This window comes from Lichenostomus cassidix, chromosome W (genome assembly GCF_008360975.1).
Source record: "Lichenostomus cassidix isolate B80296 chromosome W, HeHo_3.0, whole genome shotgun sequence".
NCBI lineage: Eukaryota > Metazoa > Chordata > Aves > Passeriformes > Meliphagidae > Lichenostomus > Lichenostomus cassidix.
The window spans coordinates 19,268,272-19,340,360 of NC_139510.1; the positions used below are offsets into that span (position 1 = coordinate 19,268,272).

The 72,089-nt window shown below is 47.0% G+C and overlaps 1 long non-coding RNA gene across 2 annotated transcripts; it reads left to right on the forward strand.

Annotated features, from left to right (window-relative positions):
* Positions 1-16,973: 16,973 nt before the first annotated feature.
* Positions 16,974-51,689, forward strand: LOC146425636 (uncharacterized). Of its 2 annotated transcripts, none has more exons than XR_014846537.1 (5): positions 16,974-17,800; positions 18,533-20,259; positions 23,068-23,268; positions 23,811-23,887; positions 51,343-51,689. It is a non-coding gene; the product is annotated as an uncharacterized LOC146425636 (long non-coding RNA). The 2 variants fall into 2 exon arrangements; XR_014846538.1 differs by having other exon boundaries at positions 18,533-18,650.
* The last annotated feature ends 20,400 nt before the right edge of the window (positions 51,690-72,089 follow it).

Here is a 72,089-nt window from a genome sequence, read left to right on the forward strand (position 1 = left end):
TTCCACTTTGCAGAAGCTCCAGAGATTCGTTGTCCTGTCCAAGCCTATAGGATTGGACATCCCTGCCCACCTGTTTCAGCCTGGAGACTGGGTCTACATCAAGTGGTGGGACAGTGACCCTTTGCAACCCAAGTGGAAGGGACCATTCCAAGTCTTGCTGACCACCCTCACTGCTGTCAAGGTTGCTGGGAAAGGACCGTGGATCCATTATTCCAGAGTGAAGAAAGCTTCTGCTCCTGAGACCACCGAGAAAACAGAGACTGATGTAAACCAAGATGATGGTTAAATTGTTCTTTACATGTATGTTGTTTTTCCAAATGGTAGCCATGACTCAGGGCTCAGCCCAGGAGTTGCACAATACTGTGATGCAAAATGTATCCTAAGCTCTTAATATGAGCAATTGCTGGATCTGTACTCAGTTACCACCTCTAAATGGGAAGGGAAAATGGTCATTGATTGGTATTGCAATGGAAGAGGAACATACAGAAAGGTGGCAACGGATTGGGCCCAACACCACCTTGCTGCCTCCTATACCCCTGAGCAGCCTAATAAAACGTGGAAACTATACAGTTCGCTGTGTGCTCATGAATGCTACAGGAAAGGCTGTTCTTCCAGCATATTGTCATAAGACCAACTTCAGAGAAATACTTAACCCAAGACCTGTAACAAAAATGAGGTTGCTGGGATGGAGATTGGCTCTGCCTTTTGGGACGGGAGTGTATTGGATATGTGATGATAAGGCCTGGAAAATTCTACCTGTAGATAAAGATCAGACCTGTGCCCGTGGGGCTGTAATCCCAAATATAACAATATTTGATCAAATTGAAAGACCACGTAGGAGGGAGAAAAGAACTCTTAATCCCCTCGTTGAACATCCCACAGTTTTCCATAGTATAGTGAGAGCCCTCCTTCCCTCTTATGGAATAGTTGAGTTGGAAAGGGCAATTGTGAATATATCGAGTGTTATTGAAAATATTGAAAAACATACTGCTAATGCAATTATAGCTTTGCAAGAGGAAGTCCATGGCCTGTCAAGGGCAATGACGCAGTACAGAATAGCTCTCAAATTCTTGCTCGGCGCTCATGAAGGGGTATGTGTAACGGCAGCTGTTGTTCCTTTGTGGACCAAGATGGGAGAATCAGAGAGGATTTGGAAGAAATTTGGAAGGGAACTCAAATTCTACATGAAGTGGGTTCAAAAAATTACACCTTGAAATTTGACCAGATCTTCCATGCCCTCACTTCATGGTTACCAGACCGGGCCTGGGTGAAAAAAACATTTATAATGATTGTAATTGTAGTTATTATTTTTGCCATAGCTAGTTGTGTAAAACGATGTTGTAGGTAGTGTAGTTTAGAGACTAGACAAGGTAAAAGCTTGTTAGTCTCCCAAAAGTGGGGAAATGATGCCTGATGGGGTTTTTGTCCTTTTTTATTATACTTTTATACTCTTTTTATATCCTTTTTACCCTTTCCCATTGCTGTACTTTTTACTCCCTGTATCTAGCCCCACATGTTTATAACCCTTGTGTCGTTAGAAATCGTGGCGAGAGAGAGTGAACGGCAGTCTCAATGTGAGATATAAGCAAGCTCCATTTATTTTACCATATTGATGCCTTAAATCGCTAGTAAAAAATTTTAGACGCAGACACACAGTATAGGAAAGGGGTTTTACCTTGGTTTAATAGGATCCCAGATGCGTACCGACGAACAAGCAAGCTTCCGACGATATCTCCCGTATGCAATTTAGGGACAGCTTAGATTAGAATACTTATCTAAAAGTCTCTAATAAGAAGTCTAACAAATGAAGTAATTGCCCCCTTATTAAAATTGCCCCCCCCCCCAAAGATTACTACTTAGTTTACAAAAAACATGTCTCAGTGATGGGGGCCCTGTTCAAGGTTGGTGCGTCATGCTTTTGAGATTGTGGGGATGTTTCGTCTTCTCTAAAGGATTCTGAGCAGGGCAAGGGGTACTAGGGTGATAGACATGTAGGGTTAAGATACAGGGAGTAAAAAGTACAGGAATGGGGAAGGGTAAAAGGTTATATATAAAGGATATATATAAAGAGAGTATAAAAGTAAAATAAAAGGACAAAAACCCATCAGGCATCAATATCAGTGGCTTATATACTATTACAGGGTTTCCATTTATATCACATAGCTTACAATCTACATTCTTCTCACACATTCAGAGATTTTCTTTAGTGACTCCTTAATTTCTCATGAAATTCTCTCACAGCAAAGAGGCACAGCTGTGGCTTTCGGTATTTTTCTCATGGCATCTTTCCAGGGCTGTACTGCGGCCTATGTTCAGCTTGTTCAGCTAACACAAGTCTTGCTCATACTTGACACAAGCCCTATTACATTTTGCAACAGTTCCCCTGAAGTTGTAAGGGGTCCGGAGGGGTCCGGCCGCCTGGCCCCAACGAGCTCCGGGGCTTCGGGAGACCTCGGGGGCCTCACCTGGCCCAAGCTCTCAGCCCTCCCGGCTGTTCGGCTCTGTCCAGAGGCGGCTGCGGTCAGCCTCGGTGTTCCCAGGGTCGCTCTTTGGAGCGGCAGGGACCACGCGGCGGAGGCGGGTGCCTGCCGGGCAGGAACGCCGTGGAGTCGCTGGTCGCTTCCCGTGATAAAGAGAGTGCTACGAGTTGAGAGTCAGCAGTGTGCAGGTTATTCAGGAGAAGCGGCGCGGGGGAGGCACACTGGGGGCTCTCGGGTGGGGCGGTCCACGCAGCTGCCGGGCGCAGAACCCGGCGGGGCTGGGGTCGCGGCCACACCACCGAGAGAACAAAGGGAAGGGGTTTTTAGGGGGAAATACGGGGTTTCCCGGGGAGGAACAGCAGGGGCGGAGCCAACGGGGCTCCGGGACAACATGAGGGACACGCGGGGGAGCAAATGAAATATAAGTAGGGAGGGGATTACAAGCAACTCATGGGGAAAGCCCGGCAGTAGAACATTCTAGTGTGGGCAAGCAGCGGGGGCGGTGATAGGGGCGGGGAAGCAAACCTTAAACCAATAAGCTTAGGAAAACTTTCCAGGGGAGGGAGAGAGCGGTTTACGGCCCGGCCTCCTCCGAGTTCCAGGCGATGGCATCCTCGGCAGCGTCCCCGTGGATTACGCCGACCGCCGGCCTCGGGGACTCGGGATCTGCAGCATCGGGCCGCCGCACCCCCACACCTCCCCCTTCTTTACTAAATAAGGAGCGAATATGCTTAACTAAATATTTCTTAATCAATGCAAATGAAGCAGCAATTAAAGCAATAGCAAATAAAACAATAACGCAGTCTTTTAAAAGCGTGGCTCCCCATTCGGGCAGTCCCAGTCCTTTCAGTGCTTTGTGGGCCCATCCTCCGACGGTGGAAAGCGTGGAGTTCACAGCATGACGGACGCCATCCACGGTGCTTTCAAACCAGAGACTGCTCTCGAAGGTGATGTTTCTTATCAAGGCGTCCATATCCTGCAGCCTCTGGTGGATGCTACGGCTCCTGGAGGATAGGTTGAAGCAGCAGAGCCCCTCAAACTGTTGACAGCCATGTCCATGCGCAAGGAGCAAAAAATCAACGGATACACATTTGCTCCTTGTTCATGGCACGGGCTGAAGTCACCCAGACGTTGGAGCTAGGCTGCCTCACAACCCACGGTTGGACTGGGACGATGGTCAAGAGGAGGAGGAAAAGGTGCGCGAGGGTGACGGTGCGCATCTTGGCCACTGAATGTGGAGATAAACAAAACAGCATTAACATAAGAAACACGTGTTGGGGCAGGTGGAGGAGGGAGGACGGGAAGGCCATAGGGAAGAGGGGGAAGGGAAGTGGGAGGCTGGCTCAGGGAACTGCGGGATGGACTCTTGGTGACTCAGACGCTCTGCTTGCGAGTGTGGGGTCGGAGGCGGCGAGGTGAGGAAGGTGGAGTCTCCGCCTTCTTCTTGCGGCGCCAGTGGGCCGATGTCACGTCCTTTGGCTCCGGTCTCGGGGAGAGTGGCCCTGCTTTTAGGAAAGGCTTGACAAATTTAGCTGGGACCCATCGTGGCCCTTCAGAGGTGGAGACGCAGCAATAGCCACGCCCCCAGATGACGAGAGGGAAGGGGCCAACGATCTTTAGGGAGTCCGGTTCCTTGATTAGGACAAGGGGGCGCTCCTTCAGCTTGGCTCGCCTGTGGTTGGCAAAGTGGCGAACCACCGGGGGGTCTGGCTCCTTATCGGAGCAATTGAGAAAATTTAGAGTAAAAAGAGCCCTGGCGAGCCGATTTGCCGGGGTCTCTGTTTCTGGTCCCCCCTTTTGCTGCTGAAGCACCCTCTTGAGGGACCGATGGGCCCTTTCCACCAGGGCCTGACCCGTGGCTGAGTGGGGAATCCCGGTGGTGTGGGAAATGCCCCACTGGAGGAAAAATTTCCTCACTGGTCCAGAGGTGTAACACGGACCATTGTCCGTCTTAACCTCTTTAGGAATACCCAGGACGGCGAAGGCCTGCAGGAAGTGCGAAATCGCATCCTTCGCCTTTTCCCCCGAATGTGCGGTGGCAAAGATCGCGCCTGAAAAGGTGTCTACGCTCACGTGTACATATTTTAGTCGGCCAAATTCAGGCACGTGCGTGACATCTGACTGCCAAAGCTCCCCACTATTAAGCCCTCTGGGGTTGATTCCAGACCCCATGGATGTAATCTGGAGGGGTTGACAATGGGGACAGGCCGCCACAATGGCCTTGGCTTGGTCCACTGTTAACTCAAACATTCGCCTCAAGGCCGGGACATTTTGGTGAAAGAGTGCATGGCTCAGCGATGCCTTCTGGAATCGATCAGGCACGTTGGCAACATGCACGGGCGCAGCGAGCGCGTCTGCCACCCTATTCCCTTCCGTGATTGGACCCGGAAGGTCAGTGTGTGAACGCACATGCATCACGTAGAAGGGTTGGTCACGGTGGGAAATGGCTGTCTTGAGCCTCTTGACCAAGCAATTAATTTTTGGGTTGGAGGAGCCGGACAGCCAACTGTCCTCAGCCCTTGAAACGATCCCCGCTACATAGGCCGAATCAGTAACCAGATTGAAGGGTCCCGGAAAGCGCTCAAATGCTCTGACGGCGGCTGCGAGCTCGGCCACCTGGGCGGACCCAGAAACGATCTCGACATCGCAATCCCACCGCTCTGTCGAGGGGTTCCACCAGGCGATCACCTATTTTCCTGATGTGCCCGAGCCGTCAGTGAAAAGTGTCGGAGCACTGAGGGGTTTCCGACTTTGGACCCGGTCAAGAACAATTTTTAGTTCAGATATTGCGAATATCTTATGTTTTGGAAACCAGGTAACAACCTGGCCGGGAAACGATTCAAGTGCTAGCTGCATCTCCTCACTCTTTATCAAGGCGAATTCGAATGATTTTGTATCGAATGGAACATGGATGTATGCGAACTCACGTCCTGCTAGGGTGGACAGGCGGGACCTCGCTCGTCTAACAAGCTGCACCGCCTTGTCCAGTGGCGAAACTAAAACTTTGGGGGACGAGATAGGCAGGAAGACCCACTCAATAATGAGCAGTCGGTTCTCCATGTCTTTCAGGTCCCATTGAAAGATGAGCCCGTGCAGGTGGGGCATTTTACCTAGGATAGCCAAATTAAAGGGCAATTTGGGGTCGCATCGGTGAACGCGACATGTTTTCAGGGCGTTCTGTACCTTTCTGATGGATTCCCGCGCTTCCGGGGTCAATGTCCTTGGGGAGGTCAGGTCGCGATCTCCACACAGGAGGGAAAACAGCGGGACCAGGTCTTCCGAGGAGATGCCGATCAGGGGCCGAATCCAGTTGATGGCACCACAGAGCTGGTGCATTTCCTGCAGGTTAGATGGATTGTCAATAATTTTGATCGGCAAAGGTGTTATTGTTTGCTCCTCAATTTTTGCTCCCAGGTATCTCCACGGCGCCGTCACCTGGACCTTGGAGGGTTGGATCTCAAACCCTTCGCTCTCTAGGGCCCCCACGACTCTAGAGAGTGCTGTCCGCAAGATGGCTTCGGTTGGCGAACAGACCAATACATCATCCATATAATGGACAATGATTGACTCACCCGTGACCTCTCGCACTGGTGCGAGAATGCTGTCCACATACCACTGGCAAATGGTGGGGGAGTTTTTCATCCCTTGCGGGAGCACTCGCCAGTGATAGCGGCGCATTGGGCATTCCCTGTTGGTGGAGGGAACTGAAAAGGCGAACCTGGGCGCATCGTCTGGGTGCAGGGGGATCTGGAAGAAGCAGTCCTTTATGTCCACCACTGCAATCTTCCAGTCCCGCGGGAGCATTGAAGGCGATGGCAACCCGGGCTGGAGAGGCCCCATGTCCTCAATGACTTCGTTTATTTTTCTGAGGTCATGGAGGAGCCTCCATTTGGTCCCTCCCGCCTTCTTGATAACGAAGACGGGCGAGTTCCATGGACTGGTCGAGGGCACGATGTGCCCCTTCTCCAGTTGCTCCTCAACGAGCTCTTCGAGCGCTCTTAATTTGTGTATAGGCAAAGGCCACTGGTCGACCCAGACAGGTTTATCAGTGAGCCAATTCAATGGCTGGGTCGGGCGCTCACCAGTGACCCCAATCAAAAAATCCCGAGCCGGAGCCAATTCGACTCGGGCACCCCATTGGGACATAGTGTCTCTCCCCCACAGGTTGAATCCCGAGTTGATGATGAATGGCCGCACGGTGGCGATGCGACCCTCGGGGCCTTCAATTAGAACGGGGATGGAACTCCGCTCTGCAGGAGTATATCCTCCCACACCTTTCAACAACTGAGCCACAGGCTCCTTGGCCCATGCCGACGGCCAACTCGCCGAGGAGATGACCGTGACATCCGCACCAGTGTCAATCATGCCAGTAAGGGAGATGTTGCTTCCATTCTGGGAAAGGCCACAAGTAAGCATTGGCCTGTCCTTACCAACCGCCTCGGACCAGGCAACCAGCGGTCGTTCCGTGAGGATAGCGTGGAACGGGATGAACTTGATCCTGGCCACGACCTGATTCCTAGAGAGGATAAGAGGGGGGTCGGCAACTTCAACCTGGAGTGGAAAGAACCCCTCTGCATCCACTCTGATCAAGGAAGGGATGATGGCAATCCCTTTGGGTCCGGCGTCCGCATCTGAAATGGCAAGGACAAGAGCGTCAGGAAAGTCACATTTGAGTTTAACAAGAAAAGAGTCACATCCGGGTATGGTACAGTCATCGTCGACCCACGCTTGCTGGAAATCCGTGGGGTCGAGGCCGGCCGGTGGCTGTTGGCAGCGTGAGGCCGGCATCTCACGCTGCGCTCTCAGTTTCCCTGGCCAGCAGGGAAGGGAGGTGGAAACGAGGAAGGGTCAGTTAGGGACATGGGGGAAGGACGCTGGGCGCGGGCAGGGGCAGGAGCAGGAGAGCGGGAGAACTTGGAAATTTCCTCGACCGGGGTGGGGCAGTCTGCGGCGAAGTGTCCTCTTTTGCCACACCGGTTACAGGTGGCATAGGTGTTTCGGATGGCCAGTGCCTGAGAGGTGTTAGCATTCAGCGCCTTGACAGCAGCCAGGCGCCGACAGGCACTGACCATCTGGGCGATGGTCGGCCGTGGGTCATGTGGCAGGGACAATATGATTTCTTTGCAGATGGTGTTGGATCTGGTGATTGCCCCATCCGCAAGCAGCTGCTCCCTGATGGTGTGGTCGGGGACCTGACGATCGATGGCCTGTTTTAATTTATCAACAAAACTGGGGAAGGCCTCATCAGGCCCTTGGAATATTTCCAAGTAGGGGATGGTAGGGGCATCCACCGGAGGGATACCAAGCAGTACCCTCTCCGCTGCACCAGCGAGAGACACTAGAACGTCTACGGGTATCTCTCGGGCTTGCGTCTGGGGTTTAGAATAATCCCCCTCACCCGACAACAACTCGAAGGTGGGGCCGTTTGGAGTGCCGTGCCCAGGAAGCAGTCGCTCTAGCCCCCTGATCTGCCTTTTCCACTCGTCCTCCCACTCTTGGTATTCAACGGGGGACAGTAGACAAGACATCACTAATTTGATGTCGGAGGGAACTAGAGGGACGCCGGTGAAAGTGGCGTGAAGGACTGCTCTGAAATAGTTCGAGTCCCGGCCAAACTCCTTTTGCGTTTTGGCCAGGTCTTTGAGCGCGGCCCTATCAAAGGGCTCCCACCGTGGGTGATCGCGTTGCCCCGAAACGCGGACTGGTGCGGCGAAGGGGGCCTGGAGGCTCCCCGGTTCCGGATCTAGGTGACAACCTTTCCCAGCCAAGCCGGAGGACCCATCCAAGATGGCCTCCTTCCGGTCAGGGACCGTTGGAGGACCAACAAAGATGGCCTCCTTCCGGTCAGGGACCGTTGGAGGACCAACAAATATGGCCTCCTTCCGGTCATCGTGGGAAAGGGGATCCAAGATGGCGTCCTTCCGGCGGACGCCGGAAGGGTAGCCGTGGGAACCGGGAAGACCCGCCTCCGGGGAGGGTTTAGGAAGGGGCGGAACATCGGGAGGGGCGACTGACGAAGGTCCCGGGGAGGAGTCGAGGAAGAGGTGGGGTTTCGGTGGGAAAGGGGAGGTAGGCGGGGTAGGGATAAAGGGGTTGGGCGCAGGGGCGGAGGGTCCGAGGGAGGGGGTGTGCCCGCACGGTGATGGATAGGCCGCCCAGGGGGAGGGATCAGGGAAGGGGCTCGGCGGGAAAGCCGAAGAAGCAGCGGGAACGGGAGAATTATAGGGAGAAGGGGTGGGGGATGGGAAAGCCACGCGGCAGGCGCCATCCTGCTGCCAGCCGCCGCTCCTTCGTGGCTCTCCGGGGAGACAAAAGGATACACAGCGGGGATTGCGGGGGACTACCAGGGACGAATCAACTCGGGAAGAGGGGTTAGGAGAGACAGAACCGGGGGTGCCCGAGAGGGTCGCGCGTTCTCCCTCCCAGGCAGGGGACGAAGTGACCACGGAGGCGCCAGAGACTAGATGAGAACTCCGTGTCCGCGGACGTTCTGAGCCGCCGCGGTCGCCTCGAGAAGGACAGGGGCTGGGGTTAGTTGAGGAACGGGCAGACGGGGAAGGGTTAGCAGGGACTCCCGCGCTCCGAAGGGAGGGACGGAAAGCGTGGAAAATCTGTGTTAAAATCCCGAAAAACTGGTCCACTCGCTTGTCCCCACGGGACAGAAGCTGGTTCATGCGCGAGCGGACCCCACGCCAAAAATCAATAGAGTTAGCATCTTGGGGAGAAACATCGGGAAATTCGGCAAAAATAAATTTAACAAAGCGTTTTAGGAGCGGGGAGGGAAAAGAAAATTTCGCTACTCGGAGGGAGGTTTTAACGGAAACATAAAATTCTCGTTGCTTTTTGGTTAGGTTAACTCCCATCTTTCCACCCGAGATAAAGGTTAGCCGAACCAAACTCTCACCCGACCGATCCGAACGAAAAATTAAATGAAAAGAGGGCAAGCTAGGGAACCCCTTTCCCTACCAACTCACCCGAACACAAAGCGGCGCGGTCGGTTCACGGGGCTCACGGGGCTGGCGGTGCCGGCGAGGAGCACCTCTCGATGTAGTCCAGGGAGGGTGCTGCACCTCGCCGGGTGGCGGAACAACAGATCTCCACTCTTCCCTTCCAAGGAGCGAAGGCAGGTTCGGAGGGTCACGTTGACGGCGCCACTTGAAGTTGTAAAGGGGGGTCCGGCGGGGTCCGGCCGCCTGGCCCCAACGAGCTCCGGGGCTTCGGGAGACCTCGGGGGCCTCACCTGGCCCAAGCTCTCAGCCCTCCCGGCTGTTCAGCTCTGTCCAGAGGCGGCTGCGGTCAGCCTCGGTGTTCCCAGGGTCGCTCCTTGGAGCAGCAGGGACCACGCGGCGGAGGCAGGTGCCTCCCGGGCAGGAACGCCGTGGAGTCGCTGGTCGCTTCCCGTGATAAAGAGAGTGCTACGAGTTGAGAGTCAGCAGTGTGCAGTTTATTCAGGAGAAGCGGCGCGGGGGAGGCACACTGGGGGCTCTCGGGTGGGGCGGTCCACGCAGCTACCGGGCGCAGAACCCGGCGGGGCTGGGGTCGCGGCCACACCACACCGAGAGAACAAAGGGAAGGGGTTTTTAGGGGGAAATACGGGGTTTCCCGGGGAGGAACAGCAGGGGCGGAGCCAACGGGGCTCCGGGACAACATGAGGGACAAGCGGGGGAGCAAATGAAATATAAGTAGGGAGGGGATTACAAGCAACTCATGGGGAAAGCCCGGCAGTAGAACATTCTAGTGTGGGCAAGCAGCGGGGGCAGTGATAGGGGCGGGGAAGCAAACCTTAAACCAATAAGCTTAGGAAAAACTTTTCAGGGGAGGGAGAGAGCGGTTTACGGCCCGGCCTCCTCCGAGTCCCAGGCGATGGCATCCTCGGCAGCGTCCCCGTGGATTACGCCGACCGCCGGCCTCGGGGACTCGGGATCTGCAGCATCGGGCCGCCGCACCCCCACACCCCCCCTTTTATTTATTTGTGAGAGCAAGACTTGTTAGTTATTAGATTAATTTGCTTTGCTATAAGTAATTCTTATCACTACAATTATTAGTATAAAAACTCTTAACAAGGTGAAAATTATAAACTTACTTAAGAAAATACATTATTAATTGTTTAACTACTTTGTTATGACTCAGGAACTGCAATTTGCTGAAAAATTTCACTTCACAGGTAAGGCTTGGAGAACTTTTCCTGGGCAAGGACTCCAAGTTTACTTGGAAGAAAGTCTAGCTCTTATAAGCTTAATTTAGCAAGTGACTCGATCAAAATTTTTTGTGCAGAAACATCTGAGATTGATGGCATTTTTCCCAACTAGTTAGGACTAGGGCTTGGCCAGAGCCCAGGCCTTAAGCAGGAGGGTTTTCTTAGAACATTTTATAAACAGGTTTTTATTAATATTAACTAGGAAAGTGTTTTAAAATGATATTGTTTTTGTAGATAACTACACAAGGCAACGTGAAATCTTTGAAAGCGGTGGACATCATCATTTAACTTTAACTAAGAAAGATAAAACTGCAAAGGTTGATGTAAATATTAGATTCTCATTAGGAAAGCTTCTGTCTTAAATTTTCATTTTATCTTCACAGCAGAAAAACTATGTTCTTTAAAATAAATGAGCATAATCATAACAAAAGGAACTTGTTAAAACTTAAAGTTAACATTACTGAAAGTGAATAAAGTTTAATCTTAATAGAACTTAATAGAACATAAAATTACTAGAACTTAAAAATTAATAAACAGTAAATTGAGATTTAACTATAATTGAACTTAAACTTAATGGAATTTTAAAATTAACATGGCTTAAACGTAACACAATGTACATTTAATAAAATTTAAACTTATTTAATTTAATAGAATTTAACCTTAACAGAACTTAAACTCAACAGAATTTAAACTTATTATTGCTTAACTTTAACATTACTTAAACTTAACTTAAAGTCATTTAGCTTTACTAGGATTTAAACTTAACAGAATTTAAAAATAATGGAATTTAACTTTAACATTACTTAACAGAACTTAACTTTAGCAGAATTTAAAATTAATGGGATTTAAAACAACAAACATTAAATTGAGTAACAGCTGAACTTAGCTTTAATTGAACTTAAACTTAATAAAATTTAAAATAGACTTAACATAAGGTACTTGTAATAAAACTTAAACTTATCTAATTTTAATAGAATTTAAACTTAATTTTTGTCTTAGGTAAGCTTATTAAGGTATTATTTGAACTTAATTTTAATAGCACTTAACAGGTAGCTTAAACTATTTAGTATAGCTTTACTTATAGGTTTAATTTACACATTAAAACACTTAAGAGATTGAAACAGCACTCTCAGCATGTCTGCAGAAGCACTGCCACACTTACATACACACAGATATTGTTCTAAGTAGCCCTTTAGCAAGGAATTTAGCTTTTGTTCAAGGTTTTAGCAATTAAGATGTTATTACTCATCAGAACAATCATATTGCTACAATGCTTTTTCATCAGTAAAAAGCTGGAAACAAGTTTTGCTCTTGTTACCAGTGACAGTCTCAGGGAGCAGGAAGTGCTGCCTTGTTCTGTGTTGCTGGTGAGTTCTGGTTGGTTGTCGGGGCTGTCAGTCATTTCTTCATCTTTGGGGAGGGGCCGCATCTAGGGTTTTGCCACAGAAGTAGCAGGTGGGGTAGTGAAGGAGGCGTGGACGGCCCGCGGCACCGCCTACCGGGGTACTCTTTGTGACTTCTGCTTTCTTTGCTAGTTGACAGGAAGCTGGGGTTGGGGTAACTTCCGCTCTGGGTCTCGGCTCGCAGGGTCCGAACACCACGTGGTGGGGAAGAGGGGCTGCGGCGCTTTGTTTGTTTCTTGACCAACAGGCTATAGTACTATGACTATTCTTATCGCAGTGGGAGCACCAAACTGGCTTGTTACATTGTCGCCGCATGTGTCTTTTATCGCTACATCGATAGCAGCGAGGTGACCTTTTGCTACTCTTTTGCTGTACTGGCATGGCTTTTGTTATTATAGCTTGAGCTGTTGTTGGTACTTTACTCCTTCACTCTAGCAAATTTTCAATGATGGCATTTCCAGATAAGGTAATTAAGATATTTTTCATTGTAGAGTTGCTATTTTTTATAATACACTGATGCAGCAATGCTCTCTTCATTAAATCGGGCATATTAGCTGTTTCAATTGTAATGAATACTCTATTTATGAAACTAGTAAATGTTTCGTCTTTCTCTTGCTTGGGTGGTGTTATATAGACTTGGAGCGTAGTTTCTCGAGCAGTTTGCATTGACTCTAAAAGCACATTAGGATCAGATTTGAGTTTTTTAACACTCCCCCGTCTCTCACAGGAGAGGAGGGCTGAGGGCTGTGCTCTCCCAGCCTCCAACAGCGGTGTTGGGCGCTGCCTCTCTGCCAGTGGTGGTGGTGAGGAAAAACTACGGCTCCCCCCCCCCAAGCGGGGGGGGCTCTCCCAGCTGCATGGCTGCAAAAGTCCTTTGCATGTCAATGACCGGACGGCAACCCTCAGGTTTTTCTCTACTCTCTGCGGCTGCTACTGTTTCTGTTGTTACTTCTGCAATTTTTTTCTCTGCCCTATATTGCTGTAAGCAGGTTACTACTTTTCTCCACGCTTTGCTAAGCTTTTTTACAGTTTTATTACCATCTATTAGTCCATCAAACAAACTGGCACCAAAATCTAGCCACTCTTTTTCTTCAAATACTGTATTAGGGTTTATGAAAAACCCGTTAGCTTCTCCTACGGCAATCAGTCCGGCTAACTGCTTTAAGATACTTTTACTCAGTCCCCGCTTTTCTAAAAAGCATTTTAATAAATCTTGGATTACCTCTTTTTCCAATTTTTGTCCAGCTGGTTTTAACACGTCTTGGTCATCACTTCGAGTAGCGCACTTCATGTGTCTTGCACAGGCCTGCGTGTCTCCTTCCACAGCGAGCCACGCAGCGCTTGTCAGGGTATAATCCTTTTACAGGCAGCAAGTCCCCTCTTGGACGGACTGAGCTCTTGGATATTAGCTCACCGGTCACTGCGCACCGGTGCTTTCCCGTTCTCGCTGCTTCCTGGAGCAGGGTCTTAAGTTTTGCTATCAGTGTCTCTGTATCACGTCAGGATCACCATTTGTCATTAGAAATCACGGCGAGAGAGAGTGAACGGCAGTCTCAATGTGAGATATAAGCAAGCTCCATTTATTTTACCATATCAGTGGCTTATATACTATTACAGGGTTTCCATTTATATCACATAGCTTGCAATCTACATTCTTCTCACACATTCAGAGATTTTCTTTAGTGACTCCTTAATTTCTCATGAAATTCTCTCACAGCAAAGAGGCACAGCTGTGGCTTTCAGTATTTTTCTCATGGCATCTTTCCAGGGCTGTACTGTGGCCTATGTTCAGCTTGTTCAGCTAACACAAGCCCTATTACGTTTTGCAACACCCTTGTACTCATGCCTTGCTCAGAATTCTTTGGAGAAGATGAAACAATCTCCACAATCTCAAGAGCATGAGGCACCAACCTTGAAAGAGCCCCATCACTGGGACATGTTTTTGTAAACTAAGTTGTAACCTTTTTGGGGGGAGGTAATTTGAATAAAGGGGCAATTACTTCATTTGTTAGGCTTCTTATTGGGGAATTTTAGATAGGTATGCTAATCTATGAAGTCCATAAATTGTATACGCGTGATATCATCGCTCTCTTTTTCGTCGTGGTGCACCTGGGATCCTATTAAACCAAGGTAATACCCTTTTCCTATACTGCGTGTCTGCGTCTCAAATTTTTTACCAGCATTTTAGGCATCAGTACTATTGCGAGTATGCCTTTTTCTGCTATCCCTCTTGCTATTTCATCAGCAAAGCAATTTCCCACTTCAGGGGTTGTCTTCTCCTTTTGATGACTTCTGCAATGAAGGATAGCTACTTCTGTAGGCTTCCAAATGCTCTGCAGGAGTGCAAGGGTTTGTTTTGCATGCTTAATGTCATTACCTTGAGCAGTCAGCAGGACACGTTCCTTCCAAATAGCTCTGTGAGCATGAACAACACTGAAGGCATATTTGGAATCAGTCCATATGTTTACCTTCTTTCCCTCGCTCAGTTCCAGAGCTCTGGTCAGCACAATCAGCTCCCAGTTTGGTTTCTCCAGAGGCACCTCCTTCAGGTCTGGTCTGCTGAAATAGGTCTCCTCTATTGTCTGCAAACAGTCACGCTCAGGCAGGTCATTAAGTAAGGTGGATGACAAAAACATTGCAGCGTTTAAAACAGATGTTTTTAGGGTAACATCGACCTGTTCCAACAACATAGATTGGTATTTAAGCATTCTGCTAGGGTATAACCAGTGTCCCTCCTTTTGCTCCAGCACAGAGATCACGGCGTGGGGTACATACACAACAATGTGCTGCCCAAGGGTGAATTTACGAGCCTGCTATATTAGGATGACAGTTGCTGCTGCAGCTTTCAGACACCCAGGCCACCCTTGGCTATCATTGTCTAGCTGTTTTGAGAAACAGGCCACAGCTCATCGCCGGTCCCCAAGTTGCTGTATCAGTACCCCTAGAGCAACATTCTGCTGCTCGTATATAAAATGTCCAAAGGGCTTAGTTAGGTCTGGCAGCCCCAGAGCTGGAGTGGTCATTAAGGAATGTTTTAGCTGTTTAAATGCAGCCCTTGCTTTCTCTGTCCAGTTGATGGTTCCTTTCTCAGCTGCCTTATGGGCTTCATATAAAGGTTTTTCTTGTTTTCCCCAGTCCTCTAGTTCTTTTGACAGCTGCTGTTCAAATATAGTTGGGCTATCCTTGAACCCTTGGGGTAGCACTGTCCAGGTGAGCTGAGTCTTTCTTCCTGACTCAGGATTTTCCCACTCAGAAGCAAAGAGTTCTTGATGACTTTCACTTATAGAAATCCAGAAGAAGGCATCCTTGAGATCTAAAACTGTGAATCACCCTAGTTCATTTGTCAGTGTGGTCTGAAAAGTATAGGGTTTTGGTACAACTGAATCCATGTCCTCAGTGATTTTGTTACTTGCTCTTAAATCCTGCACTAATCTGTAACTTTTACCATCATCCTTCTTTACGGGCAGGATAGGTTTTCCCAGTTTAAATTTTAATGGTTAAAAGAAAGACCTTATTTCACTTATCCCTGTAGCACTGTGTGGCTTCACAGGCCCTTTCTTGAGAACCTTTTCTTTCCCATGCAAACTGTGAAAACAATAAGATGGGTTTTTTGTAAATAGTATTTGAACACCTGTTGTTTTCCCAGATCTGTTTTGATTCAAGACACAGTGTGTTTGTAATTGGGTGTCGTAGGACTTCAGCCAATCACCCCGGGGGGTGGGTTACCATTGTCCAATAACCTATGGGTTTTTACCATATATAAGGAGAAATTACAACAATAAACGCTCTCTTGCTGCTTTTGGACTGGTGTGTTCGTGTGACTATCGCTCCGTTCCAGGTACAACAGCGACATCTGGTGACCGCCGACATGTACTACATGCACCATCTCGGTGGTACGGAACACCCCCCTCACTTTTCCCCCTCCCCGCCGGCCTTGGAGATTTGGAGAAAGATGGGAAATTCCGACTCGAATGAAAGCGTGGTGCTGTTGGCCTGGAAGAATGCCTTGGCCAGTACAAGGGCCAAGGTGTCGGAGCACTCGCGTGCGATCCTGGACTGGGCTTTGGCACACGGCTTCCCCACAGTCCTAGAGACCGTCCCCGATACTGGGATGTGGTCACAGCTCGGTGACGAGATCTGGCATGAGATGAAATATGGGGACATGAATACGGTGCGTTTATATCGTTCGTGGAGATGATTTTTAGATTGTTTACGGCATCTGGAAGCAAATATTGGACAAGAGGATGACTCTTTGTGTCTAGACTTCTGGATCTAGGCCGGCGACGGCCGATCTGAGGAGCCCCTGCCCCTGGCCATGCCAGCCGTGGCAGCTGGACCCATTCAGCAAAAGTACGCCTTACCACAGGACTACGTCCCCCCGAAATATCCATCTCCAGCAGAACAGATCGCGGAGATGTTGAAACAGGAAGGTAGCCAGCACTGCTCCTCTGTGGACGCCTCTGCAGCGCTTGTGGGGTCTGCGCTGCCGCTGGCACCCCCGTGCCCCCCCTCCCCAAATGGAGTGGCAGGGCCCGGGCTCCTGAAAGCTCCAGCCGCTTCCACCCTGGCCGGCCTGACGGGGCCTGCCAGGTCCATGGCGCCGCGCATACCCAGTCCTGCGCAGTGTCGCTGTTGAGCAGCTAGCAGAGTAATGAAGGCACCAGTTCTCAGCGGCAAGAAGGAATGACCTTTATTGTTTTGATTTCATCACATATATAGAGTTCTCAAAAGTCACCCAGATTGGTCAGTCAGAAGCCTTCCCCCAGGCCTGATTGGCCAGGCCTGCACTGCCCAAGTTCTGGGACACTGTTCCAACAACATCCAAACTTTATCTTTATTTATAAAACACAAGAAAATTTCTCATGGGAAAAACCTGTGCTAGCCACAGCACAGGTGCGACTGCCCACAGAAATGATTTTAATGGATATCTCACAGCAGCTTACCAGAATATCTCAGCTGTTGGCGGCGTTCCAGGACACCTTCTTGCGAGTGGCAACCAGCATGAGTGGCATGGGGTGACTTGAGCCGGAAACACCCGCTCTGGCAACCCAGAAGGTGGAAGCGGCGCATCCCACTACCAAAGTGGAAGCACTGGGGCATCCCGCGACGAAAGCAGAAGCAACAGCAGGGATGCCAGCGAACCCCGGGCAGGCTACTGTAGCTGTTTGACCGATAGCGGAGTGAAGAGTCGTCAGAGAGTGCTAAAATGACTAAATTTATTAAATAATTAACAGATTTATATACACTCAAAAAGGCTATTCAGATTGGCCAACAATCATTCACCCCCCAGGGATTGATTGGCTCAGGTGTTTGAGCGCCTGTTTCCAAAAGCCGCTTTCAATAACATGAAACTTTATTTAGAAAACATAGAAGAAGAGAAAAATTCCTGTGGGAAAGAATCTGTGCTGCCACAGGCTACACCAGTCCCAGCGATGGTTCCGGTGGCAGAGGCAATTCCAGCCGGGCGCGCCCACCTGACAGCTCCTACGCTGGCGCAGCAGACGGTTCTGACTGATGATACTCCAGCACGGCCAGCAAGACCCCCACAGCGCCTCACCTGCATCTCTGCCTCCTCTGCACTCCACTCCGAGTTCTGCCGTTGTGCCGCCTCTTGACTCAACGCTCACACATGGCCAAGGTCCGTCATTTGTGATGGGTTTCGCAGAGAAACCCCGGTCTGATGACTCAGACAGCAATGTAGAAGACACGCTTTCTCCAGGGCGGTGTCACGAGTGGAAACAGAGGGTATATAGATTTTACCAGTTGCCTAGGCCTATGGCAACTAGTGACCAAACTTATTCAGAGTGACCAGCACCCTAAAACCCAGTCTCACTCATAAGTTCTTATAAAGACAGCCGATTTATGTCTAATGTAAAATAGATTATGGTTTATTAGACACAGGTGAGAACGGAACAAAGAACTAGACAAATTTTACTACACAAAACATGAAAAGCTATTCATAGCTAAAACAAACATATATATATATATATGTTGCCCAAAATAGGGAGATTAAAAACAATACAGCGCTAAAAATGAAAAAGGTACCTATTAATATTATTGTAGCTAGCAAAGAAGAATACAATTTAGGAAACTGAATGCTTCTTACCAAATCCAATTTTTGGAGCTGGGGATGCACCAGATCCTCTCTTAATCCCTTGGGAAGTAACCACAGAGCTTGCGTCCAAACTCAGGGGAGAAAGCTTTTACTTCACGCTCCAATGTCCATGTAGAAAGCTTCTACTTTTGCTGAGTTTTTCGTGGTGTTTTATAGGGAAAAGAGTGTGTATTTGCGGTCACTTGAAAATTATTCACATTCTCTCAGTGTCTCGCTCTGAGTTCCAGATGCCAGCATTGATAGTCCGGATTAAGCTGTTGACTTAATCTGAGCCATCGATCTCGGCCAGCAATCAGGGAGACAGAGAAAGGGGGGGGGGGTGTTTGTCCTGCCACAGGCGGGAAGCTGTGGTGGCCGGGCAGAGGAAGAAACGCCTGCTATAGACTCGCCCTTGGACATTCCCAGACTGCACAATGACGATGCGCTCAAGAAACCCCAGGCATTTCTGGGAATCGGTAAAGTTGGGCGCTCTAGAGGCAGGAAATTGGAATCCTTTGGAATGAGTGGGGATGCCAGGCAAGACAGGGGAGTCTACGGAGAATCAGGTGGCTGCTACGTCGCCTCTAGGAGGTGTACCAGTAGATCAAGGCGGATATTAACATGCTGCAAGGGGATGCACAAGCCTTTCATGTGTTCAAGGCTCTCCCAAATTTGGGTCAGGAACACAGGCATGACATTATTGCATGGAAGATGGTGCAGGATTTACAATCCAAAGTAGCACAAGACGGGCTTGAATATTCTGAAATCATGCAAATTATTAGAGAGATGAATACTGACCTGCTTGCTCCATTCAATATTAGGCACTTGGGTCAAGTTGTGTTTCAACCTATACAATTTACAGTTTTTGAGAACAACTGGAGAAAGCTGGCTGTAAAGGCCCCACTACAGAACATGCACTTGCCTTCCGATGACCCTAGACATGCAGTCAGGGTAGATGCTCTAATGGGAACGAATTACTTTTCTAATCCAAATCTCCAAGCTACTTGGGATCCTCGGGTCCTGGAGCAGGCCCAAAAGGTTGGCATGGGAGCCATGATAAAAAGCATAGACATGGCTGCTCCTAAAACATGATATGCAAAAATATCTCAGGGACAGTCTGAGCATTTCCTGTCCTTTGTAGAAAAAATAGCGGCAGCCCTGGAGAAACAGGTGGAAGATGATTCAATAAGACAGCTATTGTGCAAACAGTTAGCAAGAGACAATGCCAACGATGAATGCAGAAAGATCATAGATGCCCTACCAGGGGACCCTACACTTGCAGAGATGGTAGAAGCTTGCTCTAAGGTGGGATCAGGGAATCAAAAAAGGTCTGCTTTGACTGCACTTGTGCAGCCTGGTCAGGTACCCCCTGATCTTGGAAAAAAGCAGCCCAAGGCCGGGAACAAATGGAAATGAGCTAAATCAAAGCAGAAGGAAAATACGGGGACTGGGATTCCCCAGTGCGGGAGGTGTGGTAGGCCAGGTCACTGTCCAGAATACTACAGGCCTAAGTACCATGTTGATGGTCGACCTCTGTTGGGAAACGTGAGGAAGAGTGCAAAAAGGGGGAGTTGCCCTCCGATGCAAGTCTTGCAAAAGAACAGGGCGCCTGCACAGGCCTACCCAGCCAATTTAGAGACGGCACCCAAGGACCAGCCCGGGTTGATGTCTACACCACAAGGACAGTCGTCCTAGAATCTGGTAGTATCCATAGGGTTCCTTTGGATTCAAATGGAACCCTAAGTCAGGGACTCAGTGTGCTGATTGTGGGGAGACCTAATGTCACCCCTCAAGGGATGTTTGTCCACCCAGAAGTTATAGATGCTGATTTTACAGGCCAGATTCATACTATGGTTTCCATGTCAAGTCCCCCAGTCACTATCCCTGAAAAGACTCACATTGCTCAACTAGTGCCTTTTGAGTCTTATGTTCCCAGGGCAGAACAACAAGCTTGCAGAGGTAGCGGCACTGGATCTCTGGAACTTCCACAGATCTGCTGGGCTGCAGACACTTCTAGTCAGAGGCCACAGATGACATGTACTCGAATCCTGCCAAAAGCTCGTCCGCACCGGATTCAACTCGAAGGTTTGATTGATACAGGTGCTGATGTAACGATTCTCTCCTCCTCTTCATGGCCTTCTTCATGGCCTCTAGCCCCTGTGGGATCGGCCATCGCGGGGCTAGGAGGAACCACACAGAGCCAACTGAGGGAATGACCTGTGTTGGTATAAGACCTGGAGAGACACATGGTCACAATTCGGCCCTATGTTACTTCAGCTCCAGTTAACCTCTGGGGACGAGATGTGTTGGCAGCCTGGGGGGTGTGGACTTGGACAAATTATTGATAGGGGTCACTGTGCCCAAGGACGCACTGTATTCTACACTATCTCTGCGATGGCTAACTAACACACCGATATGGGAACCGCAGTGGCCCCTGCCAAAAGAGAAATTAGTTGCCCTTTGTCAGCTGGTTCAGGAGCAATTACAGCAGGGACACATTGAGCCTCCTACTAGTCCCTGGAATACCCCTGTTTTCGTAATTAAGAAAAAATTGGGGAAATGGAGACTGTTACAAGATCTCCGGAAAGTTAATGCAGTGATGGAAAGTATGGGGACCTTGCAGCCTGGTATGCCCTCACCCACAATGATTCCCACAGAGTGGGAAATATTGATCATTGATTTGAAGGATTGCTTTTTCACAATCCCTTTGCACCCCAATGACAGGCCAAAATTTGCCTTTACTGTGCCTGCAATTAACAATGGGGAGCCTGTAAAGAGATTTCAATGGAAAGTATTACCTCAGGGCATGAAAAATAGCCCGACTATCTGTCAATGGTATGTCACTCAGGCCTTGTCCGGAGTCCGCGAGCAGTTTCCTGAGGCATTCCGCTACCATTATATGGATGATATCCTGGTGGCAGCATCCACCCAGGATGAGTTGCAGAGGTTACAGCCTCGATTGCTCGCTGCCCTGCATTACTATGGGTTGCAAGTGGCTCTGGAGAAAGTTCAACAGCAGCCTCCTTGGAAATATTTGGGAGTCAAAATTTTGGATCAAACTATACAACACCAAGAGGTGCAGTTCTCAGACTCTATTAAGACCCTGAATGATGCCCAGAAATTGCTGGGTGTCATCAAGTGGTTACGTCCTTATTTACGACTAAACACCACGTAACTTTTCCCACGCTTTAATTTTTTAAAGGGGGACCCTGATCTGAATTCACCTCGGAAATTGACTCCTTAGGCGCGATGAGCGCTGAACAAGGTGCACCAAGCTGTTTCTGCTCATCAGGTTTATCGAGTGGATCCTTCTATTGATATCACTGTTTTCATTACTGCTCCAGACCTCCATCCTACAGGTATCATTGGTCAGTGGAACAAACAATGGGCTGACCCTTTGCGTATCTTTGAATGGGTCTTTCTGCCTCATCAGCCAAAAAAGACAGCACCCACATTGTTTGAATCGATCGCTTGTCTGATAATTAAATGCCATCATCGGTGTTTACAATTGATGGCAGTGGATCCTGCAACGATTGTTGTTCCGGTATGGCCGGACAGCTTTGAATGGAGCCTTGCTAATAGCGCTCCTTTGCAAAGTGCACTGCAAAACTTTTCAGGGCACATTGCTTACCACCTGCCCAGCCACAAATTACTGCAGCTGGAAAATTTAACCAGTTTCACCTTGCGGCCAAAGAATAGTCGGGTGCCAGTGCACAGATCCACCATCTTCACGGATGGTTCTGGAAAAACAGGAAAGGCCATTTTTACCTGGAAGGAGGGATCTGAGTGGCAAGTGCTGAAAGGCCACGAGTCAGGCTCTGTCCAGCTGGTTGAATTAAAAGCAGTTGCCATGGTTTTTCAGCGGTTCTCTCAGGTACCTTTGAATTTGGTCACTGACTCTGCTTATGTAGCGGATATAACCAAACATTTGGATTGTTCACTTTTAAAGCAAGTCAATAATGCAGCTCTGTTTTCGCTATTGCGAACCTTGTGGAAGACGATTCAAGTTTGAGTGCATCCATATTATATTTTGCTCATTCGAAGCCACACCAACTTACCAGGTTTTATAACGGAAGGCAATGCCAGGGCTGACATGTTAGCCAACCCTGCATGGGTGGCACCTCAGCCTGACAAAATTGCACAAGCCAAGGCATCGCACAATTTCTTTCATCAGAGTACACATACCCTGCAGAAGCAGTTTCAGTTGATGCCAACTGAGGCTCGTGACATTGTCAGTGCTTGTGCTGACTGCCATGGACTCGCTGCACCTCTGCCACCGGGGGTAAACCCCAGAGGCCTAAAGGCCTTGCAGCTTTGGCAGATGGATGTGACACACATCCTTGAATTTGGCCAATTCAAATGTGTGCATGTGTCTGTTGACACTTTCTCCTCAGCTATGTGGGCAACTGCTCATACTGGAGAAAAGAGTTGTGATGCCATTGCCCATTGGAAATTAGCCTTCTCGGTCCTGGGCGTGCCACCTACCATGAAAACCAATAATGGTCCTGCCTATGCCTCACAGAAGACGCGGCAGTTCTTACACCTATGGGGTGTAGACCACACATTCAGTATTCCGCATTCTCCTACTGGCCAAGCCATTGTTGAATGCGCTCACAGTACTCTGAAGCGTGTCTTGGAAAGACAAAAAGGGGGAATGCATGGGGGAAACCCCACAGAGCCGATTGGAAAAAGCTTTGTACACAGTCAATCACCTTACAGTGCCACCGAATTCGAATAATCCTGTGATTTTGAACCATTTTCTCTCATTGCAGTCGTCAGGCGAGTTGCGCTTGCCCCGGGCGAAGGTATGGGTACGGAACCTACTTACTAACACTTGGGAAGGCCCACATGAGCTTATTGCTTGGGGTCATAGGTATGATTGTGTTTCCACAGATACTGGGGTACAGTGGCTGCCTGCAAAATGCGTTCGCCCTGACCTGCAGCTCCAGAGACAGAACCAGCAACCTCAAGATGGTGACCAGGATGCAGAACACCAACCAAGTGATCCTTCTGATGATGGCCAGGACACCGACCATCAGGAAGCCGGTCCTTTCACAAGCAGAGACTGAAACTTAAGTTTTATGGAGTCAGAAAGCAAGGACCTTGAAAGCATGTTTTAACTGAATTATAGAATTGTAGTATAGAATTAAGTTTTATAGATGCATTACCCAGGGTATTGCTGGAGAGTCTCTCTGTTCACCTTAAATCAGCATCTGGTTTGGGCTCTGGTCGGTGGCCAGCCACTGCCGGGCAGACCCCTTATCGGTTTTCCATTTAGGCTCTGTTTGGTAACTGGCCACTACCAAGCAGATCCTTCATACTGAATTCACAGAGGTTCACAAGCAATGCCTTCTGGTTCTTAAATAAAAAGGGGGAGCTGTGGCAGCACAGAAACCTTTCCCATGGGAATTTTTCTCTTCTTCTTCTTCTGTGTTTTATAAATAAAGATAAAGTTTCATGTTATTAAAATGGCTTTTGGATACAGGTGGTCAAACGCCTGGACCAATCAATCCCAGGGGGGCTGATGATTGTTGGCCAATACGAATAGCCTTCTGATGTGTCTATAAATCTGTTAATTATTTAATAAAGTAGCTCTTTTGAGCACTCTAAAAGGACTCATCTCTTCACTCCTCTAGCGGTCAAACAGCGACAGAGGATGGAGCCAGTTTCCTACCACCTCCTTCGGTCCGGCTGGCCCCTGTAACGACAAGGGGTATGATCTTCTTTTTCGCATGGCAGGCAGTCTTTTTTCATTTGTTTGTACACCTCTTCCAGATTCAGGAATATAGAAAACAATTCTGCATACCTCAATTCATCAAACCTGCCTTGGACCCGAAGTTCTACTAGCAATTCTGTGATTAATTGGTTGTCCAAACTACCTAGACAGGGCCATTTCTCTTCCCCACTCAGTTTCAACACAGGCCACACCCACAACAAGGGCCTAGTTAGTTCCTCCATGTTCAGAGGGGTTCTTTTCCCTGTTAGGTCATGCCAGCTTTTTAAGATCAGACCCAGCGGGGAATCCTGTGGGATTTTTGGGTTAGCAGAAGATGCACCACCCATGTTTTGCTTGTGAACAGAAAAGAAACAGCTGGAAAGAAAATTCTTAGCCTAAGTCTGGCACGAGAAACGAACCAGTGGTTCCCACTCCACAGCAGAGTAAGAACAGCAATGCTTAAAAGAGCATACTCGCATGGATTAAAACCCTGGCAGGGCTTAAACCACCACCCCTCAGTAGATGAACCTAAGCCCCTAACCACTGGGCCACAGCTCCCCCTGAGCCACTGTGTGGCCCTTCTGTGAGTAATAGCGAAGGGCCTCCCCTTCTCCTCACAGCCCCTGCGGGATCAGAGTAGGTTGTAAAAACCCCTGCTTTATGGCCCCATTGGCCACACTCCCACCCTTGGGGATCTCCCCCAGATGCTAGCTAGCAATAAAACCGTAAAACTCTTCTCCTTTGATCTCACCTCTTCTGCTGTGTTTCTGCGGTAGGTTTTTTGGAAACTCCCTAGTTTTTGCAATCCCAAATCGCCGCTTCCTTCCTGTAGTGCCAGCAAGTGGGAGGTGCAGTGGGGTGTTCCTCGATTCAGAATTTTTTTTTTGGGGTTCCCTTCTCTTCTGCCTGGCTAGCCAGAACTGATGCCTTAAAAGCTGGTAAAAATAAGACACAGACACAGCAGTAGAGGGAAAAAGGGTATTACCTTGATTTTAATAGGATCCCAGGTGCACCCTCATCAAAGGTGGAATCACGCCGAGGAGCACACCTTGTGTACAATGCGTATACAATTTTATGGACCTTACAAATCAGCATATCTACCTTAAATCCCCCAATAAGAAACTTAACAAATGAAGTCATTGTCCCCCTATTTTAATTATCTCCCCCCCAAATGAGGCTACAGTCGTTTACAAAAACATGTTCCAGAGAGGAGGCCCCATGCAAGGTTGGAGCCTCTAGTTCTGAGATAGTAGGGATGTTTCGTCTTCCCCAGAGAACCCTGAACTAGGCTAAATATCAGAGTATAAGGGTTATAGACATGTAGGGCTAAGATACAGGGAGTAAAAGGTACAAGGAAAGGGAAAGGGTATAAAAAAATGTATAAAAAGGGTATAAAAAAGTGTATAAAGAGAAAAGACAAAAACCATCAGGCATCTGTCAGACCAAAATTTTCACCTTTGGGCCAATTTGCAATTATTTCCAAGATTTCCATTCTGGGTGCGCTGTGTGATGAGAGCAATCCATTTACTTCGTGTGCCGTGGGTGGCATGGTGGGTAGAGGGAACCTTTCCCTTGAACATCCAGCTCAGCACCGGTAGTCAGGGTGCCAGGAGGAGTTGTGCTTCTGTGCCGATTACCTCTGAGGCAGCTTGGACTCCATAGGCTGCCAGGATTTCCTTCTCGGTGGGAGTGTAGTTGGCTTTGGACCCTCTGTAACTCTGGCTCCAGAATCCCAGTGGTTGACCCCAAGTCTCTCCAGGCACCTTCTGCCAAAGGCGCCAAGACAGACCATTGCTCCCAGCTGCAGAGTAGAGCACGTTCTTCACTTCTGGTCCTGTCCTGACTGGGCCAAGGGCTACTGCATGAGTGATCTCCTGCTTGATCTGGGCAAAGGCTTGTTGCTGTTCAGGGCCCCAGTGGAAATCATTCTTCTTGCGTGTCACCAGGTAGAGAGGGCTCACAATCTGACTGTACTCTGGGATGTGCATCCTCCAGAAACCTATGGCGCCTAGGAAAGCTCACATTCCCTTCTTGTTGGTTGCTGGAGACATTGCGGTGATCTTATTGATGACTTCAGTGGGAATCTGATGCCATCCATCTTGCCACTTCACTCCCAGGAATTGGATTTCTCTAGCAGGTCCCTTGTCTTTGCTCTTTTTATGGCAAAGCCGGCTTTCAGGAGAATCTGGACTATTTTCTCTCTTTACTCAAATACTTCTGCTGCTGTGTTCCCTGATGCCTGATGATTTTTGTCCTTTGTTTTTATACCATTTTTATACATTTTTATACCCTTTCCCTTTCCTTGTACCCTTCACAAACACTCTATGTACCTTAGCCCTACATGTTTATAATTCTTGTAGTCTGATATTTAGCTTAGTTTGGGGGTTCTCCAGGGGGGGAAGACAAAACATCCCTACTGTCTCAAAACTAGAGGCTCCAACCTTGGATAGAGCCTCCTCTGTGAAACATGTTTTTTTAAACTAGGCTGTAGTCTCACATGTGGGGGCGGGGGTAAATAGAATAGGGAGACAATTACTTCATTTGTTAAGTTTCTTATTGGGGGATTTTAGGTAGATATGCTAATTTGTACGGTCCATAAAATTTTACACCTGTTGTACACGGATGTGCTTCTCAGCGTGTTCCACCTTCGACGAGAGTGCACCTAGGATCCTATGAAAACCAAGGTAATACCCTTTTTTCCCTATACTGCTGTGTCTGCCTCATATTTTTACCAGCTTTAAGACATCACCCCCACACAATGATGTCATCAATGTACTGCAGATGTTCTGGAGCCCCACCCTTTTCCAGTGCATTCTGGATCAGTCCATGGTAGATGGTAGGACTGTGTTTCCACCCCTGGGGTAGTCGGTTTCAGGTTTACTGCATGCCCCTCCACTTGAAGGCCAACTGAGGCCTGCACTCTGCTGCCAGAGGAATGGAGAAAAATGCATTGGCAATGTCAATAGTGGTCTTCCACTTCGCTGCCTTGGACTCTAGCTCATACTGGAGCTCCAGCACGTCTGGCACAGCAGGACTCAGTGGTGGAGTCACTTCATTGCACACAAGCCAGATGGGGCTGTTGAAGGGTGAGTGAACCTTGCTGACCACCCCTTGGCTTTCCAACTCATGGACTGTCGCTGTTGAGCAGCTAGCAGAGTAATGAAAGCACCAGTTCTCAGTGGCAAGAAGGAATGACGTTTATTGTTTTGATTTTATCACATATATAGAGTTCTCAAAAGTCACCCAGATTGGTCAGTCAGAAGCCTTCCCCCAGGCCTGATTGGCCAGGCCTGCACTGTCCAAGTTTTGGAACACTGTTCCAACAACATCCAAACTTTATTTATAAAACACAAAAAAATTCTCGTGGGAAAAACCTGTGCTAGCCACAATGGACCCTCTTGTGGATGTGGATCACAGCATCTTGATTTGTCCGGTATTGCCGGTGGTGCACTGTTGAGGTGGCAATTGGTACACGTTGCTCCTCCATCTTCAAGAATCCAACTGCAGAACGGTTATCTGATAGTCCAGGCAAGGTGTTCAGTTGCTTAATGCCCTCTCCCTCTACAGCAGCTATTCCAAAAGCCCACTTGAGTCCTTTTGGGTCTTTGAAATAGCAGTTCTGGAGGAAATTTATGCCCAGGATATACGGGGCCTCTGGACCAGTTACAATGGGATGTTTCTGCCACTCTTTCCCAGTCAGGCTCACCTCAGCTTCCAACAGGGTCAACTGCTGTGATCCCCCTGTCACCCCAGCAATAGAAACAGGTTCTGCCCCCACATGTCCCAATGGCATTAGGGTACACAGCGCACCTGTATCCACCAACACTTCATATTTTTGTGGCTCTGATTTGCCAGACCATCGGAACCACACCGTCCAAAAGACACAGTTTTCCTATGCCTCTACCTGGCTAGAGGCAGGGCCCTTCTAGTCCTGGTTATTCCCTCCCTGGGCATACATTCCAGAGGTTCCTTCAAGGGGATTTGACATATCATCTTCCCTTCTGTTGTACCTAGCAGCTCTGCCACAGGAAGCTGAGGCTACCTTCACTTTAGCAGAACCCCCTCGGCTTGAGCTGACCCACCCATGCTGCCAGGACAAAAGTGGGTTTCCCATCCCACCTTCTCATGTCTTCCCTGTGGTCTGCTCAGCTCATGGGGTGTACCCTCTCTCCCTAGCTGGGGGACGTCGAGCTCTGATGTTGGGGCCTGTGACTCGCACTGGTGCCACACTGTTCTTCCTCACCTCCTCCCTCACCTCCTCCCTCATCTCCTCTTTGAGGTTCTTAACTGCAGCAGAGACATGAGCCTGCATCAGGCCATTGATCACACTTGAGTAAAACCTGAGCTTGTTGGTGACAGAGCCCACTGTCTCTCAGTTGTCACCAGCATTAATTGTTGCAATGAAGGTGGTGTATTGGGATGGCCCTAGATTTGCCAGGTTCCACAACATTTGCCCTGTGCAACTGACCTTGTCAGGATCATTATTGTGCTGCCCGTCCTTTCCAAAAAGTACCTCCAATACTGCCACTTGTCTCAGCCGTTGGATCCCTTCCTCAATGGTCTTCCAGGGCAATCTACGGTAGTGCTCCTGCATTCTGTCTCTGTGGACAAACCTCTCCCTTACACTCATTAAAAGCCGCTCCCATAGTGAAAGGGGCCTTGGCTCCCTCAAGAACACCCGATCAACACATGCATCTTGAGTCAAGGCTCCCAAATACCTTGCCTCACCACTATCCAGTTGCACGCCTGGGCCCATAAGGTCCTAAACCCGAAGTAACCAGGTTGAAAAAGCCTCATGCCCCCTTTGCACAATGTTGTTTCACAGATTACAGAGACTGTAGTATGACAGGGACTCGGTGATGATTTCAGGCTCTGTCTCCCCTGCTGGTTGTGAGGGCTCTGGTTCCCCATCATCATTAACTGGGCATACTGGTTTGGTCTTATACTTCCTCCTCTGCACAGAGGCTACTGCTGCTGGCTGTGATTGCCCTTGCAGTTCAGCTGGAGCCCAGACGGTTGTAATGTCCACGGGTTCCATTGCTGCACTGTCAGACTCTTCCTCTTTGAGACAGAGAAAGGTTCTCCCACCAGCTGGGGAAGTGTATTCCTTCAGCATCTGGCGTATCTTTTCCTCCATTACCCCCATCCAATCCAGTTGGTTTCTTTCTGAGGTGGGCTGTTTGGCAGGGTCCAGCTGTGGGGCAGGGTCAGGCTCAGAGGCCGGGTCAGGCTCGGGGCATCAAGCTCTGTCACGGCATCTCTAGTCTCTGGGGTGGCACCCCTAGTGTCTGGGGTAGATGTTAGAGTGGTTACCCAGGGCAGCCTCACCTTATCTCTGAATGCTAAGTAAAATAGGCATATCAGCAGCACATGGTTAGCATCTAGAGAAAATTTGAACCCTTTGAACGCTGGTGGGTGTTATGATCCAATTATTAAGGTTCTTTGGAAATACCTCTGCCCGAATTAAGGTGCAAACAAGACCATATGCCAGTCAATAGTATGGGTTTTATTTGATAGTAAATATGAGAGAGAGAGAGGAAAAGGGAGAAAAGGAGAAGAAGGAAAAGAGGTGGGGGGGACAGAAAGAGGGAGAAAGAGAATATCACCATCCGTGGATCCCAACGATGTCACGTTGATCCTCTCCAGCTGGTCTTCTTGGTGGTGATGGTCCCCCCAAAAAGCACAGAATGCCATGGGTCAATATACAGTCAGGCCAGGTGGCAATGTCCAGGCATGTCCCCCCGGGGGAGGGGGCAGCCTCTAGCAGCAGACTCTGCTTGCATCACGTGCACTCCTGTGGTGCAAGACTTAGCACTTTGGGGGGGTCTTTGATGGATTGTGACTCCCCCTCAGCTGCCTCTCACATGAAAGTCCCGTGGATGTGGCTTGTGGGGTTGGGGGTTCCACAGCTGGGCCAGTTTGTGTAATGGAGGATGGGTGTTTATTGCCTCTGACCAAAGGTTACACCATGCACCCCAAACCTCTTCCTCCCCACCTCAGATGGGGGGAAAGCCTGTGCAAATCTGGCTTCTGTGAGCTGTACTCTCCCCCCACCCCAATACTCAGCCAGGGATGATCCTCAGTGCAGCTGGTGGCTTTGTCCTTTGTGGATGCATACCTTTCCCTCAGCCTGAGATGATTGACCAATGGGTTTCCCTTTATCTAATCTCAGCAGTTTGACTCAGTCCAAAGTCCCAGTCCGGTATCTTCAGGGAGGCTTCTTTGATTGTAGCTTCTTCTTTATATACTTTTTTGTTATAATGAGCAAAACTTTATATCAATGTTTGAGGCATGAACTATTTCAGTCTCTGACAGTGGGGTAGGCCCAAAAAATGGGTGAAGGGTTGGGAGAAAGCTTCCCCTGGTGTTATTTCCTCACAATAGGTCCCATTATTAAACAAACTCCAAAAGCATACACTTAGTGTGTGATAGCCCTGTATACATGTGCCCGCCTTCCAGAGGAAGTTAAAAATCCATTAATTCCTCACCTTATTTACCCATTGTGCAAACTGGCTAAGGGCCACAGTAGCCTTGGTCATAGGACCCATGTTTAGGTAAGGAGCGGCAAATGGGAAAAATATGGCCACAACCATGTGCCACCCAAACCAAGGTATACTAGACCATATGGATCCGCTTAGTGAGGTTTCTATGTTCAGCACACAAAAGTAGGTTACCTAGAAACTGCTATTACTTTTGAACCCTTTTCTCTCGATGCCCTCAGGCCCCACATTGGGCACCAAAATCTTTCTTTGTTTGAAAGACAGGTGTCTGCCAAAGAAGGCAGGAACCTCCCTTGCAATGGAGAATATGACCCCCCTTCCCTCTGAATTATTATAACTTTGAAATCAAGGGGCTTTCAGGCAAAGATATGGGAAAAGGAATAACAGCTCTTTACTAGTATGTATAACAAGGCAAACAAACAACAACGGCAGCAACAACAAACAAAACCAGAAACCCAGTAACAGCCTTCTCTCGGCTGTCAAAGCCTCTTCTCCTTTGGTGTAGTTACAGTCACAGCCGGCAGGGGTGCTGTTGGGCTCCAAGCAGGGCAGAACAGGTGCAATGATTTCCCCGCGGCTGCAGGGGGCGCCGTGGCATCGGTTCAGTCATGTCTTTCCCTCATGCGGTGATAACGGCGGGGCTGGATGGTGGAACAAGCTGTAGCAGGAACCTCAGAGCAGCAGCTGGAATGGCAGAGGCTGGCTCATCCGGGGTAACAAGCAAGAGATAGCAGGAATTCCACTGCTGTGGCAGGAGCTGCAGGTGTGCCAGCAGGAGGGGGGTGCAGGGTTACAGAGTAACAGAAAAAAAACCCAAGGCAGCGGCAAAAAAAACGGCAGGGCTAGGCAGCAGTAGCTGGGCTTCTCTGATGCAGCCAGGGAGACGTGCCCTCCAGGAAGGGGGAGGAGGTCGAGGTCCCAGGTTTTCCCGTGAGGCAACCAAGTGGATGGTGGAGGTCCTTTCCAGTAAAATCCGGTGGTTATAAGGTCCCAGTTCAATGGCCACTCTTATGAGCAAAGGCTCACCCACAGTAAGAAAGAAGCAGTACAGGGCTGGGCTCTGGCGGTGGGTGTGAATTCTCCCCGCAATAAGCAGCAGCTCAACCGTCCCCTCCGATGCAGAGAGAGAGAGAGAACAACCGGCTAGGAACTGCACCCAGCCCCTTCCCCTTATGTATCCCCGTATTTCTGCCCCTCCGAGAGAAAAACCCTCAGATAAGAGAAGTGCAGCCAGGTGCACTCCTCCTCCCGCCCATTGGTACATCTTTTTTCTCTCTTAAGCACAGATCGTTATTGTCTCTTAGCAACTAATGGGACAAAATTCCCGAAGAGAAAGAAAACAAAAGGAAAAAATCCTAGCCTCCAACAAAGCCAAAGATTGAGCAGTGCCTAGTGATGGTATCATGCTGCCAAAAATGCACTGTGTTGTATTCCAAAAGGTTACCTTTGGATCACATCCTTCATTAAGAACATGTGCTGCATTTAGCTTGACACTGTGCTGTAATAATTAGAGCAGTTCGATTTGGGTGAAACAAGGATAGTTGACCAATGGTGCATGGTCCACCGACAGCTCTGTCCAGTATGCCCTTCCAGGCACGCTCTCCACATATTAAGAACAAGTCTGAAGGAACAGTAATAGCACTAATGCCAGGTGGTAGTTGACTTTCCAAGGTCTGATTACATCATAAAGAAGCATTGCTAAAAATGCTTTTAGGAGACACATCAATGCCAGCACTATTCATATAAATTCCAGATGTATGATTAAGGTAGAAGCATAGCAAAGAATGCGAACTCCATAGCGTGTCTAGTTCCTGTGGTTGTAAAGGCAAAGCTGGAAAACTGCATCTTTCGTAGATCTTTATACCATGTCTCACCTCTTCCTGCACTTTTTCACCAGATTTCCTGGCACCACCACCTGGGCTGCAATATACCTGGTGCCGTGCATTCTTGTTGCACACTTTCATTGTACAGCTTACCAAAACACTTTGTGTTGATGGGTACCCCTACCAAGTGTTATAAATTAGGTCTCAATAATCAATCAGAGACAATGTCCAATTAAGTATAATTTGATTTATTTAGAGCAAGCGGGTATCAGCGAGGCAGCGCTGGGCAGATAACTGCGCTGACATAGTCCGAACTCTCCTCTTTTATGCAGTCTCTATTTTCTGACCACGTATATCTTCCGGAGTTGGTACAGCCCCTTCATCATGTTGTTTGCTAGATGGTCTTATTCTTGCTCTTCGGTGGTCGTGGGAAACAAGTCCTTGTATGTTCGCAGTGTCGTCCCCCCCCCCCCAAGCAATGATTCTATATTAGCCTACTCCTCAACAAATACAGGATACAGGATGTGCAGGGTGGGGGTCTCCCTCCCCTTTCTATTCGGTTCTGTGGGCAAACAGGATGCCTTAACAGGATGTGTTGAGGCCCCTTTTCCTCTCTCTTGCGATTCTTGCGAATTCTTATCACAATTCCCCTCTCTCTGTATCTCCATTTGTTTCGCAGAATCGCCTTAATGCTTCACGGCTTAAGATGAACTCTTCTTCCATCTCACTCTCTTGTTGTTCAGGTATGCTTTCATATTTTGCTCTGACTAACATTAAATGTGCTGCTTCCAGTCTTCCTTTAACTATAGCTATCAGCCTGTTAAAAATGCATGGTCCAAAAGTCAGAGTTAGTACAATTACTACTAGGGGCCCTGCTAGTGTGGAGAGTAGAGTCGTTAGCCATGGGGAGGCATTGAACCAGTTTTCATACCAGCTCTGTCGACTCTCTCTTTCTCTTTTTCGCTTATCCAGTTCTTTCCGGAGCTCAGACATTGCATCTCTAACAACTCCTGTATGGTCTGCATAAACACAACATTCTTCTTTTAGGGCAACGCACAGTCCTCCTTCTTGGGCTAGTAGGAGCTCTAATCCTCTCCTATTTTGGAGCACCATTTCAGATAGGGACCTCAATGATGTTTCTAAGGCACTAATAGAACTTTCAATTTTGGCTATATCTTCATCTACGGTTTCCCGTAAATTGGCAAATTCTGTGTCTTGTTTTACAAGGGAGGCTATACCTGTGCCTGCTCCTGCTGTGCCTAATGCTAATAGGGTTGCGATAGTTATAGCTGTAATAGGTTCTCTTTTTACAAGGTGGTGCCCTGGGACCGAATGGTGGTCATATATGTAATCACCTGGGTAGTAGGTGATTCTTGGCACTATTACTACTTGTATGCAATAGTCTGATGGATTAAACTCCTTTAAGGGAATACAGGGAGTTACCCCTACACTTGCACATACCCATTTAGCATTTTTAGCTGGTATTAGCCAATCTGCAGGCTCTTTTGGTTTTTGGGCTTGCATTGTTACTTTACATAGGTGCATTTTAGAAGATGGGATTTTTCCTATGCACCTTCCTTCTCCTGATACCTGCGCCAATGTGATACCAGATTTTGTTCTTTTGCCAGATTTCCACAAACATTGAGCAGGGTTGCTCCCATTTAACCTTCTAGCTTTTTCAATTGTCCCCATAGCTTCATAGAAGGGTGGTCTGGTGTTATAGCATAGCCAGCAGTGGTCTGTTAATTCTGGGTGTGTTTTGTTTAGGACCTTATAGCTGGCTACCATAAGTCTCCATAATTCATCAGTTATTTCTCCCGAGGGGGTTGGGGGTATTTCGGTTTTGGATATGGTGGTACTTTCCTCACGGTCTATGCCTAATCCATCTGCTTCAGTATTTATCACGTCTATTATGACCCGGTTTGGTCCCACTGGTTCGGGGTCATTGGGGAGAGGTTCCTTTTTTATATAGATAAGACCACCTCTGTCGGTTCCTGATTCCCAGTACCTTATACCCCAGGTCTTGCCTAGTAGCCACGTAGGATCTTGGGGTTGTGTTATATTTATGTATAACCATTTACAGGTTACTTTGGGCCCTGCTCCCCTCCTTCCAATCTGGCTACTATAGTCAGGTGGATTACAACTGTAAGGTCCCCACCCAACTTTAATATGCTTGTCTCTGCCTGGGAGCCAGGGGTAAGCTATGGTTTCGCATCCCCAATAAGCACAGTAATAAGAATTTGGGTGGTTGCAATATCCCTTTCCGGGGTTTGCACTAGGGCAAAAATACCAACCTTTACCTTCAAGCATACAAGGTTCTATAGGAGCTAAAACACAAAGGGATGCATTAAAACTGATTTGCCCCGGTCCGAGTCGGGTTTGGATTAGGGTTTGGCTGTCCCATTGTCTTAACGTCCAGCGAAAAGGTTGGTGGGGGTGCACATCAGCAGTAGTACATGTAAATATTAGGCTTAAAAGCAAGATATTGGTGTGGTAGGAAGATGGGGGTCCCAGTGCTTTTTGAATTCTTTTAGTTTGTTTAGACCCTGCCTTGGTCCCCTTTTTAGCCTTATACAGTGGTGCCTGTTTCGGGTTCTTTCTCGATTTGGGGCAGCTCATATCAGATCTTTTCATAGTCCCAGGTATGTTCACCCCACTGGCTGTATATATCCCTCTGCCTCGCCCGTCGACTCGGTTGCAGCGAGTCACGGGGATTGAATTCTTCTCGGCAGCAAGGATTTTTTTCTTCAGGGGTCTCAGGGACAAAGGATCTTTTCTTGTAGCTGTCCCGGTTGACATGTTTGACCATGAGGTCACCACAAGGCAAATAGACCAGGGCTTTTCTGCACTCCCTGCCGGTGATGTTTGCCACCATTTGTGCAGGTTCATTTGAGTGGTAATAATACAGTTCTTGGTGTATCCCAAATGCATACATGTCCCATCACTAACACATTCGGCAAATTCCCTTAGGAGGTCCCCCCCCTTTGCAATGGGCCCACTATCGTTCCTGGCACACCTTACATATAAAGCAAGCAAAAGGGTAGCAATTACAATTATGGATGTTGCACTTAACAATATAATTATTAACATATTCTTCAAGCAATAAATCGTGGTTTCTCAAGTGTTCAGTTACAGGATTTCATGCATAGGCAGGCTAGGATTTCTTAAGCCTAATTTTTAAGTCCTGTGGTTGTTCCACCACTCTCCAGGTGGGGTCTCTGTTGAACTTCTTTACTCGGCTAGGGTGGGTCCAGCCTTTCTCCGCTGTCCGAACCGATGATTCTGTAGAAATTAGAACAACATACGGTCCCTCCCATTGAGGGGTTAAAGATGTTTCTTTCCAAGATTTTATTAAAACTTCATCTCCAGGGTGGAATGAGTGAATTGGTAGCCACAGGGGTGGTCGTTGAACCACCAGTCCCTTCTTACGGAGTTTCTCCCTTCGGTTTTCTAGGCTGGTTATATAGGATTGTAGATGGAAATCTGATATGGCTGGGTGGTCTTCAGGCATTTCTAAATTAAATGGCATTCCATATAACATCTCGTATGAAGAAATCCCTATATCTGTACGAGGTTGAGTTCTAATGTTTAATAATGCTAATGGTAGACATTTAATCCAACTCATTTTTGTTTCTAGCATTAATTTAGTTAGTTGCTTTTTTATTTCTCCATTTATTCTCTCTACCTTGCCCGAACTTTGAGGGTGCCAAGGGGTGTGGTATTCCCAGGCAATTCCGAGCGCCTCAGATACAGCTCTTGTAATCTTAGATATAAAGTGTGGTCCCCGATCTGAATCTATTACTTCTATAAGGCCATATCTTGGAATTATTTGTTCTAATAAAGTTTTTGCAACTGTTTGTGCTGTGGCTCTTGTCGTTGGGAAGGCTTCCACAAAGTGAGTGAGGTGGTCTACTATAACCAGTAAATATTTATACCTTCCCGCTAAAGGCAATTCAGTAAAGTCAATCTGGATGTGGGAAAAAGGTCTATGTGCTAATTCTCTGCCCCCAGGGATTCTTTTTCTTAATTGATGTCTGTTTACTTTTTGGCAAGTAACACATCCCATGGTTATCTGTTTAGCTAAGTTGTAAATACCCATACACATATATTTATTGGCAAACTGATCCACCAGGGCCTGTGTTCCCCAATGGGTCTTTTCATGAAGTCTTTTCAGAACCCTTAAGGCCTTAGGCTTAGGTAAAATCTCTCTTCCGTCTCCCAGAACCCATTTACCCTCTGAGTTTGGTTTTATACCCACTTGCCTCAATTTTTCTTGCTCTATTGTTGTAAAGCTTAGCAAGTAGGTTGTACAGGGGTAGTCTATGTATGGTTTGTTTTCCCCGTGAATATAACAAAAATCTTTGTCCGAATTTGATTGCCCATCAGGACTGTAACAGGAGCAAACTAAACCATCCACTCCGTAGTCCTTCCAGCAAGCAGAACAAGGGAATCCTTCCAAGTCATACCTGCAGGTAGAACAACTTTCCCTAGGATTCCTTACCCAGAGGGGTAGTAATGCTGCTCGTTTAGCTTCTTCATCAGCCAGGTTGTTTCCCCGTACCACTGTTCCCAATCCCTTTTGATGTCCCCTGACATGGACCACTGCAAGTTTGGAGGGTACCCTAATAGCTTTTAAAATTTCTTTTATGAGTCTCTCATGGACTAGGCTCTTTCCTTGTGATGTAATAAGGCCCCGTTCTTCCCAGATTTTTCCAAATGTGTGTATTACCCCGAATGCGTATTTGGAGTCTGTGTAAATAGTTCCCTCTCCTTTTCCTATAATTTGTAAAGCCCTTAGAACTGCATACAGCTCACATGCCTGAGCCGACCAACTTGGGCTTAGTGGGCCAGATTGGAGTACTTCTAATTTATTTCCATCCACTATTGCATATCCCGATTTTCGCTTCCCCTCAAGCACCCGTGAGGAACCATCTACAAATAATTTCATACCCTCCCCCAGTTCTTCCTCTTCTAAGTCTGGCCTGATCTTAGTTTGTTCCTCTATGGTTTGTAGGCAATTGTGCCATAGGATGTTACTCTCAGGGTTCCCATACAGAAATTGTGCTGGGTTCTGTATGGATGTCACTTCTAAAGTAAGCTCGGGGGATGATACCAGAATTCCTTCATATTTCAGCAATCGGACATCAGTGATCCATTTTTCAGCCTTTTGTGTCAGTATGCCCCGAATGTCATGTGGGGACATAACTTTTAACTCAACCCCAAATGTTATTTTTAATGCTTCCTCTACCATTACAGCAGCTGCCGCTACTGCCTGTAGACAAGTGGGCCAGCCTCTACTAATTGGGTCTAATAACTTTGAAAGGTAGGCTATCAGCTTTTTACTTCCTGCCCATTCTTGTGCTAGCACCCCAAATGCAGTTCCTTCTTCAGTATTTACAAATAAATAAAAAGGTTTCTTTAAGTCTGGTAAGCTTAGTACAGGGGCACTTGTTAACTCCCTTTTTAGATTTTGAAGGTTTTCCTCATCTTGGGAGGTCCATTTAAGTAATCCATCCCGTGTTAATTTTTCATATAGGAATTTTACCTTTTTACTGTAATTTTCAATCCATTGTCTGCAGTATCCAAATAAACCTAGCAATTGTCGAATCTGTCGCTTGGTCTGGGGAGGTGGCATTGACAGAATCCCTTGTACCCTGCTGGGATCAAGCTTTTTAGTCCCATTAGTTAGTCGGTGTCCTAAGTATTTTACCTCTTGTTCGGTAAATTGCAGTTTTGATTTAGAGACTTTTAGTCCCTGTTTCGCCAAAAAATTTAACATCTTTATACTTTCTTCCCTCACTAATTCCTCTTGTTTCCCAGCTATTAGTAGATCATCTACATACTGTATGAGTTTAACTTCTGGTCCCACTTGGTAGTTTTGTAGTATTTGACTCAGGGCTTGTCCAAATAGATTGGGGGATTCTGTGAATCCCTGGGGAAGGACAGTCCATCGTAGCTGTTGTTTTATATGACTGTCAGGATCTTCCCACTCAAATGCAAAATAGTCGCGACAGTTTTTATCTAAGGGGCAAGCCCAAAATGCATCTTTTAAGTCTATCACACTGTACCAGCAATCATGTAGGCCTAGTTGGCTGAGGATAGTATGAGGGTTGGCTACCACAGGGAACCGTTCAACAGTTCTTTTATTTATTTCTCTCAAATCATGCACTAATCGGTAACTACCATCTGGTTTCTTTACAGGCAAAATTGGAGTGTTAAACGGGGACATACAGGGCTCCAAAATCCCTTGTTTTATTAGCCTTTCGACTTCGGGTTTCAGTCCTCTTCGCCCTTCCTCAGATAACGGATACTGTTTTATTTTTACTGGGATGTGTGGATTTGTTAAGGTTATTGAGAAAGGTTCAATGTCTAGCTTCCCCACTGAGTCCGGGGTGTACCAAACCTTTGGGTCTATCTGTTGCTCATCCTTTGTGCTAAGGGAGTATATTTTAATTTTTAATCCTTGTTTATTTATTTCCAATCCTATTCCCAATTCTACCATTAAATCTCTCCCTAGTAGATTGTATTCTGCCTCCGGTACCTGAAGTTGTAAGGGTCCGGAGGGGTCCGGCCGCCTGGCCCCAACGAGCTTCCGGGGCTTCGGGAGACCTCGGGGGCCTCACCTGGGCCCAAGCTCTCAGCCCTCCCGGCTGTTCAGCTCTGTCCAGAGGCGGCTGCGGTCAGCCTCAGTGTTCCCAGGCTCGCTCCTTGGAGCGGCAGGGACCACGCGGCGGAGGCGGGTGCCTGCCGGGCAGGAACGCCGTGGAGTCGCTGGTCGCTTCCCGTGATAAAGAAAGGGCGACGAGCTGAGAGTCAGCAGTGTGCAGTTTATTAAGGAGAAGCGGCGCGGGGGAGGCACACTGGGGGCTCTCGGGTGGGGCAGTCCACGCAGCTGCCGGGCACAGAACCCGGCGGGGCTGGGGTCGCGGCCACGCCACGCCGAAAGAACAAAGGGAGGGGGTTTTTAGGGGGAAATACGGGGTTTCCCGGGGAGGAACAACAGGGGCGGAGCCAACAGGGCTCCGGGACAACATGAGGGACAAGCGGGGGAGCAAATGAAATATAAGTAGGGAGGGGATTACAAGCAACTCATGGGGGAAGCCCGGCAACAGAACATTCTAGTGAGGGCAAGCAGCGGGGGCGGTGATAGGGGCGGGGAAGCGAACTTTAAACCAATAAGCTTAGGAAAAGCTTTTCAGGGGAGGGAGAGAGCGGTTTACGGCCCGGCCTCCTCCGAGTCCCAGGCGATGGCATCCTCGGCAGCGTCCCCGTGGATTACGCCGACCGCCGGCCTCGGGGACTCGGGATCTGCAGCATCGGGCCACCGCACCCCCACAGGTACCAATAAGAAACTACCTATACCCAATTTAGAGTTCGTTTCAATTAGCACATCTTTAATTATAGGGACTCCGAATGGTTCCCCTTTTGCTCCTATTGTACAGTGTCTTTGGATACTTTACATCCCTGAGGCAGTTTCTGCACAGTGGAGCGCTCTGCTCCGGAGTCCACTAAGAATTCAATTTCTCGTCGCTGGGGTCCTACCTGTAATTTTACTAGGGGCTCCGATGCTCTTTTTGACCCCAGCAAATAGAGCCCCTGACACCCCTAGTCCTCTTTGAACATTTTTATGTCTGCCAATCGTTGGCGGCATTCCCTCTTCATGTGTCCCTTTTTCCCACAGTAAAAGCACACTATCTCATTCCTCTTTTGCCCTTCCGTATTTCTTGGAGGTTTCGGGGGCCATTTCTCTTGCGGTGATCTAGTGGTGGTTCTCTCTTGTCCCCCTCTTACAGCTGCTACCATCATTCTAACTTGTTTCTTATGACTTTCCTCATCCCTTCTGACATACACTTTCTGTGCTTCTCTCAATAACTCATCCAACCCCCGGTTTTGCCAGTCTTCTAATTTTTCTAATTTTTTCCTAATATCCACCCATGCCTTTGCTACAAATTGGGTTTTTAGCAATGTTTGTCCTACCGGGGAATCAGGATCTATACCGGAGTAAAGCTGTAAATTTCTCCGGAGCCTTTCCAACCATTCAGTGTGGCTAGCACAGTTTTTCCCATGAGAAGTTTTCTTGTGTTTTGTAAATAAAGATAAAGTTTGGATGTTTTGGAACAGTGTCCCAGAACTTGGGCAGTACAGGCCTGGCCAATCAGGCCTGGGGGAAGGCTTCTGACTGACCAATCTGGGCGACTTTTGAGAACTCTATAAATGTGATGAAATCAAAACAATAAAGGTCATTCCTTCTTGCCACTGAGAACCGATGCATTCATTACTCTGCTAGCTGCTCAACAGCGACAATTCAGTAGGGTCTTCATCTTTCTTTTGCAGCTCATTAAAGGCCTTAGTCATATTTTGTCCTCGGGGGACGGCCTCCTTAATGCCTTGGACTATGATAGTCCTTAAATCTTGCATGTGTGCTCTATCGTTTTCATTTTGATTGTTCCAATTAGGCCTCTGAAGGGGCCATTTAACATCTCCAATGGGGCCTTGTGGGTGGTTGTTTTCCCAAATCCTCATCCCAGCTGCCCTTATCATTCTTCTCTCTTCTGCTGTGAATAAGATGCTCAATATTGACTGTATCTCATCCCAAGTATAAATATTTGGTCCTAAGAATTGATCTACTCTTTCTGCTACCCCCAGTGGATCTTCCAATAAATGCCCCATTTCCTTTTTAAATTCTCTGACATCGGCCGAGTTCAGAGGGACGGCTATGTATCCGATACCGGGCGCCTGTCCTCCCCCTGGTTGATTAACCATACCCATGCCTACTTCTCTGAGAGGGTATAACTGGTTCCTTGCCTGGCTTCTAGTAATCCGTCTCTCGGGTGGTGGAGTGTCATCCCCCTCCATCTGTGGTGCATTTGGAACCGGCAGAGGTTGTGCTGGAGGGGGCACTGCAGCATCTGGCATGGGGGACGGGGGAACATAGGGTGGAGGTATTTCCTCCGCCTGTTTTTTCTTTCCTTTACTGAGAACAAACAGGCTTGTCTTATTTTCACTAGTTATCCACAGGGCTGCATAATCACTCTCTTCCTGGCTAAAAGGCTTTTTAGAGTTTACATACAAATTTAGAGCTTGGCAAATCCAATCCTCAGAGGATCCAAAAACCGGCCAGTAAAGAGGGTCTCCTCTAATTTGTTTTCCTCCCCAGACTGTCATGCAATAGGTAATCATTTTTGCCTTAATTTTCCCTCGTGTACGTGGATCATCATCCCAATATTTGATCATTAACCCCAGAGGACTATCTGGTGGTATATCCGGGAGTCTTACTTGGGGCTCCCCCCCCATGGGTCCAGACGGCTTGCCCTTCGTCTGTCCCATCTTCCAGAGTGCCTTCACACACACACACACACTCACGTCCTCCTGTTCGTGGCCCAGGCCCTCGCGGGATGTGGGAAACGCACTACAAAGGAGTCCACACTCAGGTCGTCCGCACTGGACGTCTCAGACACCGCACTCTAGGATCCCCACCCCGACCGAATGGATTCCCTGTGTTATAAATTAACACATACTCACGCGTCTCGCGTCTTCGTCCAGACTTTGTGCACAAAGATTAAGGGGTTCCTTCGCTCACTACCCGAAATTTAGGTTCGTCGGTAAGGGTTTCAAAGGGGTACCCTCTCCGGGCCGTTGTGACAACGGGGCGCCTCCCGTTGAGGGGTCTCCTAAGAATTGCCCCTATCCGAGTCACGGCACCATTTTGTTATAAATTAGGTCTCAATAATCAATCAGAGACAATGTCCAATTAAGTATAATTTGATTTATTTAGAGCAAGCGGGTATCAGCGAGGCAGCGCTGGGCAGATAACTGCGCTGACATAGTCCGAACTCTCCTCTTTTATGCAGTCTCTATTTTCTGACCACGTATATCTTCCGGAGTTGGTACAGCCCCTTCATCATGTTGTTTGCTAGATGGTCTTATTCTTGCTCTTCGGTGGTCGTGGGAAACAAGTCCTTGTATGTTCGCAGTGTCGTCCCCCCCCCCCAAGCAATGATTCTATATCAGCCCACTCCTCAACAAATACAGGATACAGGATGTGCAGGGTGGGGGTCTCCCTCCCCTTTCTATTCGGTTCTGTGGGCAAACAGGATGCCTTAACAGGATGTGTTGAGGCCCCTTTTCCTCTCTCTTGCGATTCTTGCGAATTCTTATCACACCAAGCACCCGCGAAAGGGATCACTGGGGGTTGACATAAAAACGCACATAGTATCGGTATGCGTAGCCTCGGCAAGGGTGACTGATATGTTAGTTCTGTCCATCCTAGGGGGTAAGAAACTTGCAGTGGTTTCACCAATCAGGATGATGCAACAAATGGTTGCACACACCGCAAGGGGCCCATTTCATGTGATGACCTGTGGAGACACAAGCCTAACCCCTGCCCCATGTTAATAAATCTAAAGGTCTTATCCAGTGCCCTGTTAACAGGTCCTTTAACATCACTGGAGGTCTGGGACAGACCTTTGTATTGAAATAATGTCTTTTGCATGCTGTTTAGCCAACTTCATCTCGATTTAAAAAATTGAGAAAGGAGTGGTCAAATAGATAACCCAAATCTATTTACACTTCATCCATCCTTATTTCTTTGATCTTTTGCCGCCTTCCACCAGCACGGCACCTGTCCAGGGCTGAAGGCTGAGCTCTAATTCAAATTGTGGCTGACAACTTCTCAGGGATGAGTGAATGTAGATAACAGCTCTGGCCTTGTGGCTTATCAGCTTAAAAGATTATGTATTTCTTAGCATACTACATTCACTATTCACTCATTTATCACAATAAGGCAGAATATGAAAATAAAAACAGGATTCCCTTAATCTTATCAAGATAAAAGGGGGAAAAAGAATCCTTTTGAAGCCAAGCACAAGAAATTGCTGAATAATATTAATGACTTATGAGAAATAATTTGTATAACCACTCCTATCCTGGGGAATGTGATGAATATTAATGAATTTTACCTATAACACTCTGTATTTGGAGGTACCGAAGTGTGTGTGTTTGGAGGAGAGAATTCTCCCCCCGCCACACCCGGTGCACCGAATAAAAGCAAATACCCACTTCTCTGACTTTGTCTCTGAAGTGTCTCCGGGCTCGCTTGGGGCAAATCAAAATTGAGAACATACAAGGCTTTGGCTAACCTGTCGTGTGGGCACCCCGAGTCCCCCTTCTTTTGTTTTTCAAGTATAGCTTTCAATGTTCTGTGGGCATGTTCAACAATAGCTTGCCCAGTGGGACTGTGGGGGATACCTGTGTTGTGGGAGACATCCCATCATTGTAAGAATTGGCGAGTCCATTCAGAAGTATAAGCGGGCCCATTGTCCATTTTAATAGTGTCCGGAAGGCCTAAAGTGGCAAAATATGTGAGCCAGTGCTGAGTGACATCACGGGGCCTTCTCTCCAGTGTGGGCGGTTGCCATCAAAAAATGGGAGTATGTGTCAACAGATACATGAACATATTTCAACAGACCAAATTCTGGAACGAGTGATATTGGTTTGCCAAATAGAGTTGGCAGTCAGGCCTCAAGGATTGATGCCTTCTGCCAAAGGAGCAGGAGCAACTCTACAAGAGTGTGGTGGTTTTGATTGGCCCAAAACATCAGTGAAGTGTTTTTAACATCTAGGAGAAATTTGGACCCCTCAGAAGCTGTTCTAGTAGGCCTAGGGAGGTGTCTGAGGGGTGGGGTGTGGCACAAAGATGGCTCCTGCATGTCCTGAGTGCAAGTTCTGGAAGTTTTTACATCAAGTCCAGCAGACCCAATCTCTGATGGCTCTGAAGGTGATGGACATGCTACCGGCCAAGTGTGGGCCAATTAGAGGTGCTGGTTACGCCTCTGTGAAAACATATTTAAGAAAAATTCAAAACAAAGCAGGCGCGCACTTCTTTCACTTCTTTGTAGTTGGAGGAGGAGGAGGTGGAGGTGAAAATATGCAGAGGGAGAACAGCATGGAGATTGCCAAGGTCAGTGAAGAAGGTGGGGGAGGAGGTGCTCCAGTGCTGGAGCTGAAAACCCTCTGCTAGCCACAGTGAAGGGCATGGGGGGGCAGGAGGTCCCCCTGCAGCCCATGGAGTCCACAGGAGTGCAGAAATTCTGCCCACAGCCCACGCCAGAAGGGCAGGTGGATGCCTGGAAAAGACTGTGAACCAGTGGGAGTCTCATTTAAGAGTTAAAACTGCAAAGGCCTTGCAAGGGAGAGAAAGGCCTTGCTCCTGGGATGGAAGCAGCCTGGCCTCAGCTTGAGAGAGTCTGCACAGCACCCTATGGACAAAAAGACTCATGTTGCAGCAGAATTTCGGGCGGGATGTTGCTCGTGAGATTGGACCCACGCCAAAGAAGTTCTCAGAGGACTGTCTCTCGTGGGAAGGACCCCTGGCTAAGTAGAGAACCTCTTTTCCTGATTGGACTGACCAGAGGACCCCTCAACCTGCCCCTGCCTGTGTTGCTGGTTTGGAAAGAGGGAAGGTGGGGGGTGAGTGCAGAGACTGCTTCTTAAGAGGGTGGGGGTGAGAGCAGAAAACTGTCTGGAGAGAGAGAGAGAGAAACAAGTAGAGATAAAGAGTATTTGTAGTAGAAGAATTGTAGTGATGAATAAAATTGAGAATCTGCTCTGTGGACTGAAAAGAGACCCCACACCCTGCCCCCCCCCCCACCTGGCTTGTGGATTGTAAAGGAGGAAAGGGGGTGAATACTATAGGTTCGTAAGAGGGAGGGGGGAGTGAACAAAATAATGTATGAAAAGTTTATTTTTGCCTTGTATTTATCCTCCAATTCTGTTAGGTAATTAAATCACCTTTTGCAACTTTAAGCTTGAAGCCTGTTTGCCCTTTTTCGTGCGTCCTCCTGGCAAGGTCCTGTCTCAAACCCATGACAAAGAGGGACAGCACAGCAAAATGTCACGAACTTATGAGGAAGTTAACTGAATTTGTTTGCGTAAAGAGTGAGCATTTTGGTGAAAAAAGTCATGAGACAATTTAGCCTGTGCAAAAGTGTTTGGTACAATACCTGACATAACAGTGATATCTGCATAATTATTACCTTCCGCAATAGGGCCAGGTGGACCTGTGTGAGAGCAAATGTGTAGCACATAAAAATCATGCTGTCAATTGTTAATCAAAACCCACAATGTCTGCAGCTCTGTAAATAAAAGCAGATTATTGACATATCGTAAATAGGAAGACTCCAAGTGAAAAATCACATTAGCAGCATATGCAGAATCGGTTGCAATATTAAGTAGTTCCCGTGAAAACAATTGAAAAGTATATCGGATAGCGGCTAACTCTAAAATCTGCACTGAGGCATCTTGCAATGTCAGCATCCTTTTATGCCATTAGGAAGAGTCACATGTACGCCAAACAACTGCAGCCTTACAGGTTCTGCTGGATGCATCTGTAAAAACAGTCACTCCATCAGCGGGCATCATGCTGCAGCTGCGTTTCGCATATAAGGGGAGGCTACCCACCTCCGTCCACAGGTGATGAGAAGGGTAGTGGATAGACAATTGTCCTGAAAACCCTGTAAGTGCAATTTGAAAGTTAGTATCCTCTGACAACAGCCATGACAAATTTTCTTTACTCACAAGTACATAGATAACATGTGAGTCTTGGCCAGTGAGGGTTTGCAGCCACTCCCTGCCTTTCACAATTAGCTATGCAAACATCTCATTGAGGGTCCACACAGTTTTCGTTGCAGTGTGGGGTAAAAACAACCATTCTAATACATGCAAAGGATCTTTATCATTAATAATCCACTGAAATAAAACAGAAAAAGGTTGAAATTTACTAATGACTATGGCAAGAAAAACAGGTTTATCAGGATCCCATCTCTAACCCTGGCGCTGCTCCAGTGCCTGAGCACAATGCACAAGGGCGTTCTTAGCCTCCATGGTCAACTGTCAATAACAATTCAGATGGGGATTTCCTTTGAGTAACTCAAACAAGGGGTGGAAAAGTTCTGTAGATAGACCTAAAATAGGATGTAACCAGTTCAAGGAACCTAATAATTTCTGCAAGTCATTTAAAGTCAAGATGTCTTTAACACAAACTTTAGAGGCTGAGGGCAAATGGTCTGCTGAGTAATTTTCCACCTTAAGTAATGCCATGGGAGCTGACACTGCACCTTTTCAGGTGCCACGATCAGTCCTGCTGGAATAACAGTCACCTGTATGGAACACAAAACAGAATGGTCTTTAGCCGCAAGCAAAATATCATACTTATAGTGGTATATGGTTGCAGTAGGAAACTGGTGGCGCACAGGTTGCAGAGCATGATCAACCACTCTGGCATATGGTCAGGCTATTGCACATGCCTTGTGGCAGCACTGTCCAATGAAACCTTTTCATTGGCTCTGCATGGTTCAAAGTGGGCACTGAAAAGGCAAAACAGGGTGCATTGTCAGGGTGCAAGGGAACGGTAAAAAAACAGTCTTTTAGATCTGTGAAAACCAGAGGCCAATCAAGAGGAATCATCAAAGGAGAGGGAAGTCCAGGTTGTAAAGGACCCATCGGCTAAATGACCGTGTTTACTGCTCGCAGGTTGTGCAGTAATCGCCATTTACCAGTTTTCTTTGGTACACAGAATACAGGGGCATTCCAAGGGCTAGAAGATGGCTGAATATGTCCTAAGGACAATTGCTCTTCTACGAGCTGTTGTAGATTTTGTAGCTGTCCTTCCATAGGGACCAGTGATCAACCCAGACAGGGTCATTTGTCCTTCATGTAAGTTTGCATATGTCCAATATCTGTGTTCAGAGTGGCTGATCAATGGCCCCTATGAAAAAGATCTTTATGTGAATCTGATTCTATTTGTATGGTGATTCCAAATTGTCCCAAAACATCCTGTCCCCATAATGTAAATGGTATGGCAGCTATAAACAGAGCCATTTGGGCACTCTGCCCATCAGGGCTGAGAACAAGCCGAAGGTGAGCACTTTGCCTAGGACACTGAATCCCTCCCACTCCAATCAAAGTCGAGGTGGGGTTAATCGTAGGCCAGTCACTGGGCCATTCACTGCTTTTGGTAATGGAGACTTCAGCTCCAGTATCGACAAACCCTTCGAATTTTTTACCACCTATAGTGCTGTCGGGGTTTGACCCTGGCTAAATGCCAGGCACCTCTGCTCTCTCCTGCCGCAGATGTGCAGGAGAGGGAAGGGAAAAAAACTGGTAAACACACATCGGACTCATGAGTTGAGACAGGACACTGGTGGACGGATGCACAGAAAAAAAGCATACAGGCTGAAAACTTAAATTTGTAAAGTGATTTATTAAATAACAGAGTCAGAGGATAAATGAAAAGTAAAAATAAGCTCTTCTGACACTGTTCCTTTACTTACCCCCCTCCCTCTTAAGACACCATTTCTCTGCTCACCCCCCTCTCTCCTTCTAACCAACAGTTCAGGTAGGGGCAGGGTATGGGGTTTTCTCTTAGTCCATAAATCTATTCATCACCACAATTCTTCTGCTACAATGTTTCTCTGCTCACCCCTCTCCCTCTTAAGACACTGTTTCTCTGCTCACCCCCCTCCCTCTTTCCAACCAACAGCATGGGCAGGGGGCAGGGTAAGGGGTTTTTTCTCTGGTCAGTCCATCAGGGAGAGGGGTTCTCAACTTAGCAATGGGGTCCCTCCCACGAAAGACAGTCCTCTGTGAACTTCTTTAGTGTGGGTCCAATCTCACGAGCAACAGCCCGCCTGAATTCTGCTGCAGTGCAAGTCCTTCCTCCATAGGATGCAGACTTCCGAGCCGAGGCCAGGCTGCTTCCATCCCAGGAGCAAGGCCTTTCTCTCCCTTGCAAGGCCTTTGCAGCTTTAACTCTCTGTATGAGACTCCCACTGGATCACAGCTTCCTCCAGGCATTCACCTGCTCCTCTGGCGTGGGCACCTCCCCACGGGCTGTGGGTGGATCTCTGCACCTCTGTGGACTCCATGGGCTGCAGGGGGACCTCCTGCTCCCCCCACAGTCTTCACCACAGCTGGCAGAGGATTTTCAGCTCTGGCACCTGGAGCACCTCCTCCCCCACCTTCTCCACTGACCTTGGTGTCTCCATGTTGTTCTTCCTTCACATATTTTCACCTCCTCCTCCTCCTCTAGCTAAAAAAAGAAGTGTGTGCACTACTTCATTTTGATTTCTTCTTAAATATGTTTTCACAAAGGCATAACTAACATCTCTAATTGGCCCAAACTTGGCCAGTAGCATGTCCATCACCTTCAGAGCCATCAGAGATTGGCTCTACTGGACTTGGTGAAAAACTTCCAGCACCTTCACACAGGACACACAGGAGCAATCCTTGTGCCTCTCCCCACCCCTCAGACACTTCTTCAGGCCTACCACAACAGCTTTTGAAGGGTTTAAATTTCTCTTAGATGTTAAAGATACTTTGCTGATTTTCTGGGCTAAGCAAAACCACCACACCTTTTTTTTTTTTATTTTTCCTGTCAAATGTGTAATTTTGCTGATAAGTAAATCAGGTGGCTTTGGTTCACTCGCAACCCAGAATTCATTTTCCCCAGTGAGATTAATTTTTAACAGACAGTTGTGTTTCTCCTGCATTTAGAATGTTTGTTAATAGCAGGAAATTCCAGAGGAATACTTTGATCACATTTCTTCTCTGACTACCTTTAGGTTTTTTGGAGATTTCAGTTTTAATTATGGAATTCAATTTAAGTTCTGGAATTTCTCTCTTCTTAACAGATAGGGTTTCCGTGCTTTTGTTGGAATTCAATTTAACATTTGAATCACTAATTTCATCAGTTTTCCTGAATTTCATTACTCTCATCCTCAGGTGGTATTATCAACTCTGGAATTTCTTTAACATATTTTTATTTGTCAGTGAATTTCGTGCCTCATATAATTTATCATGGATTTTTTCCCACTCAAACCAGTTTCCTACCGGCAGAGGGTAAACCCTGTGCCTCCGTAAGGAGTTTGCCAAGTCTTTAGTCTGATTATTTGAATCTTATGCCATCATCCTGCCGACTACACCAATTTGTTATGAATGGAGACAGGAGCTTAGATGAATCTCTGCCTTTTGCCCAGGCCTATAGCAACAGGCAGCAACTCTTATTGGGACGGCCAGCACCCCAAGACCCAGTCTCATTCGCAAGTTCTTTAATAATGGCCGATTAGGTCTAATATGACATAAATTATCATTTATTAGACACAGAAAATAACAGACATAAGACTTTAAACAAAACTACATACTACACAGGAATAAAATAAAAGCAAAACTACGAGTAGCTAAAAATGCAGCACGTGAAAAGGTACCTATTATTACAGCTAGCAAGGAATAATATAACTTAGGAACCAATGTATCTTACCCAGCCAATTTGGTGGTGAAGTATACCTTGGAATCCTTTCACTCAATCCCCAGGGAAATAACCAGCAGAGCCTGTGTCCAGACTCTGTGGAGAAGCTCCTTGCACATTTCCAGAGTGTGTGTATGAAACTTACGCCTCTGATATTTCGTGTGTCTTTCATAGTGTATAAGTGTATCTTTCGGTCACGTATTTATCCTTTTCATCTCTTTCCACATCTGCTCTCCATACCAAGATATGGATTCTGGGTTGGAGGCTCCAGACTCTCAGGCACCAAGAAATAACCCCTTGATGGGCTTTTGACCCAACCTGAGTTTATCTTTATGGCCCAGCTATGTGGTAGAGGGAGAGGGGGGACATCCTGCCACAGCATCATCATCCTGCGGAGGGTATAAATCTGCTTCCTGCCCAGGGTCTATGAGTCCAGGGTCAAGAGGATTGCATTGGGTCAAGATCGCCATCAAAGTCAAACATGCCCCTAGGGGATGGCTTGACCTTGGGGCTTGTCGGTATGTCGGGACCCGCTGCCAGAGGGGCTGACAGCTCAGGAGAGTCAGTTTCTAAAACTGTCTGAGGATGTACCTCTGTGTGGGTTTCTTTAAGAGTTGCCATAATAATTCCCCACGTAGCGAGGTGCTTAGAAGCATCAGCATTGCCACTCCTGGCAATATCAAAAAGGTTCTGGCCTACTACCTGCCAGGCGTCCAATTGAAAAGTCCCATTGGGAGAAATCTTTTACATGAGTGGACATCCAGTCCAGCAAGGCAATTAGCTTAGCATCTGAAATGTCTCTATTCTGTCAATGCAAGAGCTGTTACAATTTTTCCAGGCTCCATTTCTGTTCAAGGGACATTTTTGCTCCCATGATTCCCCACTGCTCACCTTAAGGTGACGGGCACACTGTATGAGTCCCTCAGTCGAATTTCCTGATGGATCCAACCCTTTGGTTCAGCGGGGTTCACTACCAGATGCAGTTTACGTCTTTCACTGCCATCTGAGGTCCTATGTATTTGGGCACCATTTGTAGTGATGATGAAGAAGGCACAGACATTCTTGCTGCTTTGAAGAGAATCACTTTATTGAGGCCACACACAGACATATACTGTACTACTAAGCAAAAGCTTTTATACCATGCTGAAAATACTCTATGCAAGGCTTTATACTGTGCTAAAATTATCCTGGCTAAAATGACACTTCTTAACATTTTTGTTAACTTAAACATACATTGGCTGCATGCCACCTGATGTGATGTTGGACATGTCTCCCCAGCCAATCAGCATCCCAATCATGAGGTATTCATGGGAAGTTTACATAACTTGTTGCTTGCCTGCATGTCAGCTGTACTTTTCCCAAAGTGCTTTTTTCAGTGAGCAGAAGTGAGCTGAAGTGAGCTAAAGTGAGCAAGAAACCCTTTACCTATTCTATAAGATTTTTACTTATTTCCCACAAACCATAAAGCCTCATAACTCTGGATGGGCCTCCAGAGTCTCCAATGCAGTAACCAAAATTAATAGTTGGTGGGGAATCAATGGTTGCCCTTGAATTACAGCATTCTGCCCTGAACCTCCCACTGTTCTACTGGGTAAAAAGAAAGATAAAAAATCTTTAAACCTACTCCATTATCCAAGCCAACCTGTATTAACGAACCTATCCTCTGTGGGACAGGCGCCATTCATTTTAAAAACCCCAGTCAACTTTTATGCATGGGTAGCTACTGATGCTCATGAAAAAGACCATCAAATCAACACTCAATGGATTTTTCCTTCCTTTTGATAATTCAGTTTGTAGTGGACCGAATTTTCTCTTTTCTTTTTATAGGAACTGCTAACAGACAAGATCAAGCTGTGTGGGACTAACAAAACTTTTAACTGCCTCCATAATTGCTTGTATTATCAATTTATTACTTTTGTGATTTGTTTGTGTTTTCACCACAAGTGACATGTTGGGAGACCAAATATTAGTCAAATTATTTTATGTATTGTTAAGTTTTATTTTTCCCAAGTTTGTTTTGTCTTTTTACTAAAAAATAATGGTGTGGGAAAAGCTTTTACTTCTCTCTTATGGATGTATAATTTTTGTCAACCAAATTTAGCCTGGGAGTTGGTACAAGAATTGATGCATATTTGGAATCATACAAATATGTGTTAACCTTCCCAGTTCTGCCTTGGAAGTGAAGCACGGAATTGACTCCACAACTCAGATAGTTATGAAGTAGGTATGTGTTTATTCCAGCTGGGGTGCATGGGGGGTAGCCCCTCCAAAGACATGCACACCCTCAGTGGCACTTCACTAAGTTTATATTAGGTTACAGATTACATATGCATAAAGTTAGACAAAGCCCCTATACATATTCATTACCTATCCCCGCTTCGTATTATAATGAGTTCAAAGTTCATTTAAATATGCTTGCGCAAGCGCAGTGTCTTCAAATTAATTGTGGGGAAGGGTCCCGATGATTAATTATGACAGATTCCCTCCTCTTCATCACGATGAACTGTTCACCCTGTTCCCTTGCGCATGCTCCCTTGGTCCTTGGTCCTAGTCCAAGCCTGAGAACCGACTCGTACCAGTCCTGGGGTCCAAGGGCGGGATGCTCGGTTACACTTGGTGGTTTCTCTCAATTACTTGGCTCTCCTCTCTTCATCCTCCCCGGTACCAAGTAGGCACATATTCATTAAGAAAATAATAAATGAATCGCAGCTGGCATATCTTAGTAAATCATTATCCAATCTCTGGCTCTCTAAATCAGTTTAAAAAATATTATTATTACTATTATCCAGCTTCTAGCTCTTTTACATTAGTAATTTCTATTTTACCCTAAATCAGAAGGCTTTAGATTTATTATGATTTGGCTAAATTTCTAAGAGATAGTTATGAGTGAACTAAATAATCTTAATAAAACAAAAAAAAATGTTACATGGGAAATGGGTGAGTCCTCCTTCCTAGACCAGAGGGAAGCACAGCCGTGGACCACTAAGGAGACATGGAGACAATACAAGAAAGCCCTTTACCAGCTTCCACACAACCCTTCCTGGAACCACTTATGGAACTAAACATGCTATCAACATTATACATTGCATTACAAAATGCTACTTCTATTCCCTGTACAATGGTGTTGTTGCCTTTTTGAGCCCTAAAATTCAGAGCCAAACAAGGTAACAAGGTTAGGTGATAAAATGCAGTTACCATTTAATGAAGGTACCTCCAGGTGCACAACATGCTGGAATACATGCCAAAAATGTGCCAAAGATGCACACGTGACACAGGTAAAGTACAGTTTTATAAGTTTAGCAAATTAGCATAATTGACAAGGATCCCCAATTACAAATACAGGTGATAAGGTAACTCTCCCTCTTAGTTTGACCCTCTTTTGAAGCCCCCCTTCTGCTACTAGCTCTACTTTATGTGAAAGTGTCTTTGGAAGGTGGCTCGACCTTGGTTCTCAAAGAAGCAAGATTAGGATAGGGTCTTAGGAATGTATTTTGTCTTTCTGTCTAACAGAGTGGGAAAAATAGTAGCTATGAATCTATATAGTTATACAATATTAGGCTGCAGAGCTACAAATATATATGATGACTATATAAAAGCAAAAATCAGTTTGGCATCAGTGTTATGATCCTCTCTAATTACAGAGGAGCAAAGTGAGCTCTCTGTGGATTATGGATAGAATCCTGAGGCTCAAAATATTCCCTGAAACAAGATTAAAACCAAACAAGGTTAAATGTTGATACCAAAAAATTGATATATTTTATTTAACAGTAAAAGAGGCAAAGAGAAAGAAAGAGAAAGAAAGAACAACAAATAGAAAAAGGAGGAATGCAGGAAGAGAAATTGAGTAGAAACATATCGCTCCTCTGTGGGTCCCAACAACATCTCATTGATCCCCTCCATCTGGTCTTCTTGATGGTGAGGGTCCCCCACCGAAAAGCATAGAATCCAGTCAATTATTACACGTTTGGGCCAGGTGGGAAGGCCCAGGTACCTCCCCTGAGGGGGGGAAAGTTTGACACTGCCTCATGCAAGACTCTGGGTCAGTTGCATCACATGCAGTGTTCTGGTGCGGGATCTGGGGAACCCTTCAGGGGGGCCTTTGATGGGCCATTATACCCCCTCAGCTGCCTCTCACGTGAATGTCCCATAAATGTGGCTTTCCCAGGGTGAGGGGCCCCGCAGCTGAGCTAGTGTGTGCAGCAGAGGATGGGCGTTCACTGCCTCTGACCAGAGGCTATGCCACACACCCAAAACCTCTTGTCTTGGTTTGAAAGACAAGTGTCTGTTAAGGAAGGTGGGAACCTCCCTTAGAATAGAGAATATGACCCCCGCCTTTCTTCCGAATTATTATAACTTTGAAATCAAGGGCTTTCAGGCAAAGATATGGAAAAAGGTATAACAGTTCTTTACTAGCATCTATGACAAGGCAAACAAGCAACAACAACAGTAGCAACAACAAACAAAAACCAGAAAACCCGGTGGCAGCTTTCTCTCGGCTGCCAGGCACTTTCCCCTTTGGTGAAGTTACAGTCACAGCCAGCAGGGGCGCTGTTGGGCTCCCAGCCGGGCAGGGCAGGTGCGATGACTGCCGCACAGCTGCAGGGGGCGCTGTGGCGCAAGGTCAGCTCCCTGCCTCATGTAGATAATGGCGGACGGGCTGGACAGCAAGATAGGGTGCAGGGAGTTCAAAAGCAGCAAACTGGAACAGCAGGGCTGGCCGGGGTAGCAAGCGAAAGGTGGTACAAACTCCGCAGTTGTGGCAGAATCCGCACTGCGTTCCGGCAGGCAGGGGCATGAGGCAGTGACAGCCGGGCCCCTCTGCAGCAGCTGTGAACGCAGCCAGGGAGATGCATGCTCCAGGAAGGGGAAGAGGGTCAGAATCCCGTGCTTTTTTCCCAAACGAAAGCTCACACAGCAAGGAAGATAAGGTAGTGCAGAGCCGGACTTTCCACAGTCGCAGCAAAAGGAAGACAGCAGCTTCACTACTCCCTCTCCGAATGTCCAGCAGGCAAGTGAAGTTACCCGCGACCGGGTGCTCCCCTCCCCTCACCACACCCCGGCCACATCTTTTGTCTCTTAAGTATCTGGTCGTTGATTTCCTAGCAACAAAATAGTGGAAATCCCCCAAACTCCCACACCTCTCCTCCCCCCTGGGTTGGGGGGAAGTCTCTGCAAACCTGGCAGCAGATAAGCCTGGGGCTATGGCCTCCACCCCGAAGCTGCTGAGCTTGATCCTTCTGTGGAAGTATTCTCCCCCAGACCAGACCTGAGAATAGTGTCACTTTTATCTCAAATCGACTTACAGTCCAGGGCCTCAGCCCAGGGGGCCCATTCAGGGCAGGGTGGTCTTCGGCACAGCTCTGTTGGTGCAGCCTCGCTATACATCCCTAATGGACAAAAATCCTTCATAAAAATGTTTAAGCCATAAACTATAAAATTTCAGTCTCTGACAGATCGTAACATGGTGGGATCCTCCCTTTGAGAGCTGATTTTTTGAACGTGATGCAGAGATGCTGCAAGGGAGAGGGAGGCACTTAAAGGGATGTGTCAAGTCCCCTACAATGGCTTCAGCTATGGCAGCATGGGGACTTGCACCACCACCACCTCTGCTGCAAGGAGACCCAGTGTTGGGCAAGTCACGTGCAGGCTGGACACAGCAGCTCAGAGGCCTGTGTGAATGGTGTCTTCACAGCATGCACAATTGGTTAAATCTGGCCTAAAAACAGAATTTACTGAGCTGAGTGTTATTCAGCTGCATATGATTTCCAGTCATATAGCAGCCTGTCAGAGCTGCTGTGAATGCACACTAAGGTTTCAGTCGAGAACTATTTAGCTGGCGTGTAGTGGTGAGAAAGGAGTAGTCAAATAGAAAACCCAAATCTATTTGCACTTCAACCATCCTTGTTTCTTTGAGCTTTTAGCCCTTCCACCAGCACAGCGCCCGTCAGTTCTGGCCTTGTGGATTCCCTTAATCTTATCAAGATAAAAGGGGGCAAAAGGAATCCTTTTGCCATTGAGCACAAGAAATCGCTAGTAATATTAATGACTTATGAGAAGTAATTTGTGTAACCACTCCTATCCTGGGGAATGTAATGAATATTCATTAATTTTACCTATAACACTGTGCCTTTGGAGGTACTGAGGTGTGTGTTTGGTGGAAACAATTCCCCCACACCTGGTGCATCGAATAAAGCAAATACCCACTTCTCTGACTTGGTCTCTGAAGTGTCTCTGAGCTCGATTGGGGCGAATCAAACTGACACCCCAGATGGGACCCTGACTCTGCTCGGCTGCCGGATCCAGGGGTAAGCAGACATCCCAGTTGCGACCCTGAATTTTCAGGGGGAGCTCAGCTGTCCTTTGGCTCACGGCAGGGGTAGAATAAGGACCATCTGTACCAAATTAAGGTATTTGCTACTTTTAAAATAAATGCCTGCAGGTCCGGGGTGCTAGGCCTCGAGGGTGGGTTGAGACTGGGTCTCCCGAAATTAGTCCCAGGCAAGGGGTTGGACCCCGCTGTCAAGTGTGAAAAACGAGTTTCACTTTCCTGTTGAAATTTAAAAGTTTAATAAAGGACAATAGGGGACAACAAACAATAAAGCAAAGAAACAGCGCTGGGTGCTTGGCCCTAAGCCAAGAAGCACACCTGCCATTGAGGAAGTCGTCTTAAATACTCTTTGTATTGCGTCAGCCTCATGCCTATTCATAAGCATTCATGCATATTCAAACTTTTCTCAAAACTATTTTGCATGTTCCAATAACTGTTTTGCATGGCTCCTCCTTGGTCCCGCCTTTTTAGAGCATGCGCTTTTTCGGCTGTGGTTTCTTCCAGTCTTGCTTATCGTCTCCCAGTTTGGGCTTGGGTCTGTAGTCCTTGCATCTGGTTATAGGCTGATAGTCAGGTATCAGTGGCAGGTCTTCTTTTTGGGTGTTATCCAGTCACGCAGGTAGTGTGGTTAGTAAAGGAAAGTCTTTTAAACTACTTTTATTAGTTATTTTACTACTATATCGAAATCTAGTTCATAACAGAAATTAAAACATTGGTTATATACCTCTATCTTTATGACAAGACTACTTCTGTAAAAAGAATAAAACCATACACACAATGAATATCTACAAAAAGCCAACACTATATTATTATGTATTTATCACACAAGAAAAGGTACTTTTAAAGAGTTGGACCCCGCTATAGTGAAAGGTACCTTTAAGTGGGTTGGACTCCACTGTACTACACCACCATACTGTGATTTTTGTTCCGTCTGTCATTATTTTGTTACTGTGTCAGTGGGAATGAGAAAAGTGAAGCGACTGGCCAAGAATGAATGAGTATAAATCAAATATAAACTGTTGGTTTGGAGTATCTAGAGGGGGGCAGATTGTATTATTGAAGGGAAAGATTTTAGCTGCTGAATTGAAAACACTCAGAACCCAACACCTTTCTAATATTGCTCCATTTGATTTTGCCTTTAAAATCCTGTGTTTTCTGTGTGGAAACAGTTGTGAAACTTAAACTTAGTGCACGTGTATTTGTGATAGATAAGGATTGATTCTCTAAATCGCAACAGGAAAACAGGGCCCCCACGGGCCAAAGACCTCCTGCTGGCATAAGCAGAACTTAAGCATCCTGTTTACACAAGGCTTATACAAAACTTGCAAGGTTTAGGAAGAAGGGCAGGCTGCGAACGTGACTACAACCTTTCGGAAGGCAGCAGAAGACCCTCTGTCAACAGCAACAGACTACGCAGACACAGCCTTATCTCCAGCAAATGACACGTAACCCGGAAAAAGGGACTGCATAAAACCTCGGCACACACAAACCTCTGCGCGGTGTGTCTTAGGCAGAGCGAAGGAGCATGCCTAGCCCGCCCAGCGCTGCTTTGACCTGTATCCGCTTGCTTGAATAAATTACAGATTACTGAATTGGAATTGTCTCTGATTGACTTATTGAGACCCAATTTATAACAACATGGTGCCGTGACTCGGATAGGGTCCCTTGCTGGAGACCCCTCACTGGGAGGCACCCTGTTGTTTCAACGGCCCTGCGGGGGTACTTGTCGCTGTTGAGCAGCTAGCAGAGTAATGAAGGCACCAGTTCTCAGTGGCAAGAAGGAATGACCTTTATTGTTTTGATTTCATCACATATATAGAGTTCTCAAAAGTCACCTAGATTGGTCAGTCAGAAGCCTTCCCCCAGGCCTGATTGGCCAGGCCTGCACTGTCCAAGTTCTGGGACACTGTTCCAACAACATCCAAACTTTATCTTTATTTATAAAACACAAGAAAATTTCTCATGGGAAAAACCTGTGCTAGCCACAGGTACTTCTCCGACACCCTAACCGACGAACCTAAATTCGGATACTGGTCAAAGGAAAACCCCATAATCTTTGTGCACGAAGCTCCGGACGAAGACGCAGGAAGCGTGAGTATGTGTTCAGATTAAGAGAACACAGGGTATCCGTTCGGTTGGGGTGGTTATCCCAGAGTGTGGTGTGTGAGACGCCAAAGGCTTGGCGAAGTGAATGTGGACTCCCTTGTAGTGCGGTTCCCACATCCCGTGAGGGACTGGGCCACGACCGGGAGGACGCGAGTGTGTGTGTGACTGAAGACACTCTGGAAGATGGGTCAGAGGAAAAGCAAGCCCTCTGAATCCATGGGGGGGAGCCCCAGACAAAACTCCTGGATATCCCGCCTGATAGTCCCTTAGGGGTTTTGATTAAATATTGGGCGGATGACCCCTGTACGAGGGGTAAGAGTAAAAGTAAAATGATAAATTATTGCATAGTAGTTTGGGGAGGAAAACAGATACAGACCGACCCTTTGTACTGACCAGTATTTGGGTCGTTTGAGGATTTTATGTGTCAAGCTTTAAATTTGTATGTAAATTCCAAACAACCTTTTAACCAGAAAGAAAGTGATTATGCTGCCCTTTGGATTACCCCGATATCAGGGGCAGGACTTTTTGTGTTAAAACAAAAGATCCTAAGAAAAGGAATTCAGAGGAAATGCCCCCTCCATATGTACCTCCAGCACCAACTCCGGCGCCACCTCCGAATGCACCAACAGCCCCGTTATTACCTCAAGATGACACTAATCAGTCATCTGAGGATGAGGAGCCTGCTCAGCCTAGTAGACGCATCACACGCAGCAGGGCGCGTAATGGTCTATATCCACTCAGAGAGGTTGGCATGGGGATGGTAAACCAACCAGGGGGAGGTCAGGCACCTGGTATAGGGTACATAGCAGTTCCCTTAAATTCAGGGGACGTAAGAGAATTTAAGGAAATGGGTCACTTTCTAGAAGATCCATTGGGAGTTGCTAAGAGAGTAGATCAATTCCTAGGTCCTAACATTTATACCTGGGATGAACTCCAGTCTATTTTGGGGATTCTCTTTACGGCAGAAGAAAGAAGGATGATTAGAACAGCCGGTATGAGAATTTGGGAAAATAACCATCCTCAGGGCCCAATTGGGGATGTGACGTGGCCATTACAGCGGCCCAATTGGAATAATCAAGACCAAACAATCAGGCACACATGCAGGACTTGCAGACGATCATAGTCCAAGGCATTAAAAAATCAGTCCCTAGGGGACAAAATATGACTAAGGCCTTTAATGAACAGTAAAACAAAATGACAAATTCGACAATTACTGGGATTATTTAGCTATTGTAGACAATGGATTGAGAATTACAGCCAAAAAGTCAAATTCCTATATGAAAAAATTGGCCCATGATGGACTCCTTAAATGGTCTCCAGCAGATGAGGAAAGATTTCAGGCTCTAAAAAAAAAAAAAAAAAAAGAATTGGTCAATGCACCCGTGTTAAGCTTGCCTGATATCCACAAGCCGTTCCATTTATTTGTGAATACCGAAGAGGGGACTGCATTTGGTATTTTGGCTCAGGACTGGGCCAGTAGTAAAAAGCCTGTGGCCTATTTATCTAAATTGTTAGACTCCCATTAGTAAGGGATGGCCTACTTGTCTCCAAGTAGTAGCTGCAGCATCACTAATGGTAGAGGAAGCCCTCAAAATAACCTTTGGAGGAGAACTGCGAGTTGTCTCCCCTCATGATATCTGGAGTATTTTATCCCAAAAGGCAGATAAATGGATCACAGATGCCAGATTGCTTAAATACGAAGGAATTCTGGTTGCGTCTCCTAAATTAACTTTAGAAACCACCTCGGTACAAAATCCGGCCCAATTTTTGTATGGGGTACCCGACGGCAATGTGCTATTACATGATTGCCTCCAAACCATAGAAGAACAAACAAAGATTAGGCCTGACCTAGAAGATGAAGAATTAGAAGACGGCATTAAATTATTTGTGGACGGGTCCTCATGGGTAGTAGAGGGTAAACGTAAGTCCGACTATGCCATCATTGACGGACAAACCATGGAAGTACTCCAATCAGGTCCCTTAAACCCAAGTTGGTCAGCTCAGGCATGTGAACTTTATGCTGTATTACGAGCCTTACAAATAATTGGAAAAGACATAAGGACCATCTACACTGACTCCAAATATGCATTTGGAGTGGTACATACATTTGGAAAAATTTGGGAAGAAAGGGGCCTAATAACCTCCCAGGGTAAGGGACTAGTGCATGAGAGGCTCATTAAAGAAATCTTAAAGGCACTCCGACAACCAACTAAATTGGCTGTAGTACATGTTAAAGGGCACCAAAAAGGGTTAAGTTTAACTACAAGAGGCAATAACCTAGCAAATGAGGAAGCAAAACAAGCTGCTTTGCTTTCTCTCCACGAGAAACACCCACACGAGCTTTGTGCAACATGTAAAGATGATTTAGAGAAATTCCCGTGCTTTGCTTGCTGGAAAGATTTTGGGTGCGATGGTCTGGTTTGCACATGCGATAATCCCCATAAGGAATGGTGTTATGTACATGAAGAAGAGGGTCAAACCCAGAGACCTCAGTTGTTATGCTTTTCTACGCTAGAGGAGCAAAAGCTTAGACAAACAGGGGTGACACAGAATTCAGAAAAGAAGTGGGTCCTTGCAGATGGGAGGGAAGTACTACCAAAAGCTATGGCTCTGCGGGTTTTGCGGAGATTACATGAAAAGACTCATTGGGGAATACAAGCCTTAGTAGATCACTTTGCTAATAAATATATGTGCATAAAGATATATAATCTGGCCAAACAAGTAACCATGGGATGTGTAACCTGCCAGAAAGTAAATAAACAATTGCCTGGGAGATGGGAATTGGCACATAGACCGTTCTCACATGTTCAAATAGACTTCACAGAATTACCTGCAGTAGGAAGACACAAATATTTACTAGTAATGGTAGACTGTTGGAAAACGTAGTTTTCCAGCAAAACTCATGCTAACTGAACAGGGCTGAGCAAGGCTTCAGTATTCCCAGGCCTCAGTGAAATTCCGACAAGCTGCAGTGGTTTTGTTTGCCTGAGAATGTTCTGTGAGAAGAATGCCATGAGAAAGATTAGGAGTCAGGAGTGTTATGAGAAAAGAATAAGGGAGTTAGCAGGAGGATCCCTGAATGTGTGAGAACAGCTGCAGTTGTGTGTGTGTATCTATAATTAGAAACTTCTGTAACAGTATATAAGTCTCTCGTTTGGTGAAATAAAATGGAGCTTACTTTATATCTCATATTGAGAGTGCCGTGAGTTTTCCCTCCCGCTGCATCTCGTTAAATGGTGACCCCGATGTGATACAGAGCGAGCAGGATTTACAACCGACGACTACGGACCCTGACAGCGGAGTTTTACGACCCTGCTTCTGAGAGCGGCGGGAACGGAGAGGTGCTGGGGAGTGCAGCCTCAGCGTGTCAAGTCTTCGCCCGAATTGGGGAAGGTCGGAAGACACAGGCCAAATGGGACCTGCCTACCGTGAGGGGCTATACTTCGGTGAACTGCACAACTCTGGCAATTGCGAGCCTCGATCGAGTGCTTAGACGGTGTTGACCAGGACCCTGAAAACCAGCTGGACCAAAAATGGAATCAGAGGTAGCCCAAATTTTATTGTTATGCTTTTTAGAAAAGCACGGACTCGGTAAAACTGCCCTATCACACTTAATGGGTCTGATAGTGGTAGGACAAGCTTATGGATTTTTTACAAATCCTATTACAGTATTCAGTGTAACAGAATGGTTGAATTATGGAGCTGTTTTGCTTTTGGACTGTGATAAAATTGCAAGAAAGCTTGGCAAACCATGGAGTAAAGTTGTAGCCTGCTTACAAATACACGCCACAGAGCAAAACCTTACGTGGCTCACGGCGCAGGACATAGTACCCGCATTAAGCAGAGAAAAGCCTGTGAATTACTGTGCCGCTTTTGATATGTGTAATACTTCGGCAGCCGCGGCACAGCCAGGGAAACCCCCCCCTGCCAGGGAGGGGGGGGGAGAGACTGCTGGTAGCCGAGAATTCAGTGTTGCTCGATTGGATGAAAAGTCTGTTCCTGTCTCAATATATCACAGAGTATGGTAATGTTACAACGAAAAACATCTTAGTTGCTTTGTTTGAGAGAGTCACTGTTGGACTTTTGCCAGAACAACTGAATATTTTGTTAGAACGAGCTCCGATATCGCGGGTAAAGAAACAGAGTAACCAGAAATCATCCCGATGTTACCGATGTGGGAGTGAGAGACATGCGGAAAAACTGCAATGAAAAAGCTTGGTGTTCCCACTGTAACAAAGATACTCACAGCACAGAAGCTTGCAGAAACAAAAAGAACAAACAGAGGGTGACCAGTGACCCGGGAGCGGTGGCGGCCCCTACCCTGCAGCACGCCACACAAAGGAAACCTGTGCGGAAGTTGCTCCAACCGTGGCTTCCGGCCGAATGACAACCAGAGCGGAAGTCCCAGAGGGTGCCCCGGTAGGCGGAGTCGCGAGCCATCCACGCCTCCTTCACTGCCCCAACTGTGACGTCTGTGATGAAACCCTAAACTCTACACCTCCCCAAGAATGAGGAAATAATTGACAGCTTCAGCAACGAACCAGAACTAACCAACAGCGTTGCCAGCAGAAACAGTCTGAGCAGAATGGAGCAGATCGGCTCTTCCTTCAGCCTGGCTGCACTGACACCGAGGCCAAAACCTATTTCCAGCAATATACTAATAAAGAAGCATTGTAACAAGATATTATCCTGATGAAAAAATAATAACACCTTGAATACTAAAAGCTTTAAACGAAAGTTGAATTTTGCTAAAGCATTTGTGTGTATGTGTGAATGTTGTAGGCCTACTGAGAGTGTGTTAATGCTTTAATGTGTAAATGAAGGCTGTGATTGATGAGAATGTGATTTTGATTTCCTGAGAGTTTTAATGTGTGAATGAAAACCTGTGAGTGAAGTTATACTGAATAGTTTAAATTACCTGTTAAGTATCTTTAGTTAAGCATAGATTCTGTTAAAGTTAAGTAATAGTAAATTTAAATTCTATTAAGTTGTAAGTTCTGTTAAAGTTAAGATTCTGTTAAGTAATATTAAGTAATGTTAATTTTAAATTCTATTAAGTTTTAAATTTTAGAGTTAAGTTGTTAAGGTAATATCAATTTTAAATTTCATTATAGTTAAGTTCTAATTGTTAGTTTAAAATAAGATTTATTAAGATTAAGCTTTATTCATTTTTAGTGATATTAATTTTAAGTTTTAAATTTGTTAGTTTATATTATTATTCACAAAAGCCTTTGCAGTTTTATCTTTTTAGTTAAAGTTAAGTAATAATATCTACTATTTTCAAATATTTCATCTCACCTTATATAGCTATCTACAAAAGTGGTAACATGTTAAGATACTCTCCTTATTGATATTAATTAAAGCTTGTTTATAAGATGTTCTGAGAAAACCCTTCCACTTAGCACCTAAGCTCTGGCCAAGCTTTGGTTCTAACTGGCTGGGAAACATGCCATGAGTCTCAAAGTATTCTGCATCAAAATGTAATCAAATAATTTTCATTTACCAAATTGAGTTTATAAAAGCTAAACCTTCTTCCAAGTAAACTTAGAGTCCTTGTCCGGAAAAGGTTCTCTAAGTTTTACCTGTGAAGTGAATGTTTTCAGTAATGATAATTTCTAGACCATGGCAACATATCTAACTAGTGAAATTTCCTTAAGTAAATTTATAGCAATTCTAATAATAACAATAACTTATAGCAAAATAATCTGACAACAGACAATGTCTGTTCTCACAAGAGAAACAGGGGAATTGTTGGAAAACGTAGTTTTCCAGCAAAACTCATGCTAACTGAACAGGGCTGAGCAAGGCTTCAGTATTCCCAGGCCTCAGTGAAATTCCGACAAGCTGCAGTGGTTTTGTTTGCCTGAGAATGTTCTGTGAGAAGAATGCCATGAGAAAGATTAGGAGTCAGGAGTGTTATGAGAAAAGAATAAGGGAGTTAGCAGGAGGATCCCTGAATGTGTGAGAACAGCTGCAGTTGTGTGTGTGTATCTATAATTAGAAACTTCTGTAACAGTATATAAGTCTCTCGTTTGGTGAAATAAAATGGAGCTTACTTTATATCTCATATTGAGAGTGCCGTGAGTTTTCCCTCCCACTGCATCTCGTTAGTAGACCACTTAACCCATTTTGTGGAAGCCGTTTAAACAACACGAGCTACTGCACAAACAGTTGCCAAGGTATTGTTAGAACAAATTATTCCACGATATGGTCTCATTGAAACTATGGACTCAGACCAAGGACCCCATTTCGTGTCCAAGGTAGCAAAAGCTGTGGCAGACGCTCTAGGTATCAATTGGGAATATCACACCCCTTGGCATCCACAAAGTTCGGGAAAAGTAGAACGTATGAATGGGGAAATTAAGAAACACTTGACTAAATTAATGCTTAAAACAAAAATGAGTTGGGTTAAATGTTTACCGTTAGCTCTATTAAATATTAGGACACAACCCCGTACAGATATAAGACTTTCTCCCTGTGTTGGTTTGAAAACAAACCAGTGGGAGATCACAAGTCAAGACTGAAATTAAAAATAAGTGAAATAATACAAGGAAAAAGCACTGACAAAGTCAGATATAACCTAACACCCTGTTAGGGTGGTGGTAGCAGTCCGACTGAAGTAGTCCAGTTGAAGCGGTGATCCTGTGAAAGTCTAGTCTCCAGCTGAAGATCCAGTGTAGCTCTCGTCCTCTGGGAACCCAGTAGACAGGGCTAGCTCAGGCAGTTCCAAGGCCAGGTTATATCCACGTGGGAACACCTGGTTCCTCCCTCCTGGGCAGAGCATCCCACAATGGGATGAGATAAGTCCATGAGTCACACAGTGGGTCCCTGATGGCCCATTGCCTGTCATCCGGAGTGGGTCATTAGCAGGTGATAGCAGCTAACGGCCCACAGCTGGTGGTAATAGAATACTTAACTACATCTATATTGCAACCTAGGACATTATCCACCCCTTATTCTATTACCATCTACAGAGTTCTCACTCAAGATAAGGTCTCCTTGTGGTACACAACGGGTTTCCCCATCTGCCTGCATCACCCACCAAGTATAACCAGGTCTTTGGGCAAAAACCACTCCACGGATGGGTTTGCCTTTCCCTGAGGTGGAACTAATCCAAACAGTCTTTCCTAAAAAACCTCTTACGTGTACCACAGGGACTTTATCTCCATCCACTGTGTGCAAAGGTTCGGACTCGGCAGGACCGGCTCGATTGATAGAACCCCTTGTGTTAACCATCCAGGTGGCCTTTGCTAAGTTCAGTTCCCAATTTTTGAAGGCTCCCCCGCCAAGTGCCTTCAAAGTTGTCTTAAGTAGTCCATTGCACCGTTCAACTTTCCCGGCAGCTGGTGCATGATAGGGGATATGGTATATCCATTCAATTCCGTGTTCTCTAGCCCAGGTGCTTATGAGGCCATTCTTGAAATGGGTTCCATTGTCAGACTCGATTCTCTCAGGGGTACCATGTCTCCACAGGACTTGCTTTTCCAGACCCAAGATGGTGTTCTGGGCAGTAGCATGAGGCACAGGGTAGGTCTCTAACCATCCCGTGGTTGCTTCCACCATGGTCAACACGTAGCGCTTTCCTTGGCGGGTTTGGGGAAGTGTGATGTAGTCAACTTGCCATACTTCCCCATACCTGTACTTTGACCATCGTCCACCATACCACAGAGGCTTCACCCGCTTGGCCTGTTTGATTGCAGCGCAAGTCTCACAGCTGTGGATGACCTGTGAGATGTTGTCCATGGTCAAGTCCACCCCTCGGTCACGAGCCCACCTGTACGTTGCATCTCTCCCTTGATGACCAGAGGCATCATGGGCCCAACGAGCTAGAAATAATTCTCCTTTGTGCTGCCAGTCCAGATCCACCTGTGACACTTCCACCTTGGCAGCTCGGTCCACCTGCGCGTTGTTACGATGCTCTTCATTAGCCCGACTCTTAGGTACATGTGCATCCACGTGTCGAACTTTCACGGTCAGCTTTTCTGCCCGGGTGGCAATGTCCTGCCAAATCTCAGCGGCCCAGATGGGTTTTCCTCTGCGCTGCCAGTTAGCCTTTCTCCAGCGATCTAACCATCCCCACAGTGCATTGGCTACCATCCAGGAGTCGGTGTAGAGATAGAGCCTTGGCCATTTCTCTCGTTCAGCAATATCCAAAGCCAGTTGGATGGCTTTAAGCTCTGCGACCTGACTCAATCCACCTTGTCCCTCGGTAGCCTGTACAGCTTGTCGTGTGGGGCTCCATACTGCAGCTTTCCATTTCCGATCTGCGCCTACAATTCGGCAGGAACCATCGGTGAAGAGGGCATAGCGTCTTTCACTCTCTGGCAGCTCGTTATACGGGGGTGCTTCCTCGGCACGTGCTACTTGCTCCTCTGCTTCTTCTGAAGATAATTTAAAAGTCTCACCTTCAGGCCAGTTTGTTATGATTTCCAGAATCCCAGGGCGATTCGGGTTTCCAATACGGGCACGCTGTGTGATGAGGGCAATCCATTTGCTCCATGTGGCATCAGTGGCATGGTGGGTAGAGGGAACCCTTCCCTTGAACATCCACCCCAGCACTGGCAGTCGGGGTGCAAGGAGAAGTTGTGTTTCTGTGCCGATCACCTCTGAGGCAGCTTGGACTCCTTCGTAGGCTGCCAAGATTTCTTTCTCGGTGGGAGTGTAGTTGACTTCAGACCCTCTGTAACTTCGACTCCAGAATCCCAGTGGTCGGCCTTGGGTCTCACCAGGCACCTTCTGCCAAAGGCTCCAGGACAGACCATGGCTCCCAGCTGCAGAGTAAAGCACATTCTTTACCTCTGGTCCTGTCCTGACTGGGCCAAGGGCTACCGCATGAGCGATCTCCTGTTTGATCTGGGTGAAGGCTTGCTGCTGTTCAGGGCCCCAGTGGAAATCGTTCTTCTTGCGGGTTATGAGGTAGAGAGGACTCACAATCTGGCTGTACTCAGGGATGTGCATTCTCCAAAAACCTATGGCGCCTAGGAAAGCTTGCGTCTCTTTCTTGTTGGTTGGTGGAGACATCGCGATGATCTTATTGATTACCTCAGAAGGAATCTGACGCCGTCTGTCTTGCCACTTTACTCCCAGGAACTGGATCTCTCGGGCAGGTCCCTTGACTTTACTCTTCTTGATGGCGAAACCGGCTTCCAGGAGAATTCTGATGATTTTCTCTCCTTTCCCAAATACTTCCGTTGCTGTGTCTCCCCACACAATGATGTCATCAATATACTGCAGATGTTCTGGAGCCTCACCCTTTTCCAGTGCAGCCTGGATCAGTCCATGGCAGATGGTGGGACTGTGCTTCCACCCCTGGGGCAGTCGGTTCAACGTGTACTGCACACCTCTCCAGGTGAAAGCAAACTGAGGCCTGCACTCTGCTGCCAGAGGAATGGAGAAAAAGGCATTGGCAATATCAATGGTCGCATACCACTTTGCTGCCTTGGATTCCAGCTCGTACTGAAGTTCCAACATGTCCGGTACAGCAGCACTCAGTGGTGGTGTGACTTCATTCAGGCCACGGTAATCCACCGTCAGTCTCCATTCTTCACTGGACTTACGCACCGGCCATATAGGGCTGTTAAAGGGTGAGTGAGCCTTGCTGACCACCCCTTGGCTCTCCAGATCTCGAATCATCTTATGGATGGGGGCCACAGAGTCTCTGTCAGTGCGGTATTGCCGGCGATGCACTGTTGCTGTAGCAATTGGTACCCGCTGTTCTTCAATTCTCAGTAGTCCTACAGCAGACGGGTTATCTGAGAGACCAGGCAGGCTATTCAGTTGTCTTATGTCTTCTGTCTCTACGGCTGCTATCCCAAAAGCCCAGCGATGTCCCTTTGGGTCCTTGAAATATCCACTCCTGAGATAATCTATGCCGAGGATGCAAGGGGCGTCTGGACCAGTCACAATGGGGTGTTTCTGCCACTCATTCCCAGTTAAACTCACTTCAGCTTCCAGTACAGTCAGCTGCTGGGATCCTCCTGTCACCCCAGAAATAGAAATGGATTCGGTCCCCACATACCTGGATGGCAGCAGGGTGCACTGAGCGCCGGTGTCAACCAAAGCCGTGTATCTTTGTGGGTCAGACGTGCCAGGCCATCGGATCCACACAGTCCAATAGATCCGATTATCCCTTTCCTCTACCTGGCTAGAGGCAGGGCTCCTCTAATCCTGTTTTTGGTGCACGATGTTCTTCTGTAAATGTGTTCCTGAGGTTCCTTCAAGAGTATCAGTCATATTATCATTTCCATTCTGTCGGGGGTTCTGTCCACAAGAGACTGGGGCAGTGTTGTACCTAGACGAGCTTCTTGAGGTGGATGTTTCTGTTTTCAATTCACGTACCTGGGCTGCTAAGGTGGAGGTGGGTTTCCTATCCCACTTCCTCATGTCTTCCCCATGCTCTTGAAGGAAAAACCAGAGGTCACGTCGTGGAGTTTGTTTTCTTTCCCTGACTGGAGTACGTCTGCTCCTGATGGCAGAGACTCGGGTTGGTTTTGGTGTGGCATGGAAAAATCTTTCTGTGAGCTCTTTCCTTAGTTTCTGATGGCTCTCTTCAATCAATCTCCGGACTTGCTCGGCCAGGTTTGTTTCTACCGATGAGACCTGGGTGCATAGTGGGGCGGTGACAGTGTCCTCATAAATTCTCAGTTTGTTTGCTAACACGCCCACCTGGTCTTCGCCTTCCCTCCACTGCAATGTTGCCAGGTAACGAGAGTATATCTCTGGTCCGAGCCGCGCGAATCTTAGCCACATTTGTGAAGTGCACCGGACATTATCTGGGCTCTTGGGGAATCTCTCGTTGTCTGAGAAAATGATCTCTAGCACGGCCAATTCCCTCAGGCATTGGATACCTTGTTCTATTGTGTTCCATTTCCTTTGGTGCATCTGGAGGTCTTCTTTGCACAGGTATCTGTCCCGTACACTCAGCAGCAATCGCCGCCAGAGGCTGAGAGTTTCCTGGGTTTTCCCAATCCCCTGGTCAATAACCACATCCTGAGACAGGGATCCCAGTTGCCTGGCCTCACTTCCATCCAGAATAGTGTCATTAGCTGCGGCGTCCCAGATACGGAGCAGCCAGGTCAAGATGGACTCATTCGCCTGCCGGGTGAATTCCCTCCGTAGGTCACGCAGCTCCCCCAGGGATAGAGAGCGCGTGATGATCTCTGGCTCTGTCTCTTCTGCTTGGTGAGATGGTCCTGCCGCATCCTCATCAGTCGCTATGCGGACTGACTTGCTCTTGGATTTCTTTTTCTGGACAGGGGCAACCGCTACTGGCTTTGGCTGTTCTGATTCGGCAATGGTCTGTGTTGAGACATTGACTGCTCCTTTGGTTCTTTTCCTCTTGCCTGCTGACTTGCTTCGTTTCTCCTCCTCAAGAAGACAAAGTATTGTTGTGTTCTTCAGCATGAGGTAAACGGTGCTGGTCAAAGAAAACAGAACTAACAAAAAGATTATGCCATCCCTAGCATCCAGAGAGAACTCAATATTGTCAAAAATGGCTGTGCCTGACCTGAAAGGCTGGAAGAAACCGCTCTCTCCTCCTAGCCCCAGAGGGTGGGTGCGATTGCTGATGAGATCCCAGACGAAGCAGCTCAGGTTAGGCCAGGCAGACAAAGTCGAGTATATATAACGAATGGTGTTCATCGCCTCACAGGTAACCATGCAATAGGCATAATAAACCGATAGAGCAATTCTCATGCCATTCCCTGGTCGCAACAGGAGCAATACGACAGGCAGATAGTATCCCATTTGAGGAAAAATATAGAGAGCGAGATACAGTACCCATATAGATAGGCTGAGCATCATGGTGATAGGATTTCTGAGTTTCCCCAGGTCGTGCCCCACATTGGGCGCCAAAATATGTGTTGGTTTGAAAACAAACCAGTGGGAGATCACAAGTCAAGATTGAAATTAAAAATAAGTGAAATAATACAAGGAAAAAGCACTGACAAAGTCAGATATAACCTAACACCCTGTTAGGGTGGTGGTAGCAGTCCGACTGAAGTAGTCCAGTTGAAGCGGTGATCCTGTGAAGGTCTAGTCTCCAGCTGAAGATCCAGCGTAGCTCTCGTCCTCTGGGAACCCAGTAGACAGGGCTAGCTCAGGCAGTTCCAAGGCCAGGTTATATCCACGTGGGAACACCTGGTTCCTCCCTCCTGGGCAGAGCATCCCACAATGGGATGAGATAAGTCCATGAGTCACACGGTGGGTCCCTGATGGCCCATTGCCTGTCATGCGGGGTGGGTCATTAGCAGCTGATAATAGCTAACGGATGGCCCATTGCCTGTCATCCGGAGTGGGTCATTAGCAGGTGATAGCAGCTTATGGCCCACAGCTGGTGGTAATAGAATACTTAACTACATCTATATTGCAACCTAGGACACTCCCTATGAAATGTTATATGGAATGCCCTTTGATTTAGAAATTCCTGGAGATCATCCCGCTGTATCAGACACTCACTTACAAACTTACATTACACACCTGGCGGGGAGACGGGACAAGCTGAGACAAAAGGGGTTAGCTGTCCAAAGACCACCTCTCTGGATGCCGATACATGCATATCAGCCTGGAGATGAAGTTTTAATAAAATCCTGGAAAGAGGCATCTTTAACCCCTCAATGGGAAGGTCCCTATGTTGTGTTACTTACCACAGAATCCGCAGTCCGGACCACCGAAAAGGGTTGGACTCACGCCAGCCAAGTAAAGAAGTTCAACAGAGACCCCTTGTAGAAAGTCGTGGAACGCCCCGAGGAATTGAAGATAAGACTTAAGAGACTGTAATTTCTAGTGCATGAACCCTGTTACTGTACACCTGAAATACCCCATTAGAGTTTTCCCTAAGTATGATTTACCCTATGATTGCTATGCTTGGGACCATGTGGTCAAATGTAATACCCCTAATTGTAATTGCTATCCCTTTGTATGTTTTGTATGCAAAGTATGTAGAGAAAAGTGGTGGACCCATTGCACCAGGGGAAGGCCTCCTATGGGGGTCTGCCCAACCTGCTATAAGGCAGAACATAAGCAAACCGAGCATTTGTTACGATTGGCTGTTAAATTGGGGAGATTACGACAGGGGACGCCCGAATGGTGGGATATTTACCACCATGGGATTTGCCCTGAATTTTATTGTTACCACTCCAATGAACCTAGGCCTATGGTGGCAGAAATCATTGGAGGAGACTGTATAAAAAAAAAAAAAGTGGCTCACTTACCCTGCCATGGTCCAGTGGTTAAACATAAAAACTGGGACAGTTATAAAAACAGATCATTTACCCCGGAGCCCCTGCGAGGAATATCCTTGCTGCCGAGAAGATGGTGACCCCCGTGGCTCGCGGCAACCGAGTCGACGGGCGAGGCAGAGGGATCGAACCTGGGAGAGTAAAGACAGTCCGTGGGACTATGAAAAGATCTGGACTGAGCTGCCCCAAGTCTTGGAAGGACTTTAAAAGGGTTCAAGAGCCCAAGCAGCAAAGTGGGTATCAAATACAGGTAAGAAGTACACGTTCAGCCATGGGACCATCACTTACACGATGTATATATATGTGTAGCTTAATTTTGTTAAAATGTATCATGAGTAGCACTAGCCATCATCCTCATGAACCGTTTAAATGGTCTCTGATCTGATGAGAAGATCAACACATCATACAAACACAAACTACTGTGGGAAACCCATCTTTTCAGATCCCAGTCGGGTCATTAGGACCATACTAGTATCTGAATTGTACTACAGATTACTATATGTGCCCAAGTTCAAATCCTGGTCTTGGGTACTGTAATCAACCAACAGCTTATTATTGTGCACATTGGGAGTGTGTAACTGTAGCAGGAAGTTGGACTCCTAGGAACAGTGACAAACATATTTCCACAGGATGGTATCCTCAAGGGTGTACATCACCTACTAAGTACAATTATATTGACACTGGGAACTCAAACCATAGCAACATTGCTAGCTTTAAGAGCTACTAGAGCCAGTACAGGTATAGCATCTCTTGTAAACAAAGAATTTACCGCTCTGAGGGTAGTATGTTGACCACACAGGGGTAGTGAGAGATGCTATGTCTGAACTCCGTAAAAGATTAGAAAAACGCAAAAGAGAAAGAGAAAACACCCGGAATTGGTATGAAAGCTGGTTCAATACATG